Source organism: Triticum aestivum, chromosome 2D (genome assembly GCF_018294505.1).
Source record: "Triticum aestivum cultivar Chinese Spring chromosome 2D, IWGSC CS RefSeq v2.1, whole genome shotgun sequence".
Classification (NCBI taxonomy): Eukaryota; Viridiplantae; Streptophyta; class Magnoliopsida; order Poales; family Poaceae; genus Triticum; species Triticum aestivum.
Genome location: NC_057799.1, coordinates 596,126,484 through 596,198,572, shown reverse-complemented (window position 1 = coordinate 596,198,572; position 72,089 = coordinate 596,126,484). Strand labels below are relative to the sequence as shown.

The 72,089-nt window shown below is 43.4% G+C and overlaps 4 protein-coding genes and 1 pseudogene across 6 annotated transcripts; 1 reads left to right on the top strand and 4 right to left on the bottom strand.

The window, feature by feature from the left end:
* Nucleotides 1-22,446: 22,446 nt before the first annotated feature.
* Nucleotides 22,447-29,751, bottom strand: LOC123054819 (noroxomaritidine/norcraugsodine reductase). Its single transcript, XM_044478672.1, has 5 exons — nt 29,498-29,751; nt 29,186-29,393; nt 26,498-26,723; nt 24,443-24,549; nt 22,447-22,700 (listed from the first exon to the last, which is right to left on the bottom strand). Exons 1-5 carry the CDS (start codon nt 29,581-29,583, stop codon nt 22,536-22,538), a joined length of 792 nt encoding a protein of 263 aa, XP_044334607.1. The 5' UTR covers nt 29,584-29,751; the 3' UTR covers nt 22,447-22,535.
* Nucleotides 29,752-32,776: 3,025 nt separating this feature from the next.
* LOC123054817 (transmembrane 9 superfamily member 11-like) lies at nt 32,777-35,056 on the bottom strand. The gene has a single exon (XM_044478668.1). The coding sequence runs from the start codon at nt 34,888-34,890 to the stop codon at nt 32,887-32,889; it is 2,004 nt and encodes a 667-aa protein (XP_044334603.1). The 5' UTR covers nt 34,891-35,056; the 3' UTR covers nt 32,777-32,886.
* Nucleotides 35,057-36,029: 973 nt separating this feature from the next.
* LOC123054820 (protein UXT homolog) lies at nt 36,030-39,169 on the bottom strand. The gene is made up of 6 exons (XM_044478673.1): nt 38,948-39,169; nt 38,321-38,537; nt 38,076-38,177; nt 37,084-37,191; nt 36,420-36,474; nt 36,030-36,333 (listed from the first exon to the last, which is right to left on the bottom strand). Exons 2-6 carry the CDS (start codon nt 38,458-38,460, stop codon nt 36,289-36,291), a joined length of 450 nt encoding a protein of 149 aa, XP_044334608.1. The 5' UTR covers nt 38,461-38,537; nt 38,948-39,169; the 3' UTR covers nt 36,030-36,288.
* A 614-nt stretch (nt 39,170-39,783) lies between these two features.
* On the bottom strand, nt 39,784-44,552 carry LOC123054818 (pentatricopeptide repeat-containing protein At3g62890). 3 transcript variants are annotated; one of them, XM_044478671.1, is made up of 5 exons: nt 41,880-44,552; nt 41,681-41,760; nt 41,352-41,477; nt 41,000-41,179; nt 39,784-40,312 (listed from the first exon to the last, which is right to left on the bottom strand). In XM_044478671.1, the coding sequence occupies exon 1, from the start codon at nt 44,475-44,477 to the stop codon at nt 42,564-42,566; it is 1,914 nt and encodes a 637-aa protein (XP_044334606.1). In that variant the 5' UTR covers nt 44,478-44,552; the 3' UTR covers nt 39,784-40,312; nt 41,000-41,179; nt 41,352-41,477; nt 41,681-41,760; nt 41,880-42,563. The 3 variants fall into 3 exon arrangements, with proteins under 3 accessions (XP_044334606.1, XP_044334605.1, XP_044334604.1); XM_044478670.1 differs by having other exon boundaries at nt 41,000-41,477; nt 41,880-42,198; nt 42,293-44,552; XM_044478669.1 differs by having other exon boundaries at nt 41,000-41,477.
* Nucleotides 44,553-47,146: 2,594 nt separating this feature from the next.
* On the top strand, nt 47,147-60,810 carry LOC123056009 (E3 ubiquitin-protein ligase RNF14-like; annotated as a pseudogene).
* Nucleotides 60,811-72,089: the final 11,279 nt, after the last annotated feature.

Genomic DNA, 72,089 nt, shown 5'->3' with positions numbered 1-72,089 from the left:
TCCTATTAACCGTCAGAAATTTTGCTTGAGCATGAAGTGACACATTTCACTGTTCGAGTTTGAAACTATTGTTTTAAAAAATAATAATTATTTAGTAACACTAATATTTCTTGAATAATTAGTTTGACCATTGTTTGACCACAGTTTGACCACAGTTTGACCAGATTTGACCAAAATTCAAAATAACTGAAATAATTATTTAGTAACACTAATATTCTAGAATAATTAGTTTGACCATTGTTTGACCACAGTTTGAAATTTTTTCGATTTTTTCCACTCTAGATCTTAAAAGCCCCGTAACTTTTTTTCTGTTAGGTTTTTGAGGATTTTGAAACTTTTTCATCCGAGTTCGTATGCAAAAGTTATGCCCATTTTACAAATTCCAGAGAGATTTTGCAAATAAAGTCAAAATTCATATTTGTTAACTTTCCCAACAACTAGACCAGATATCACATGGGAAACTTATTTTATTTAATTTTTTGACATTTCCATCATTTTCTTTTGTTTTTTCTAAAACTGAAAAGGCGGTCCACGGGGGGGGGGGGGGGGGGGGTAGAGTTTGAAAATGGGACCTTTAGTACCGGTTCGTGCCATGAACCGGTACTAATGCCTCAAAGCCCATTAGTACCGGTTGGTGGCACCAACCAGGACTAAAGGTCTAACCTTTAGTCCCGGTTGGTGCCACCAACCGGGACTAATGGGCATCGCACCCTTTAGTCCCGGTTCGTGGCACCAACCGGGACTAAAGGGCCCAGGTGAACCAGGACTAATGCCTTAGCCGCACGAACCGGGACGAATGCTCACATTAGTCCCGGTTCGTGACTGAACCGGGACTAATGTGAATACTGCCCAGTGACCAAAGCCCAGTTTTCTGCTAGTGACGTTCAGCTCGATGACGTCCCTCGAACTCCGATCCAGCCGAGCTTTGAGGGAGAGTTCCGTCAGCACGACGGCGTGGTGACGATGATGATGTTCTACCGACGCAGGGCTTCGCCTAAGCACCGCTACGATATTATCGAGGTGGATTATGGTGGAGGGGGGCACCGCACACGGCTAAGAGATCAAGAGATCAATTGTTGTGTCTCCAAGGGGTGCCCCCCTCCCCGTATATAAAGGAGTGGAGGACGGGGAGAGCCGGCCCTCTCTATGGCACGCCCTAGGAGGAGTCCTACTCCCACCGGGAGTAGGATTCCCCCCTTCCAAGTAGTTGGAGTAGGAGTCAAGGAAAGGGGAAAGAGAAGAGAAGGAAGGAGGGGGCGCAGCCCCTCCCCCTAGTCCAACTCGGACTAGGCCTTGGGGGGGGGGGGGGGCGCAGCCTCTCCTCTCTCTTTCCCCTAAAGCCCAATAAGGCCCATATACTCCCCGGCGAATTCCCGTAACTCTCCGATACTCCGAAAAATACCCGAATCACTCAGAACCTTTCCGATGTCCGAATATAGTCGTCCAATATATCGATCTTTACGTCTCGACCATTTCGAGACTCCTCGTCATGTCCCCAATCTCATCCGGGACTCCGAACTACCTTCGGTACATCAAATCACATAAACTCATAATATAACCGTCATCGAACTTTAAGCGTGTGGACCCTACGGGTTCGAGAACTATGTAGACATGACCGAGACACGTCTCCGGTCAATAACCAATAGCGGAACCTGGATGCTCATATTGGCTCCCACATATTCTACGAAGATCTCTATCGGTCAGACCGCATAACAACATACGTTGTTCCCTTTGTCATCGGTATGTTACTTGCCCGAGATTCGATCGTCGGTATCTCAATACCTAGTTCAATCTCGTTATCGGCAAGTCTCTTTACTCATTCCGTAATACATCATCCCGCAACTAGCTAATTAGTTGCAATGCTTGCAAGGCTTATAGTGATGTGCATTACCGAGTGGGCCCAGAGATACCTCTCCGACAATCGGAGTGACAAATCCTAATCTCGAAATACGCCAACCCAACAAGTACCTTCGGAGACACCTGTAGAGCACCTTTATAATCACCCAGTTATGTTGTGACGTTTGGTAGCACACAAAGTGTTCCTCTGGTAAACGGGAGTTGCATAATCTCATAGTCATAGGAACATGTATAAGTCATGAAGAAAGCAATAGCAGAATACTAAACGATCGTGTGCTAAGCTAACGGAATGGGTCAAGTCAATCACATCATTCTCCTAATGATGTGATCCCGTTAATCAAATGATAACGCATGTCTATGGCTAGGAAACATAACCATCTTTGATCAACGAGCTAGTCAAGTAGAGGCATACTAGTGACACTATGTTTGTCTATGTATTCACACATGTATTATGTTTCCGGTTAATACAATTCTAGCATGAATAATAAACATTTATCATGAAATAAGGAAATAAATAATAACTTTATTATTGCCTCTAGGGCATATTTCCTTCAGTCTCCCACTTGCACTAGAGTCAATAATCTAGATCACATCGCCATGTGATTTAACATCAATAGTTCACATCACCATGTGATTAACACCCATAGTTCACATCGTCATGTGACCAACACCCAAAGGGTTTACTAGAGTCAATAATCTAGTTCACATCGCTATGTGATTAACACCCAAAGAGTACTAAGGTGTGATCATGTTTTACTTGTGAGATAATTTTAGTCAACGGGTCTGTCACATTCAGATCCGTAAGTATTTTGCAAATTTCTATGTCTACAATGCTCTGCACGGAGCTACTCTAGCTAATTGCTCCCACTTTCAATATGTATCCAGATTGAGACTTAGAGTCATCTGGATCAGTGTCAAAATTTGCATCGACGTAACCCTTTACGACGAACCCTTTTTGTCACCTCCATAATCGAGAAACATATCCTTATTCCACTAAGGATAATTTTGACCGCTGTCCAGTGATCTACTCCTAGATCACTATTGTACTCCCTTGCCAAAATCAGTGTAGGGTATACAATAGATCTGGTACACAACATGGCATACTTTATAGAACCTATGGCCAAGGCATCGGGAATGACTTTCATTCTCTTTCTATCTTCTGCCGTGGTCGGGCTTTGAGTCTTACTCAATTTCAGACCTTGTAACACAGGCAAGAACTCTTTCTTTGACTGTTCCATTTTGAACTACTTCAAAATCTTGTCAAGGTATGTACTCATGGAAAAACTTATCAAGCGTCTTGATCTATCTCTATAGATCTTGATGCTCAATATGTAAGCAGCTTCACCGAGGTCTTTCTTTGAAAAACTCCTTTCAAACACTCCTTTATGCTTTGCAGAATAATTCTACATTATTTCCGATCAACAATATGTCATTCACGTATACTTATCAGAAATGATGTAGTGCTCCCACTCACTTTCTTGTAAATACAGGCTTCACCGCAAGTCTGTATAAAATTATATGCTTTGATCAACGCATCAAAGTGTATATTCCAACTCCGAGATGCTTGCACCAGTCCATAGATGGATCGCTGGAGCTTGCATATTTTGTTAGCACCTTTAGGATTGACAAAACCTTCTGGTTGCATCATATACAACTCTTCTTTAATAAATCCATTAAGGAATGCAGTTTTGTTTATCCATTTGCCAGATTTCATAAAATGCGGCAATTGCTAACATGATTCGGACAGACTTAAGCATAGATACGAGTGAGAAACTTTCATCATAGTCAACACCTTGAACTTGTCGAAAACCTTTTGCGACAATTCTAGCTTTGTAGATAGTAACACTACTATCAGCGTCCGTCTTCCTCTTGAAGATCCATATAATCTCAATGGCTCGCCGATCATTGGGCAAGTCAATCAAAGTCCATACTTTGTTCTCATACATGGATCTCATCTCAGATTTCATGGCCTCAAGCCATTTCGCGGAATCTGGGCTTATCATCGCTTCCTCATAGCTCGTAGGTTCGTCATGGTCAAGAAACATGACCTCCAGAACAGGATTACCGTACCACTCTAGTGCGGATCTCACTCTGGTTTTCCTACGAGGTTCGGTAGTAACTTGATCTAAAGTCACATGATCATCATCATTAACTTCCTCACTAATTGGTGTAGTAGTCATAGGAACAGATTTCTGTGATGAACTACTTTCCAATAAGGGAGCAGCTACAGTTACCTCATCAAGTTCTACTTTCCTCCCACTCACTTCTTTCGAGAGAAACTCCTTCTCTAGAAAGGATCCAAATTTAGCAACAAAAGTCTTGCCTTCGGATCTGTGATAGAAGGTGTACCCAACAGTCTCCTCTGGGTATCCTATGAAGACACAATTCTCCGATTTGGGTTTGAGCTTATCAGGATGAAACTTTTTCATATAAGCATCACAACCCCAAACTTTAAGAAACGACAACTTTGGTTTCTTGCTAAACCACAGTTCATCCGGTGTCATCTCAACGGATTTAGATGGTGCCCAATATTTAACGTGAATGCAGCTGTCTCTAATGCATAACCCCAAAATGATAGTGTTAAATCGGTAAGAGACATCATAGATCGCACCATATCAAATAAAGTACGGTTACGATGTTCGGACACACCATTACGCTGTGGTGTTCCAGGTGGCATGAGTTTGTGAAACTATTCCACATTGTTTTAATTGAAGATCAAACTCGTAACTCAAATATTCGTCTCTGCGATCAGATTGTGGAAACTTTATTTTTCTTGTTACGATGATTTTCCACTTCACTCTGAAATTCTTTGAACTTTTTCAAATGTTTCAGACTTATGTTTCATCAAGTAGATATACCCATATCTGCTCAAATCATCTGTGAAGGTCAGAAAATAATGATACCTGCCGCGAGCCTCAACACTCATCGAACTGCATACATCAGTATGTATTATTTCCAACAAGTCTGTTGCTCGCTCCATTGTTCCGGAGAACGGAGTCTTTAGTCATCTTGCCCATAAGGCATGGTTCGCAAGCATCAAGTGATTCATAATCAAGTGATTCCAAAATCCCATCAGCATGGAGTTTCTTCATGCGCTTTACACCAATATGACCTAAACGGCAGTGCCACAAATGAGTTGCACTATCATTATTAACTTTGCATCTTTTGGCTTCAATATTATGAATATGTGTATTACTATGATCGAGATCCAACAAACCATTTTCATTGGGTGTATGACCATAGAAGGTTTTACTCATGTAAATAGAACAACAATTATTATCTAACTTAAATGAATAACCGTATTGCAATAAACATGATCAAATCATATTCATGCTCAACGCAAACACCAAATAACATTTATTTAGGTTCAACACTAATCCCGAAAGTTATATGGATTGTGCGATGATGATCACATCAATCTTGGAACTACTTCCAACACACATCGTCACTACATCCTTAACTAGTCTATGTTCATTTTGCAACTCCTATTTTAAGTTACTACTCTTAGCAACTAAACCAGTATCAAATACTAAGGGGTTGCTATAAACACTAGTAAAGTACACATCAATAACATGTATATCAAATATACTTTTGTTCACTTTGCCATCCTTCTTATCCGCCAATTATTTGGGGTAGTTCTGTTTCCAGTGACCAGTACTTTTGCAGTAGAAGCACTCAGTCTCAGGCTTAGGTCCAAATTTGGGCTTCTTCACTTGAGCAGCAACTTGCTTGCCGTTCTACATGAAGTTCCCTTTCTTTCCCTTTGCCCTTTTCTTGAAACTAGTGGTCTTGTTAATCATCAACACTTGATGCTCTTTCTTGATTTCTACCTTCGTCGATTTCAGCATCATGAAGAGCTTGGGAATCGTTTCCGTTATCCCTTGCATATTATAGTTCATCACGAAGTTCTACTAACTTGGTGATGGTGACTAGAGAATTCTGTCAATCACTATTTTATCTGGAAGATTAACTCCCACTTGATTCAAGCGATTGTAGTACCCAGACAATCTGAGCACATGCTCACTGCTTGAGCTATTCTCCTCCATCTTTTAGCTATAGAACTTGATGGAGACTTCATATCTCTCAACTCGGCTATTTGCTTGAAATATTAACTTCAACTCCTGGAACATCTCATATGGTCCATGACGTTCAAAACATCTTTGAAGTCCCGATTGTAAGCCGTTTAAGCATGGTGCACTAAACTATCAAGTAGTCATCATATTGAGCTAGCCAAACGTTCATAACATCTGTATCTGCTCCTGCAATAGGTTTGTCACCTAGCGGTGCATCAAGGACATAATTCTTCTGTGCAGCAGTGAGGATAAACCTCAGATCACGGATCCAATCCGCATCATTGCTACTAACATCTTTCAACTTAGTTTTCTCTAGGAACATATCAAAAATAAAACAGGGGAGCTAAACGCGAGCTATTGATCTACAACATAGATATGCTAATACTACCAGGACTAAGTTCATGATAAATTTAAGTTCAATTAATCATATTACTTAAGAACTCCCACTTAGATAGACATCCCTCTAATCCTCTAAGTGATCACGTGATCCATATCAACTAGACCATGTCCGATCATCACGTGAGATGGAGTAGTTTCAATGGTGAACATCACTATGTTGATCATATCTACTATATGATTCACGCTCGACCTTTCGGTCTCAGTGTTCCGAGGCCATATCTGTTATATGCTAGGCTCGTCAAGTTTAACCTAAGTATTCCGCGTGTGCAACTGTTTTGCACCCGTTGTATTTGAACGTAGAGCCTATCACACCCGATCATCACGTGGTGTCTCAGCACGAAGAACTTTCGCAACGGTGCATACTCAGGGAGAATACTTGTACCTTGATAATTAGTGAGAGATCATCTTATAAAGCTACCGTCAAACTAAGCAAAATAAGATGTATAAAAGATAAACATCACATGCAATCAAAATATGTGACATGATATGGCCATCATCATCTTGTGCCTTTGATCTCCATCTTCAAAGCATCGTCATGATTTCCATCGTCACCGGCATGACACCATGATCTCCATCATCTTGATCTATATCAATGTGTCGTCACATGGTCGTCTCGCCAACTATTGCTCTTGCAACTATTGCTATCGCATAGCGATAAAGTAAAGCAATTATTTGGCGCTTGCATCTTATGCAATAAAGAGACAACCATAAGGCTTCTGCCAGTTGCCGATAACTTCAACAAAACATGATCATCTTATACAACAACTTATATCTCATCACGTCTTGACCATATCACATCACAACATGCCCTGCAAAAACAAGTTAGATGTCCTCTACTTTGTTGTTGCAAGTTTTACGTGGCTGCTACGGGCTGAGCAAGAACCGTTCTTACCTACGCATCAAAACCACAACGATAGTTTGTCAAGTTGGTGCTGTTTTAACCATCGCAAGGACTGGGCGTAGCCACACTCGGTTCAACTAAAGTTGGCGAAACTGACACCCGCTAGTCACCTGTGTGCATAGCACGGCGGTAAAACCAGTCTCGCGTAAGCGTACGCGTAATGTTGGTCCGGGCCGCTTCATCCAACAATACCGCCGAACCAAAGTATGACATGCTGGTAAGCAGTATGACTTATATCGCCCACAACTCACTTGTGTTCTAGTCGTGCATATAACATCTACGCATAAAACCAGGCTCGAATGCCACTATTGGGGAACGTAGTAATTTCAAAAATTTCCTACGCACACGCAAGATCATGGTGATGCATAGCAACGAGAGGGGAGAGTGTGTCCACGTACCCTCGTAGACCGAAAGCGGAAGTGTTAGCACAACGCGGTTGATGTAGTCGTACGTCTTCACGATCCGACCGATCAAGTACCGAACGCACGGCACCTCCGAGTTCAGCACACGTTCAGCTCGATGACGTCCCTCGAACTCCGTTCCAGCCGAGCTTTGAGGGAGAGTTCCGTCAGCACGACGGCATGGTGACGATGATGATGTTCTACCGACACAGGGCTTCGCCTAAGCACCGCTACGATATTATCGAGGTGGATTATGGTGGAGGGGGCACCGCACACGGCTAAGAGATCAAGAGAGCAATTGTTGTGTCTCCAAGGGGTGCCCCCCTCCCCGTATATAAAGGAGTGGAGGAGGTGGAGGGCCGGCCCTCTCTATGGCGCGCCCTAGGAGGAGTCCTACTCCCATCGGGAGTAGGATCCCCCCCCTTCCAAGTAGTAGGAGTAGGAGTCAAGGAAAGGGGAAAGAGAAGAGAAGGAGGGAGGGGGCGCAGCCCCTCCCCCTAGTCCAATTCGGACTAGGCTTGGGGGGGGGGCGCAGCCTCTCCTCTCTCTTTCCCCTAAAGCCCAATAAGGCCCATATACTCCCCGGCGAATTCCCGTAACTCTCCCGTACTCCGAAAAGTACCCGAATCACTCGGAACCTTTCCGATGTCCGAATATAGTCGTCCAATATATCGATCTTTACGTCTCGACCATTTCGAGACTCCTCGTCATGTCCCCAATCTCATCCGGGACTCCGAACTACCTTCGGTACATCAAATCACATAAACTCATAATATAACCGTCATCGAACTTTAAGCGTGCGGACCCTACGGGTTCGAGAATTATGTAGACATGACCGAGACACGGCTCCGGTCAATAACCAATAGCGGAACCTGGATGCTCATATTGGCTCCCACATATTCTACGAAGATCTTTATTGGTCAGACCGCATAACAACATACGTTGTTCCCTTTGTCATCGGTATGTTACTTGCCCGAGATTCGATCGTCGGTATCTCAATACCTAGTTCAATCTCGTTATCGGCAAGTCTCTTTACTCGCTCCGTAATACATCATCCCGCAACTAACTCATTAGTTGCAATGCTTGCAGGGCTTATAGTGATGTGCATTACCGAGTGGGCCCAGAGATACCTCTCCGACAATCGGAGTGACAAATCCTAATCTCGAAATACGCCAACCCAACAAGTACCTTCGGAGACACCTGTAGAGCACCTTTATAATCACCCAGTTACGTTGTGACGTTTGGTAGCACACAAAGTGTTCCTCCGGTAAACGGGAGTTGCATAATCTCATAGTCATAGGAACATGTATAAGTCATGAAAAAAGCAATAGCAGAATACTAAACAATCGTGTGCTAAGCTAACGGAATGGGTCAAGTCAATCACATCATTCTCCTAATGATGTGATCCCGTTAATCAAATGACAACTCATGTCTATGGCTAGGAAACATAACCATCTTTGATCAACGAGCTAGTCAAGTAGAGGCATCCTAGTGACACTATGTTTGTCTATGTATTCACACATGTATTATGTTTCCGGTTAATACAATTCTAGCATGAATAATAAACATTTATCATGATATAAGGAAATAAATAATAACTTTATTATTGCCTCTAGGGCATATTTCCTTCAGTAGTCACACTCGATTCAACTAAAGTTGGAGAAACCGACACCCACTAGCCACCTGTGTGCGAATCACGGCGGTAGAACCAGTCTCATGAACGCGGTCATGTAATGTCGGTATGGGCCGCTTCATCCAACAATACCGCCGAATCAAAGTATGACATGCTGGTAAGAAGTATGACTATTATCCCCCACAACTCTTTGTGTTCTACTCGTGCATATAACATCTAAGCATAGACCTGGCTCGGATGCCACTGTAGGGGAACGTAGTATTTCAAAAAAATTCCTACGATCACGCAAGATCTATGTAGTAGAAGCATAGCAACGAGCGGGGAGAGTGTGTCCACGTACCCTCGTAGACCGAAAGCAGAAGCGTTTAGTAACGCGGTTGATGTAGTCATACATCTTCGCGATCCAACCGATCAAGTACCAAACGCACGGCACCTCCGCGGTCTGCACACGTTCAGCTCGGTGAGGTCCCTTGAACTCTAGATCCATCTGAGGCCGAGGGAGAGATTCGCCAGCACGGCGGCGTGGTGACGGTGATGATGAAGTTACCGACGCAGGGCTTCACCTAAGCACTACGACAATATGACCAAGGTGGAAAACTGTGGAGGGGGGCACCGCACACGGTTAAAGATTAACTTTTGTGTCTATGGGGTGCCCCTCCCCCGTATATAAAGGAGGGGAGAAGGAGGAGGGCCGGCCACATGGGGCGCGCCCAAGGGGGGATTCCTACTCCTATTAGGAGTAGGTTTCCCCCTTTCCTAGTCCAAGTAGGAGAAGGGGGGAAGGAGGAGGAGGAGAGAAGGAAGGAGGGGGGGCGCCGCCCCCTCCCCTTGTCCAATTAGGATTGGGGCAAGGGGGGCGCGCGCCACCTTCTGGCCAGCCCTCTCTCTTCTCCACTAAGGCCCATGAGGCCCAATAGCTTCCCCGGGGGGGTGGGGTTCCGGTAACCCCCGGTCCTCCGAAACTTATCCAATACGACCCGAACCATTCCGGTGTCCGAATATAACATTCCAATATATGAATCTTTATGTCTCGACCATTTCGAGACTCCTCGTCATGTCCGTGATCTCATCCGGGACTCCGAACAACCTTCGGTCATAAAATCACAAAAACACATAATACAAATCGTCATCGAACGTTAAGCGTGCGGACCCTACGGGTTCGAGAACTATGTAGACATGACCGAGACACATCTCCGGTCAATAACCAATAGCGGAACCTGGATGCTCATATTGGCTCCTACATATTCTACGAAGATCTTTATCGGTCAAACCGCACAACAACATACGTTGTTCCCTTTGTCATCGGTATGTTACTTGCCCGAGATTCGATCGTCGGTATCATCATACCTAGTTCAATCTCGTTACCGGCAAGTCTCTTTACTCGTTCCGTAATGCATCATCCCGCAACTCACTCATTAGTCACATTGCTTGCAAGGCTTATAGTAATGTGCATTACCGAGAGGGCCCAGAGATACCTCTCCGACAATCGGAGTGACAAATCCTAATCTCGATCTATGTCAACTCAACAAACACCATCGGAGACACCTGTAGAGCATCTTTATAATCACCCAGTTAGTTGTGACATTTGATAGCACAGTAAGTGTTCCTCCGGTATTCGGGAGTTGCATAATCTCATAGTCATAGGAACATGTATAAGTCATGAAGAAAGCAATAGCAATAAACTAAACGATCATAGTGTTAAGCTAACGGATGGGTCTTGTCCATCACATCATTCTCTAATGATGTGATCCCGTTCATCAAATGACAACACATGTTTATGGTTAGGAAACTTAACCATCTTTGATTAACGAACTAGTCTAGTAGAGGCATACTAGGGACACTTTGTTTGTCTATGTATTCACACATGTACTAAGTTTCCGGTTAATACAATTCTAGCATGAATAATAAACATTTATCATGATATAAGGAAATATAAATAACAACTTTATTATTGCCTCTAGGGCATATTTCCTTCAGCAAGTAATCATGTGAATTTGATATGTGTTTGATATTTTGTTAGTATGTATGTTGTGATTCCCTTAGTGGTGTCATGTGAACGTCGACTACATGACACTTCACCATATTTTGGCCTAAGGGAATGCATTGTGGAGTAGCAATTAGATGATGGGTTGCGAGAGTGATAGAAGCTTAAACCCCAGTTTATGTGCTATTCCGTAAGGGGCCGATTGGATCCAAAAGTTTAATGCTATGGTTAGAATTTATTCTTAATACTTTTCTCGTAGTTGCGGATGCTTGCGGGAGGGTTATTCATAAGTAGGAGGTTTGTTCAAGTAACAACAGCACCTAAGCACCGGTCCACCCACATATCAAATTATCAATGTAGCGAACACAAATCGAACCAGCATGATGAAAGTAACTAGATGAAAATCCCGTGTACCCTCAAGAACGCTTTGCTTATCATAAGAGACCGTTTTGTCCTGTCCTTTGCCTCAAAAGGATTGGGCTACCTTACTGCACTTTTTTTTACTACTATCGTTACTTGCTCGTCACAATTATCTTGCTATCAAACTACTTCGCTACTTACAATTTCATCACTTGCACACATTACCTTACTAAAAACTACTTGTCATTTCCTTCTGCTCCTCGTTGGGTTCGACACTCTTACTTATCGAAAAGAGCTACAATTGATCCCCTATACTTGTGGGTCATCAAGGCTATTTTCTGGCGCCGTTGCCAGGGAGTGAAGCGCTTTTGGTAAGTGGAATTTGTTAAGAAAACATTTATATAGTGTGCTGAAATTTATTGTCACTTGTTACTATGGAAAACAATCCTCTGAGGGGTTTGTTAGGGGTATCTTCACCTCGACCGGAACCACAATTAGCTACCCCTCAACCTACTGCACCTACTGAAAATATTGAATATGAAATTCCTTCGGGTATGATAGAACAACTGCTAGCTAATCCTTATGCAGGAGATGGAACCGAATATCCTGATATGCACTTGATATATGTAGAACAAATTTGTGGATTGTTCAAGCTTGCAGGTTTACCCGGGGATGAAGTTATGAAAAAGGTTTTCCCTTTATCTTTGAAGGGAAAAGCATTGGCATGGTATAGGCTATGCGATGATATTGGATCTTGGAATTGGAATCGATTGAAATTGGAGTTCCACCAAAAAATTTATCCTATGCATCTAGTTCATCGTGATCGGAATTATATATATATAATTTTTGGCCTCGTGAAGGAGAAAGTATCGCTCTAGCTTGGGGGAGGCTTAAGTCAATGTTATATTCATGCCCCAATCATGAGCTCTCAAGAGAAATTATTATCCAGAACTTTTATGCTCGGCTTTCTCGTAATGATCAAACCATGCTTGATACTTCTTGTGCTGGTTCTTTTATGAAGAAGACTATTGAATTCCGATGGGATCTTTTGGAAAGAATTAAACGCAACTCTGAAGATTGGGAACTCGACGAAGGTAAAGAGTCAGGTATTAAACTTAAGTATGATTGTGTTAAATCTTTTATGGATACCGATGCTTTTCAAAAGTTTAGCACTAAATATGGACTTGACTCTGAGATAGTAGCCTCCTTCTGTGAATCATTTGCTACTCATGTTGATCTCCCTAAAGAGAAGTGGTTTAAATATCACCCACCTATTAAAGGAGAAATTAAAGAACCAGTACCAGTTAAAGAAGAAACTATACTTTACAATGTTGATCCAGTTGTTCCTACTGCTTATATTGAGAAACCACCTTTCCCTGTTAGGATAAAGGAACATGCTAAAGTTTCAACTGTGGTTAACAAAAGCTATATTAGAACACCTAAACCTGATGAACAAATCAAAGTAGAACCTAGTATTGCTATGGTTAAAGATCTCTTGGAAGAAGATATGGATGGGCATGTTATTTACTTCTGTGAAGAAGCTGCTAGAATTGCCAAACCTGATAAAAAGGATAAACATAGACCTGTTGTTGGCATGCCTGTCATCTCAGTTAAAATAGGACATCACTGTTATCAGGGTTTATGTGACATAGGTGCTAGTGTGAGTGATATTCCTTACACAATATATCAAGAAATTATGAATGACATAGCACCCGCAGAGATAGAAGACATAGATGTTACTATTAAACTTGCTAATAGAGACACTATATCACCAATTGGGATTGTTAGAGATGTTGAAGTCTTGTGTGGGAAAATAAAATACCCTACTGATTTTCTTGTTCTTGGTTCCCCACAAGATGACTTTTGTCCCATTATCTTTGGTAGACCTTTCTTGAACACCGTTAATGCTAAATAGATTGTGAGAAACAAACTGTCGGTGTTAGTTTTGGTGATGAGTCTCATGAGTTTAATTTTTCCAAGTTTAGTAGAAAGCTTCATGAAAAAGAATTGCCTAGTAAGGATGAAATAATTGGTCTTGCTTCTATTGCTGTGCCACCTACTGATCCTTAGAACAATATTTGCTAGACCATGAAAATGATTTACATATGCATGAAAGAAATGAAATAGATAAGATTTTCTTTGAACAACGTCCTCTACTTAAACACAATTTGCCTATTTAAACTCTAGGAGGTCCTCCTCCACCTAAAGGTGATCCTGTGTTTGAATTAAAAAAATTGCCAGACACTTTGAAATATGCTTATCTTGATGAAAAGAAGATATATCCTGTTATTATTAGTGCTAACCTTTCAGAACATGAAGAAGAAAGATTATTGAAAGTTCTAAGGAAGCACCGAGCTGCTATTGGATATACTCTTGATGATTTAAAGGGCATTAGTCCCACTCTATGTCAGCACAAAATTAATATTGAACCTGATGCTAAACCCATTGTTGATCACCAACGTCGGTTAAATCCGAAGATGAAAGAAGTGGTAAGAACAGAAATATTAAAACTTCTGGAAGCAGGTATAATCTATCCTATAGCTGATAGTAGATGGGTAAGTCCTGTTCATTGTGTCCCTAAGAAAGGAGGTATAACTGTTGTTCCTAATGATAAGAATGAACTTATTCCACAAAGAATTGTTACAGGCTATAGAATGGTAATTGATTTTAGAAAATTAAACAAAGCAACTAGAAAAGATCATTACCCTCTGCCTTTTATTGATCAAATGCTTGAAAGATTATCTAAGCACACACATTTTTGCTTCCTTGATGGATATTCTGGTTTTTCACAAATACCTGTTTCTCAACCTGATCAAGAAAAGACCACTTTTACTTGTCCCTTTGGAACTTATGCTTATAGACGTATGCCTTTTGGTTTATGTAATGCACCTGCTACCTTGCAAAGATGTATGACTGCTATATTCTCTGACTTTTTTGAAAAGAATGTTGAGGTTTTCATGGACGATTTCTCTGTTTATGGGAAGTCTTTTGATGATTGTTTAAGCAATCTTGATCGAGTTTTGCAGAGATGTGAACAAACAAATCTTGTCTTGAATTGGGAGAAGTGCCACTTTATGGTTAATGAAGGCATTGTCTTGGGTCATAAAATTTCTGAAAGATGTATTGAAGTGGACAAAGCTAAGGTTGATGCAATTGAGAAAATGCCATGTCCTAAAGATATAAAAGGTATTCGTAGTTTCCTAGGTCATGCTGGTTTCTATAGGAGATTTATCAAAGACTTATCTAAAATTTCTAGGCCTCTCACGAATCTTTTGCAAAATGATATTCCTTTTGTTTTTGATGATGATTGTTTAGAAGCCTTTGAAACACTCAAGAAAGCCTTAATTTTTGCACCTATTGTTCAACCACCTGATTGGAACTTGCCTTTTGAAATTATGTGTGATGCTAGTGATTATGCTGTTGGTGCTGTTCTAGGACAAAGAGTTGATAAGAAATTGAATGTTATTCATTATGCTAGTAAACTCTAGACATGCTCAATGAAATTACGCTACTATTGAAAAAGAATTCTTAGCAGTGGTGTTTGCTTGTGATAAATTTAGACCTTATATTGTTGATTCAAAAGTAATTGTTCACACCGATCATGCTGCTATTAAATATCTTATGGAAAAGAAGGATGCTAAACCTAGACTTATTCGATGGATTCTCTTGCTATAAGATTTTGATTTACATATCATTGATAGAAAAGGAGTTGAGAACCCCGTAGCTGATAATTTATCTAGGCTTGAAAATGTGCCTGATGACCCACTACCTATTGATGATAGTTTTCCTGATGAGCAGTTAGCTACAATAAATGTTGCTCCCAGTACTCCTTGGTATGTTGACTATGCTAATTACATTGTTGCTAAATATTTACCACCTAGCTTTACTTACCAACAAAAGAAAAAAATTCTTCTATGATGTAAGACATTACGTTTGGGATGACCCACATCTTTATAAAGAAGGAGTAGATGGTATTATTAGACGTTGTGTACCTGAGCATGAACAGGGACAAATCCTACGGAAATGTCACTCCGAAGCTTATGGAGGGCATCATGCTGGAGATAGAACTGCTCACAAGGTATTGCAATCTGGATTTTATTGGCCTACTCTCTTCAAGGATGCCCGTAAGTTCGTCTTATCTTGTGATGAATGTCAAAGAATAGGTAATACCGGTAAGCGTCAAGAAATGTCTATGAATTATTCACTTGTTGTTGAACCATTTGATGTTTGGGGATTTGATTACATGGGACCTTTTCCTTCCTCTAATGGGTATACACATATTTTGGTTGTTGTTGATTATGTTACTAAATGGGTAGAAGCTATTCCAACCAGTAGTGCTGATCACAACACCTCTATTAAAATGCTTAAGGAAGTTATTTTCCCAAGGTTTGGAGTCCCTGGATATTTAATGACTGATGGTGATTCACACTTTATTCATGGTGCTTTCCGTAAAATGCTTGCCAAGTATGATGTTAACCGTAGAATTGCATCACCTTATTATCCTCAGTCTAGTGGTCAAGTTGAACTTAGCAATAGAGAAATAAAATTAATTTTGCAAAAGACTGTCAATAGGTCCAGGAAGAATTGGTCTAAGAAATTAGATGATGCAGTTTGGGCTTATAGAACAACATATAAAAATCCTATGGGTACGTCTCCTTATAAAATGGTTTACGGAAAAGCTTGTCATTTGCCTCTTAAGTTAGAACATAAAGCATATTGGGCCATCAAAGAGCTCAACTATCATTTCAAACTTGCTGGTGAAAAGAGGTTATTTGATATTAGTTCATTAGATGAATGGAGAACCCAAGCTTATGAAAATGCAAAATTATTCAAAGAAAAAGTTAAAAAATGGCATGACAAAAGAATCCAAAAGCGTGAGTTTAAAGTCGGAGAATATGTTCTTTTGTGCAACTCTCGTTTCAGATTCTTTGCAGGAAAACTCCTCTCAAAATGGGAAGGCCCCTACGTTATCAAGGAGGTTTATCGGTTTGGAGCCATCAAAATAAATAATGCCGAAGGTACTAACCCAAAGGTTGTCAATGGGCAACGAATAAAACATTATATCTCAGGTACGCCCATTAATGTTGAAAGTAATATTATCCAAACTTTGACACCGGAAGAACACATAAAAGAGTCCTTTCGGAACACTCCAGAATCGTGAAAATAATGAGGTACATGATACGGTAAGTAAACGGACTCCGAAAATCCGCAAAAATATTTTTTGTCAGTTTTGGAATATTTAGAAAATTAGGAAAATAAGAAACTTCCAGGAAGCGTACCCTGGTGGGCGCAAGACACCAGGGCGCGCCCCGGTGGGTTGTGCCCACCTGGGACACCTTCCGGACTCCATTTTTCTACCGTATGCTTGTACCCCAAGATAAAAAATCTATATATACTCCCCAAACCTGTTAACCACCGTATCACGAAGAAATCCTCTGTTCTCATTTCTTGCTGTTTGCGGTCAGATTTATCAAGCCAGGCATCATGTCTTCCTCCTCCTCCTCCAACAACATGGAAGAAGATGCTTGGTTGATGAAGATCGAGCTGAAGAGGGAGGAGCCCACGGACGCCGTCAAGGGAGACAAGGGCAAGAAGGCTACCGTAGATCCATCCTCGGTGGTAGAACAAGCACTGCCGGCAGAGGAGGAAGAGAAAGATATCCTTAAGCCTTACCTTACTCACCTTACTCCTGCTGAGATTGAAGCCTTTCGCATCATTGAAATAGTTCGCATACAAAATAAGTATCTTACTCGTGAAAATATTCTGCATCAAGAGCATATCATCCATCTCCGGAGCGTCATCCGTCGATTGGAGAATCTCTTGATCCTTAAGGACATGATCGCTTCATCACCACCATCTTCTTCTTCACCACCAAAGGAGAATTGAGTATCGGGTTTGGGCACTCCCCTTGGCTTCCGCCAAGCTTGGGGGAGGTGCCCCGGTATCGTATCATCCCACTATATTTTTGCCTTTACTTATTTTAGTTCGATCTTTTGCTTTAGATGAATAAAAGTTTAGTTCGATCATTTCTTCTTTGAGAGCTTGCTTAGTGATCTATCCTTGTAATAGTGTGCAAGATATATAATAAAGTTTAGTTTGAGTTTTTGCCTTCTTTACTTTCATGTTGCAAATAAAAAAGGAAATAAATAAAAGGAAAGAAATAATGAAAAAGATCATATACTAATCTTATGGTAGGTGATGACACCACATAAGGAAAAGTATAAGTAGAAAATTTTATTAGAGTTTGACAAACATAGCATTAGTCAATGATGCAACTCATGAAAGAATTAATAAGGGAAGAGAAGATTCACATATAAATATACTATCCTAGAAATCTTTTGTGATTGTGAGCCCTCATCAAAATATTATATGCCAAAATTATTGATGTTGGACAAGGAAGACAACTTAATGGTTTATGTTTGTTTATATTCACATAGAAGTCATATTGTCATAGATCCTTCGACATGTGGTGCTTGCCCCTATCTTTGCTAGCCAAAAATTCCGCACTAAGTAGAGATACTACTTGTGCATCCAAAAACCCTTAAACCCAAATCTTATTTTCAAGTGTCCACCATACCTACCTAGGGATTGAGCAAGATCCCTCAAGTAAGTTGTCATCGGTGCAAAAAGGCAATAAAAATTGCTTCTGAATGTGTGAGATCATTTAGTATAAGAGAAAATTGAGCGTTGCACGAACTTGTGATGGTGAAGAATAAAAGCGACAGACTTCATAATAAAGGTCGCTATCACAAGGGGCAATGCAACATGACATTCTTTTGCACTAAGGGGTTGAGCATACAAACAAATAAGCGCATGGCAACCTCTGCTTCCCTCTACGAAGGGCCTATCTTTTACTTTTATGCAAAGAGTCAAAGTTTTCCTTCTATTCCTTTTTATTTTTCTCCTTTGGCAAGCATCATGTGGTGAGGAAAGATCTAGGCACATATGTCCAGTTGAATATAGATAGCATGAATTATTATTGTTGACATCATCCTTGTGGTGAATACATTGGGAGGCGAAACTAGAAGCCCCTATCTTTCTATGTGTCCGGTTGAAACGTTTTGCTCATGTGTACGCGGTCAGTGTTTGCAATCATAGAAGACTATATGATGGTTGAGTATGTGGACTTGCCTAAAGGCTCTGATATGTGACCCTTCCTGAAAAGATGATGAATTGTAATTGCAAAGTTGACTGAGAACATATTTTGTCAATTTTTAATAAAGTTTTTGCTTTATACTTCAATAGTGTGATGAATTGTCACTTATTCATGAGAAGTCTATGATAAAAGCCTTATGTTTAAATTTGTTGCTGTTATAATAATGAACATGATGCTTCTATGTCTGTATTTTGTTTTTATCGACACCTCTCTCTCAAAGCATGTGGACATATTTTTCGATTTCGGTTTTCGCTTGAGGACAAGCGAGGTCTAAGCTTGGGGGAGTTGATACGTCCACTTTGCATTATGTTTTCTTACTGTTATTTATAATGTTTTTATCCATAATAATGCTTTTTGGAGTAATTATAATGCCTTTTCTCTCATAATATGCAAGGTATACACAAAGAGGGAGAATTCCGGCAGCTGGAAATCTGGACCTGGAAAAGCTACGTTAGGCCACCTATTCTGCACAAATCCAAACAAGCTGAAACTTCACGAGGAATTTTATGAAATATTTGAGGAATATTGGAGTAAATAACTACTAGAGGGGGCCACCAGGTGGGCACAACCCACCTGGGCGCGTCAGGGAGCCCAGGTGCGCCCTGGTGGGTTGTGCTCACCCAGGCCCACCTCCGATGCCCATCTTCTGGTATATAGGTCATTTTGACCTAGGAAAAAAATAAGGAGAGGACTTTCGGGACAGAGCGCCGCCATCTCGAGGCGGAACTTGGGCAGGAGCACTTTTGCCCTCCGGCGGAGCGATTCCGCCAGGGGAACTTCCCTCCCGGAGGGGGAAATCATCGTCACCATCATCACCAACAACTCTCCCATATTGGGGAGGGCTATCTCCATCAAAATCTTCAACAGCACCATCTCATCTCAAACCCTAGTTCATCTCTTGTGTTCAATCTTGTTACCGAAACTATAGATTGGTGCTTGTGGGTGACTAGTAGTGTTGATTACATCTTGTAGTTGATTACTATATGGTTTATTTGGTGGAAGATTATATGTTCAGATCCAATATGCTATTTAACACCCCTCTGATCTTGAGCATGATTATTATTTGTGAGTAGTTACTTTTGTTCTTGAGGTCACGGGAGAAATCATGTTGCAAGTAATCATGTGAATTTGATATGTGTTCGATATTTTGATAGTATGTATGTTGTCATTCCCTTAGTGGTGTCATGTGAACGTCGACTACATGACACTTCACCATATTTGGGCCTAAGGGAATGCATTGTGGAATAGCAATTAGATGATGGGTTGCGAGAGTGACAGAAGCTTAAACCCCAGTTTATGCGCTATTCCATAAAGGACCGATTGGATCCAAAAGTTTAATGCTATAGTTAGAATTTATTCTTAATAATTTTCTCGTAGTTGCGGATGCTTGCGGGAGGGTTAATCATAAGTAGGAGGTTTGTTCAATTAAGAACAACACCTAAGCACCCGTCTACCCACATATCAAATTATCAAAGTAGCGAACATAAATCAAACCAACATGATGAAAGTGACTAGATGAAATTCCCATGTACCCTCAAGAACGCTTTGCTTATCATAAGAGACCGTTTTGGCATGTCCTTTGCCTCAAAAGGATTGGGCTACCTTGCTGCACTTTTTTTTACTACTATTGTTACTTGCTCGTTACAAATTATCTTGCTATCAAACTACTCTGCTATTTACAATTTCAGCACTTGCAGACATTACCTTACTAAAAGCTACTTGTCATTTTCTTCTGCTCTTCGTTGGGTTCGACACTCTTACTTATCAAAAAGAGCTACAATTGATCCCCTATACTTGTGGGTCATCATTCCGCCGGTGCCTCGAGCTCCCGTACGCTGCTCACCCCAGTGAAAAGGGAGCCGGAGGAGTTCCCGCTGCTCCGCATGGTGAAGATGTGCGTCGTCGGGTCGGAGGATTTCCTCCCCCGGCGGAGGTGGATGCCATGGAGGCCGCCATCCTCGTGTGAAGTGCGCATGAGGAGGAGGAGGTCAACGACGTCCTGCTCGAGTAGGGCCTCGCCAAGGCGCGCAAGTTCGAGGAGAAGGAGGAGTAGTGACGCCGTGAAGCCGAAGGCAGGACGCCAAGTACGTCGACCTCACCTCCGACACCGACGACGAGTGATCGGCGCCGCCGCCGCACCTGCAGGGCTCACCGGTGAGCCTCATTTTGGCCAGTTTAGGGTTAGCGTAGGCCGCCGCGCTTTCCGCCGCCGATGAACTATATGTATGTATGAATGATCATCTCTATTATATGTATGTATGAATGATCATCTCTAGTGTTTCTCGTTCATTTCTCCCGCGAAACATTTTTTCAAAATTTTGCAGTTTCATATACAGTTTCTGGTCGACCGCAGACAAATTCGCCCCTTATATCACCTCCGACGCGAACCGTCAACCCCTTATAAGGGCTAACCTTGTAAGAGGTCTGCTAGAGATGCTCTTATACAATCCTGTCGGCAAAGCGGCAAACCCAGAATTTCCAGAGTACCTTCGGTTCACCTCGTGGCACGTGGCCGCAGCTGGGACCCACTGTCAGGTGGTGATGCCAAGTATTTTGGGTTCACTGCTTACCTATTACTCCCCCGTTCCTAGATATAAGCCTTTTTTAGAGAATATGTTATGAACTATATACGAAACAATCTACACTCCAAAACATATCTACATACGTCCGTATGTAATTTGTATTGAAATCTTTAAAAGGCTTGTATTTAAGACGGTGAGAGCGTGCCAAGGCTGTTACGTCAATTGCCTTTAGTTTGTTGAATGCCCGTGCTTGGTGCTTTACACCCAGCTTAATTACGGTAAGCCCAGAACCCGATAGAAAACACTTGCCTTAGAGCAAGTATAATAAGATGACATAAGCATGCTATAAGAATTAGAATATTATATCTTTACTTAGTTGGAGGAAAGAGAAGAGAAGCAGGCTCTTGGTTAGTAGCCGGCTCTAGCACGAGCCTCAGGACGCTTTGTGAGGTTGTAAGGTGGGCCAACTACTAATAAAATAGTACACATATAAAACTTACTATTATACATGCCGGCTACAAGGTTGGCTATAGATGACATGGCAACTCCTTATAGCCGATTGTTGGCTATATTATTAACCATGCTCTTACACCTAGTTATCGGCCGGGTGTATTGCGTGAGTGTAAGCGCACGCAGTTATCGGCCGGGTGTAGACCGAGTGTAACACTCGACTTGCATAGTTTGGGCCTTAGCCGAGTAGGCTGGGTACTCGCTTACTTGGTCGACGTCCCGGGCGATGCTGCGGCTTCTCAGGTGCTCGGATCAGGCTTAGACGAGGAACATTGGCATGCCCTGCTGGCTGACTCACCGGTGCTGACTTAATGACCTAGAGTAACCAAGCTTACCGGTGTGTAGGTGTGCTAGAATATACTATGACCCTTTCAAGTTTTCAAGCGGGGGAAGCTTTCGTCGTGGAAAAGCTTATAGTTAAGAACAGTAGTCCTCCATCTATCTCCATTTTTTGTTCGCGGGTAACTAGAGAGTCTTGTTCATTCAGCATAAAAGACATTACAATCCATCTTAATTAAGTTGCTAACCAGAATCACCATTACATATGTCCAGCACAAAGACTAGGCAGAAATTTGCGCACGTACACATATGCTATCTCGTGACATTTCTTGGAAGGCGTTCACCATGGTGCGAGTTATTTGTTGGCATTATTTATTTATTGATTTATATTTATTATTATTTCACTCTCCCACGGTGGTATTCGCCAAATATTCAATAACTTATGGAGCGGTGGTGATGGCTAAGCACTAATGGTTCGACCACCATCGATGCAAATGATCTGGCCGGTGATGAAAGAAGCTGCCGGCATACACAAAAATGACACTGCCGAGGCTATCTCCACCGGCGTGCCGCTCCGTCCCAATGGGGTCTTCGAGTGCTCTTGCTTCACGTACTCTGTATCTATCTGTGCAATCAACACAAGAAACACTTGTTATGCTCTTGGTTAGAAAAGATAAGAAAACTTGCTATCAGTTTGCAAAATAATCTTAGATGGAAAGACGAATAAATACATCAAGTTATGCTCTCCCGAATTTTGGGCCGTAATAATATATTGGATCAATTTAAACCGACAGTCTCTGAATCTTGTACTATCATAGTAAAAAAAATCACTAGTGCTCTCTTCAATTAATTAAGAGCAACTCCCTCCGTTCCATAATATAAAACGTTATTATATTCGATATACTCACATATTAGATATAATAACGTCTTGTATTATGACACGGAGGGAGTAGCTATTTTGGTGCAACTAACACATCATTTTGGATGTTGAAATCTTTTTCTACTCAGGTAAAGTGAACTTGGAGCGTCTAAGCGTCGTAAGTACAACATCCAGAGAGCCCCCTAGCGACCCCCTCGCGACGCCTCCCTAGGGCGCCGCTAGGGGGCGATCTCAGCGCCGCCAACAGCCAACCAAGACGCGCCTCCCCTCTGCCGCTATCACCGGCATAGGCCGTGGTGGTGGCGGGCCCGGCGCGGAAGGGGCCGGGGTGCTGGATGCGGCGACGACCCTCATGGATCGACTGGGGCGAGTCCAACGAGGAGCACGCGCACAGCGGCCAGGGCGGCGCCCCTGGTCGTGCGTTTGCGGTGCTAGCTCCCATGGTCGATGGGAACCGGCGGGTTCTCTGGCGATGGTGGGCATGGCGGCGGCCGCGGATCTGGATGCCACCCAAATCCGTCGTCCATTCTTCACATGGATGGTCGGCGGCGCAATGAGGGCTCCAGTGAGGAGATGGAGGATATCCGCCGGAGTACTGGTGGCGGCATACGTCTTCATGGCGAGGCTTCGTTCGGTTCCAGCTAGCCGCGAGATCGGGACGACGCGGTTTCCGGTGAAAATCGCGCCTGACTGCGGTCTTGGTGGACGATGGCGGCGTCTCTGACGTCGTTTCCTTCTTGAGGCATTGTCGTTGCAAGTCACGTCAACTCGATCAGGATGTTCACGCGGAAACCCTAGATATGGGTCTACCGGACCAGACGATGACGGCGCCTTCGGTGTCGTTCTTCCTCCCGGGGGCATCGTTTTGGAGCAAGTGCTGGTTGGAGGGGACAAGAGGAGGAGCGGTGTTACATCTACCACGAGGCCGACGCCGGATCTCGGTGGCATGGCGCTGCGAAGTTTCAGCGACAAGCGCGTGTTGATGGATATGTGTAGGATGGTGGTGTTGTCTGGCGCCATGGTGGCGTTGACAGCAGGCCTAGCAAGGTCGATGTGTCAGTACCTGCTCTGGAGATGGATCGGTGGAAGGTGGCGGCGGTGACCTCTGAGAGTGTGTCAGATCGGTGTGTGCCCTAGACCCAGCAATGCGGCTTGGTTGGGCCCTCCGGCTTTAGATGCTAGGCTTTGGTGCGATGCCTGTTTGGTATTTGGCTCAGACAATCGGCACCTCTTCATCAAATAGACAAGACTAGCGACAGATGTTGCCAATATGATGGTTTCAGACTACCTGATGTATTACTTTGTAATTTTTGTTATAAATAATTAATAAAACGGTTGCATGCATCGCCCAGATGCAGAGGCCGGAGGTCATCCTCCTTTTCAAAAAAATAATGAAAAGTGAACTTACTATCTCAGAGCTACCAAATCAAATTAAATTCGTGTGTTGTTCTTTAATCAAGAAAAATATATGCTAGGTCATTGCTTACATCTTTAAGCATGTCGGTTGTGACAAATCCTGGGGCGATGCCATTCACACGAATCTTGTCAGAGGCCCACTCGGTGGCCAAACTCCTTGTAAGTTGGTTCATTGCACCTACATGATAAAGGACGAGAAGCACAACGATGAGAGAAAAAAAACAAGGGCATCGATCCATTTTTTTCCTTCAGAATTCATAGAAACAATGGACCATTTTTGTTGGGACAATACATTTTTTTTTGAAACTGGCTTCCGCCCCGCTTTATATGTAAACAAACAATCAATCAGAGTACACGACCGAAAGATAGAAGGAGATGGGGTGGCCCCCAAACACTGTCGATCCCAAGATGATTGGATCACGCAGAACACACACGACTACGCTATCGAAATAAAGTACAGGATAAGCTAAAGCAATACCGCGCTAAGCCCTATAACACTTAAGCTCCACAACAACGCCCCAGGAGGGATAATGATGCTAGGCGTCGTCGTTGCCGAGTCTACAACAGACAGAGGTTTTCAGCCAGAACCCGGACAAGGAGAGGAGCGCCATGACGACGTCTCCAAGAAGATAACGACGCCCGCGAGCGTCGCCATCATCAGCGACAGAGCGCGGAGCTTTCGCTCGACAGCTCCCCCGTGTCACCACGAGGTCTCCAGGGCAAGCGCGTGGAGCGTAGATCTTCCAGATCCGGATTGGGTTATGGCCACCGTCAGAGACAAAGAGCACGCCCGAGCCACCCGCTGCACCACCTCTCGCCGCCCACACGACCAAGAGGTAATGCATCCCCGCCACCATGATGCCCTCCGGAGAGCCAACCATGCGGACCGCCATCCAGGGCCGCCACCCCCGCATCCATGTCCAGGACTCCACCAACCGTCCACATCACAGTGCATCTGCCACGGAAGGAGGAGAAAAGGCGACACCTTTCGCTCCTAGCCCGGCATCAGCCACAAAGTATGGGTGGACGCCTCCACAGTAGGAGGCATCCACGCCTGGATCTCCAGCCGTACCCAATGAACGGGGGTGACCCTACTCCATGATGTCCGACGGCCGTCGCCGAGCCCGCTCGCACGACGCCTTGACCGTGGTCGTTGACACCGATCTGCCCAACAGTTTAGCGGAGCCCCGACCACCACCAACGTCCACCGTACCTGCGAGGAGAGGGACCTCACGACCCACGGGCACCTCCCGGATCGATCCCAAGCGTACCTTCCCGTAGCGCGAACTCCGACTCGCCCCGGGCACCGTCCAGATCCGCCCGAGCACGAGCCCCAGCTCGCAGCCCTGCTTCGGCTTAGAACCAGGGGAGGAGGCATGCTGCACCGCCAGCCAGTGCGAATGGCAGAGACACGACACCGAACACAAACGCCGCCTACCTATCGATCCGCACCATCCGCTCCCCGGACGTGGTCACCACAACCATAGAGCCGCCAGACCACCCCAGCAAGGAGCATGCCGCCACGCCGGTCCCCTCCAGCAGCCAAAGCCACCAGCGACAGCCGGCCCATGCTGCCTTAGCCCGCGCCGCCTGCTGGTAGCCGGCTAGAGCACCACCCGATCCAGATCTAGGCCGGGACGCCCACAACTGCCACCCACGCAGGCATGCCCCACCACGCCCCCAACGAGCAGCCGCCCGCACCACCACTCCAGGACGCCACCGCCGTGTCGCCCCGGCTGCATCCGCATTGTGTCGCTGTCCCACGCCAGCCCACCGCGAGGAAGGGGAAGAGGCCCCGCCACCATCGACGCCGGCCAGGCTTTGCCCGACGGCGTGTTCCAACGGTGGCGAGGGAGGGGAGGGGGCGGGGGATGCTGGAGGTGGGCGGCGCAAGGTGTTGGCCTCCCCGCTCGCGGGAGCGGGCGAGACGAGACGAGGTTCTGCTCTACATTTTTTCGTTACATTCAATGGAACTGTAACTAAAAGAGACACAGTAGGGCATTCAATACCGTTATATATAGTGTTATTGCTAAAAAAATCACATTATAACTAGCAACATCTACAAATATCCATTATACTGTATTAATAATATTGTCTATTGTATATCTTGGCAAGTACATGTGTACCTTTTGTGGTAGCATAAATTGCGGAGCCTGCATAGCCGATTGAGCCTCCAATGGAGGACATGTTGATGATGCTGCCTCCTCCGGCAATAGAAGCGTGTATGAGAAGAGGGTGTGCGAGCTGGCTGAGATGGAAGCTCGACTCCAAGTTGGTGGTCAGCAGATTTGAGTATTCCTCCACTGTACATTCAGTAGTGGGCTTGAAGAGCAATTGCCCTGCATTGTTCACCTACATATATAGTGACAGCAATTAATTCAATAAAAACGATCTTTTACAGGTACCCTACTTAGAGCGAGCTGGGCGTCTCTTAGTTATAGGTAGGACGAGCATGTCACATGGTTAATTTTTACGGATAGAATTTACTAGAGGCTAATGCATGCTTCGCCGTGTCATTCTTCACTCATAGGATCAACTCTTTTTTCTCGAGGAAAAGTTATTGTGGTCGGTTTTTATGTCACGGTTTTGTCTACACTGCCTTAGGTTTTAATTATATTTTTACTTCATTCGTCTACCATGTTAGGTTGCTGTTGGAGATGGTATTTGTTCTGAAAGAAGAGTGGAGTTGTAAGGTGTGTGGTGGAGTCCTTACATATTTCGGCCTTGGCGTCACACGGTGGTGGTTGTGAGCCCCTGGAGGTCTTATTCGACGTTGTGACCGTGCAATTGTTGTTATAACGCTCATATGGGCTGGTCCATGAAGCTCTCGCTAAGTCAGCTCGCTCCCTTAGCTTTTTTCTGCCGCTCCACTGGTTTAGAAAAAAATGGCTACCATATTTTTTTATTTGAAGAAGTTCATTAAAGCAAAATAAGTTCACGTATTTTGTAAAAAAACATTAGATTTTTTAAAATGTTGTGAATTAAAAGACACCCATTTTAAAAAATATTCATGGATTTCAAACAATGTTCATGAATTTGAAAAAGTTTCATGAATATAAAAATGCTGTTGAACCTTAAAACCATTCTTGAATTAAAAATATTTTTTGAATCCAAAAAAGTTCACGAATTCTATAAAAAAATTCATAGTGTTTTTGAAATTTTCGCAACTTTTCATAAATATTCATGAAATAGCATGTGAAAGAATAAAAAAGAGAAGGAAAAATGAAAACACAAAGAGGAAAAGGATAAAGTAGGGAAAACCAAAATAAAAACAATTTTTTGGTTGAAACACAAAAAGAAGAAAAAAAAACCATGTAATACTTTCTCAAAACCCGAAAACCCGGCTGGCCCAATGGCACGCACCCTTTCAGGTGGGGCCTATAGCATCCCCTACTACCCCGATGCACTAGGAGGCTCCAAATTAATGGAGCTTAGTATCTTATTATTACTAAAGGCTAATGCATGCTGCGCAGCACCGTTATTCACTCATGGGATTAAGTCTTTTTTTCTAGCAGGTTATTATGGTCGGTTGTTTCATTTTAGTTTATCAATGTTGCTGGGTTTTAATTATGTTCTGGTGGTGTTTTTCATTTGTATATTGTGCTGCGGTGCTGCTAGAGACAGTATTTATTCTGAGAGGAGAGTGGAGTTGTTTGTTGGGGTCATGTGGTATCTTTAAACATTTTGACCTCGGTGTCGGCTGGTGGTCGGCGTGTGATTCCCTTGGGAGCTCATATTCTATGTTGAAACCATGGAATTGTTGTTGTAACATTCACATGAGCCAGCCCACAAACCTCTCGCTCACTCTGTTTCGCCTCCCTGCTCCACTAGCTCGCTCCCCTGCAATTTTATAAAAAGCCAGTTGTCTTTCTTTATTTGAAAAAGTTTGTTAAATCAGAAGATGTTCATGGATTTTTCAAACATATTTGTTTTTTTAATTTTGTACTAAAAATACTTAATTTTTTGAAAATAATTCAAAATTTTAAAAATATTCATGGATTTCAAATATTATTCACAAACTTTAAAAATATTAATTTTTTTTAAATGTTCATCAAATTAAAAATTTATTTAAGGATTAAAAAATGTTCACACTTTTTGATAGATATTCATGAATTAAAATATGGAAAAATAAATTTTAAAAATAGAATAGAAAAAAAAATAGGAACCTCAACCATCAACACACCCTTACAGGCAAGGCCTATAGCGTCCCCACAGCCGCCACTGCACCAGGAGGACCAAAATTGAAGGAGCTTACTATCCGAAAAGGGTGGGCGGCACTTGGTGCTCCACACCCCCGTATGAACATTAAGTTCAAAAAAGTACCGGTAAATTTGATTTTTGGGGGGGGGGGGGGGGGGTTTGGGATATGAAACCTAAGAGCCCAATCTACTTCCGTGTGAAATTTCGTGAAAAAATACCAAAAAGACAAAAAAAATCATATCTATAGAAAAAAACTGGTTGAATGATTTTAGTTTGGACTGTATTTTCTTCGCCACATATACATTTCCTGGTATTTTTCTACAAAAGTTCATACGGGAGTAGATTGGGCACCCAAGTTTGAGATCCAAAGATTTTAGTTTTTTTAATTTTCCTGGTATTTTCCAAATTTAATTTTCGTATAGGGGATGGAGCACCCAGGCACTCCCGTGTATTTCCCCTTACTATCATAATAGATTAAGTTAGAGTTTTACGTGAAGATTCGTGCAAATATTTTCATTAGTTTTTTTTGTTTAATTGAGTCACTTAGATGTGCAATAACCAGTGCATATTTAGATATGCCTTAGACAGACCAATTAAATTATGAATAGACTTACCAGTATGTCAAGCTTGCTATTGAAAGTTTCTCGGACTGTTTCCATAAGCTTCTCCCTGTCGGCACGTATGGAAACATCACAGACGGAGACGGTGACCTGCAGGTTCTTCTCCTCCCACCGTCGACGGCACTCCTCTAGCTCCGCCCCATTCCGGGAGCAGGTGTGCACCCTCGCCCCAAACCCAGCAAGCTCCTCCACGATGGCATGCCTAGGACAAATTAAGATTAGGAAGTAATTTACGAGTACTAGCTGCACTTGTAGAATTAAGAGAGGCATGCGTGCGTGAATGCATGCATGTGTGGACATACTTACCCTATCCCTTTGCTACCGCCGGTGACGAGCGCGGTGGTGCCGGCCAGGCTCCACCTCTCCTCCCTGCTCCCATAGTCAACCGCCATCTTACCCCTCTCGCTTCTCCTCTGTGGCTGGCTTGGGTGAGAGGATTGTCTGTCGTTGGTTGTTGGGTAATGAATTTATAGCCGGATAGGACTCGAAGGCACGCACAAAAGTGCAACAAAATAATAAGCTGTCAACGTTGGAGGCTTAGCCGCCTCTACTAACCGGAGAAAATGAACATGACTTCATGAGTGAGGCAAACATGACGTTTTTACATGGAGTGCAATTGTATACTTGTCTGTTTTTTCTTTTTTTGGTCGGGGAGTCGGATTTGACTATGATGGTGTCGAGGTCATGCAAAATGGTGGCAATTCTATTGGACCTGCGGCAACCATCTAGTATGCGGAATGCACCTTCCTTTGTCGGAATTTACTTAAGTTGTTTTTAATCATCATTGTCTAAGAGAGGCTAATAGAGCCGCGTATGATTTAGCCAAACATGCGGAGGGGAGCCAGAACATTGCCCGAGACGGATGATGCAACAGTTATTTTCAATTAATATACACCGCCATGATGGCTTTCACCGAAAGAAAAAAAAAACACGACGTTTCTTGGACAACTCAGAAGCAAAACTCAGTCCCCCAATCTTGGGGCCGGGCAATTTGATGTGACGACGGGGTCGGGGAGTATGTTTGACACCTCCACTAGCAGACGTGACATGGCTGCTGGCGTTCGTACGTCAGATTGGAATCGTGGATTTCATGCATTTCTGTGTGTGGCACACTGGCACTCAACTAAACTACGCCAACTTTGCAGGTGATAACATTTTATATGGCGGCCACTACGCCAACTTCGAAGGCTATAACATCATTTGTGTATGACGGCGAATGGCGAAGCAACAGCGAGACTTCAGTTTCAGGGCACATCTAACCCTGCTAGTCGTTACATCAGCTCGTTCCAAAGCAGAGGAGCTTAACTCCAAGTGCCTTTCTTTTCATTTTCATGGAGAGCATTATCCTAGTGGCTTGGTCAATTTGAAATACGATAAATGCATGACTGCATTTTAAAGGGCAAGCAGCCAAACATATTAATGTCCTTAGCGTAGCATATTAGTATGGTTTTTCTACTCTTGAACATTTTTTTAGGATCCAGCACTCGCTGGCTTTTTCCACATATTAGATGGTAGCAATACTTAGATGCACCGCATAAGCAGTAAGGATAAAAATGAGAGAAAAAAAGAGGAACGGAAATATGAGGCTGTTAAGGCCATCTCCAACGGCGACTCACAAATTTTCTTCCGCATCCGTCCACGGACAGGGGGGGTCAGTTCGTAAACATGGATGCGGGAGACCGCCATCCAACATTATCCACATACATTTCAACAACTTTTTAAACCAAACAGGCGAAATTCGTGCAAACACGGCGGATTTTATACACACTCGATGAAAACATTTACATTTTGGACATATTTTTAACTAAAAAGATACCGGACTAAGATAAAATTAGTCTACGACCGGCGCCGGCGGATATTTGTTCCTACGACATGGAATCAAACTTAGTATATTCAGTGATCTACAAATTACCATCTTAATACACCCATATATTACCATCTTAATATCACAAAACTATTGCAGGGAATCAAACTTATCATATTCAGTGACCTACAAGTTTTATTCAGGATTTTATGACTAGCCATGTGAATGATTAATTCCTGTTATAACTCTCTAATAGATATAAGTGAAGCATGAGAGTTTATAAAAGACTCGGCCAAGCTTTAACAAATATAAGTGAAGCAAAAAAGCATTCTATAAATAACGGTGTCCGAAATGTAGAGAAGCGAGCATCCAAACTTGAAAAGATATAAGTGAAGCACACGAATCATTCTATAAAGTCATACTCAAAAGATATAAATAAAGTGCAAAGAACATTCTATAAATCAACAAAGGACTATTTCATACAAGGATGGTGCATCACTAAAATAAAAATAAAAAACACAAGGCGCTCCAAGAATTTACGCATATCATGTGAACAAAACAAAAATTGATACATACCGATAATTATCGAGGGAGAAAGATGTGATGTCATCCGGGACATCCCCAAGCTTAGATGCTTGAGTGTCCTTGAATATTTACTTTGGGTGCCTTGGGAATCCCCAAGCTTAAACTGTCGCCTCTCCTTATTCTTCTCATATCAATCCCCTCGGCCTTAGAACATTTCATCCACAGAAAACTTAATCGAACTTTTATTAGAGAGGTAAGTACATATAACATCAAATCCTATCATGTCTTGATGTAACAATATTGTATAGTTATAATTCAACATTACCTATTGTATGCTAACCCAAATATAATACTCCCACATCAATGGGGCTTGGCAAAATTGCAAACACAAGCAGATAAAAAAAAACTATAACAACAATGTGTAAAAACAGAAAAGTCTGTAAAAATGCAGATTGTACATATACGAACGATTATTATGTTGAATAGGTTGATATAGTGATCATGCTAGATTTGTCGTAACGACTCCACATTTCAAAGTTATTATCCTTTCTTGGCATCAAAATTGCGGATTAATCATATCTATACCTACTAATAAAGGAAATAGGTATGCTTAGGCCGTCATACCTTTTATAGAAAACCCCCTGATGTTTTTGACATTAAACCCGCAGCGCATATCAAATGTTTTTTAAAATACTCATATTTTCTAAACCGTAACTCCAAATTTAACATGTTACATATGGAATTTGATTAGAAAAATATATAGAATCTGAATATGATGTTATTTCACCTGTTAACTATTTAAAAAAATACTATCTAGAGTGCAATCTTAATCAACAGTGCATTATCCGTCTTTCTTTCATATACGTATTAAATCTACATGCAAGCCTTGTTTAAATAGAAGACATGTGAAATCTTGAACTTGCGCTTTTGTAGGCAAAAACTATCTTTGTTTGGGCCGTAGCTACAAATACTCAGATTATAGACAATTTTTTGTAAATTAAGAGTGTGTCATATTCTTTTCTCCTGTTGCAACGCACGAGCACTTTTGCTAGTCTTCTGTTTATAATTCTCCATGATGTGAATCATGCTTCCGTGAAAAGTGATTTGTGTCATTGTTAGTTCTTCTCTCTTATCATCCCATCGATAGTGGCCCAAGAGCCGTATCTGTTGTGAATTCTTCGTCAGAGTCATTAGGAGAAGCAACTGTAGTTGCTACTGCTGTGGTGTTTTTCGAATAGGAATTTACCCCTGTTTATTATCTTTGCTTCGATGAGTATTTTTTTTACAACAGAGATTAAAATCTGAAATGTTACCGTCAGGCAAGAAAAAAGATAATCTAAAATGACAGGAAACAACACGGGGGTCATCAGTCGAGCTTGACGGTGGAGAAGAGGTAGTAGACGAAGCAGAAGGAGGCGCCAAGCCCGACGGCGCCGGTGGCCAGCATGACGGCGAGCGCCATGAGCAGCGAGTACCCGACGTAGAGCGCGGCGGACACCGGGCCGCTGAGGCTGTGCAGGTCGAACACCAGGTAGTACACGGCGTACCCGAGGATGTAGGCGGCCACGGAGCCGGAGGCGAAGAAGGAGCGCCACCACCACCGCCAGTCCTCCACGCACAGCCCCATGTACGTGAGCACCACCGACACCTCCGCACACACCGCCACCAGCAGCCCCAGCACCACCAGCAGGAACCCGAACACGTAGTACACCCGCCCCAGCCACAGGCTCGACATGATGAAGAAGAGCTCGATGAAGAGCGTCCCGAACGGCAGCGTCCCCGCCACCGCCACGAAAACCCACGGCGAGCACTGCGCCGCCGGCACCTGCCGCGCGATCTTGTTCGTCTTCACGGGGTACTCCACGTGGCCGCGCACGCGCGACGCCAGCAGGCCGCCGGCCAGGGTCAGCGGCACCGACACGAAGAACCAGAGCAGGATCAGCACCACGAACAGCGCGAACGGCACAGCGCCCGTGCTGCCGTTGTACCAGAGCACGCAGTTGAGCGCGGTGAAGACGGAGAACCCGATGCCCGGGAACACGAACGAGGCCCGCCACGCCACGGCCTTCCACCCGGAGCTGTCGCCGTGCCGCACCGTCTTCCACAGCCGCACGGACGTGTACCCGGCCGCGAGGCCCAGGACGAGGTACAAGCAGAGCATGCCGGTCACGAGCGCGCCCCGGGACGCCGGCGACATGAACCCGAGCGCCGCGAACAGGATGGTGACCACGCCCATGCCCAGGATGCGCACGCCGTCGCCCACCATCACGCACAGGAGCACCGGGTGGCTGGGCTCCCGGAACGCGTCCCCGGCCACGAGCTTCCACCCGGCCATGTCGTCCGCGTGCGGCGCCGCCTCGCTGCCGAGCTCCTCGTACTGCGCCAGGTCGCGCCGCACGGTGCGCAGCAGGATGACCAGCACGATGGCCGCCAGGAACGCCACCACCACGATGGAGTTGAGGATGGAGAACCAGTGCACCTGGGCGCCGCCCATCTCCAGGTACGCGTCCCAGCGCGACGGCCACTCCACGGCGCTCTCCACGAAGGCCACCTCGTACGAGAAGGCCAGCGGCCTGTTGGCCTGCACGCGCATGCCCACCACAGAAGGGTCGCACCCGGCGGCCGCCTTGGACGAGAAGCCGTCGTACATCTTCTTGTCGCCGACGGCCGCCTCGTCGTGCTCCACGCTGCACGGCACCACCTCGAACCCGACGACGCTGTACCCACCGCCGCCGCCGCCGGATAAGCCGATGAGCTCAGACGCGTCGGCGGTGGCCATCAAGGCCTCCACCCTTGTGGTGCCGTTCCTCTGCTTGTTGACCAGAACCGTGAGCCTGAGGTGGTTGTAGACGTAGTACTCCCCGTCGTCGGCGCGCACGCCGACGGGGAAACCCGTGGACCGGAGCAGCACGTCCGGCGCGATGGGATTATTCACGTACCGGACGACGGGGAGCGTGTCGAGGAGGAGGTTGACGTGGTAGGCGTCGTCGATGCGGGACCTGATGAGGTCGGCGGCGGCGGGGGAGACCGGGTCGGTGCGGCAGAGGAACAAGGCGGCGGTGCTGTTGGTGAGCATGGAGAAGCGGTAGGGCGACGTCTCGATGCGGTCCCCGAGGAGGAGCTCGCCGAGGCTCTCGGCGGCGCGGTTGACACCGCCCTGCGGCGCGCAGAAGGGGAGGGAGTAGTAGGGGAACGGCAGCTTGGAGGACTGCGAGGTGAGCGAATTCACCTTGGCGGCGAGGGCCTCGCCCGGGAGGTAGCGGTGCGGGTAGCTCCCCGGGAGGTAGAAGGCCGTCGCCGGAGAGGTGTTGAAATGCATCAGGAAGAGAAGAAGGGTGGAGAAGATGGTGGACGTGGAAGGGGACGCCATTGCCTTGGCCTTGCAAAGAGGCCGCCGGTGTGCTGCTCTATCGCTGCTGTTTGCCGGGCAATCAGATGATGTGGAACTCTTATTGATGATGCATGTCTGTTTTGTTGATTACCGTACTAAGCAAGGAAAGGAAAGGAACGAGCAAGCTCCACTCCACTCCACTGAACCACTCATCAGTCCAAAAGCTGAGAGTTGACATAACTCATGCACGCCATACCAAGTCACGCCACGCCACGATTTATACCTCCCAAACTTACGAAAAGGCACGTCCGGGCTGGATGCATGCTAGATCAAGCAAAGTACGTTGAGACGACTTACTGCTTGTAGGAGCAATTCCAACGCGTCGACCCGAACAGGCACATACTTTGTCCGCTTTTCGTTTGTTTCGCTCAGTCATCCGCTCAGCATCCGTCCTGTTTTTGTTTTGTTTTGGGTTGGCGCGCACGACCTATGTCATGTCCGCGCATAAATTTAAAAGGTCCACGATCATAGATCATACTAGCGGCCATGTCATCGCCCAAAGTTCATACCGGTATCATGCCAGCAACTGGCATACAATGTTAGCCTAAAAAAAAAACACCCTGGCGCATTTGCCAGCGGCCAGCATACATCCAGCACACAAAAAGGAATTCGACCACGCCATCTCAGCCGTGGTCATGCCAGCACACTTGCCGGCATAAAAAAAGGGATGGCGCTCTCCGCCATAGATCACTCGTCGTCGAACTTAAGCATGTCGGCCTGGATATTCTCGAACCATGGCCTCTTCCTCGTCAACACGGTGTTCAGGTCCACCTTCATGATCTCCACCCCCGTCATCATGCTAGCGAGCGCCACTTCTTTTGCCTTGGTCTTGGCATTGGCGACCTTGATCTCGAACATCTTGGCTTGCTTCTCCACCTCCATCTCAAGAATCTTGGCTTGCTTCTCCGTATCGAGCTCAAGCCTCCTCCTTTGGATCCGTATGTTGTAGTCTATTTGAAATGTCTAAAAAGACTTATATTTAGGAATGGAGGGAGTAAATAGTAGTAGTTCCTTGTCTCGCGCGGCCCGAGTGACTGAGTGAGTTTACAGATACTGTGGATGTTTTTTTCCTAGCAAAACTGTAGAGCCTTCAGGCGCAACAGCAGGAAGGCAGCAAGAAACGTTATCATCAAGGCATTGCATTTCCTGCCAATCATCTGAAAATTCAGTCTGCACATACAAACTCACGTCAAGTCAAGACACAGCATTCTCATTTGCCACTTCGTTTACCCCTCCTAGTCAACATTGGGATTTGGGAGCTGCATTCTTGGCATACAGCTTTCTTGCAAGAATTAAGAAACCCATGGCAACATACATGCGTCCCCCTACCAAGCATATACCTCTCCGCCGCAAGTTTGGTGCGTTTCTCCTGGCAGCTCACTCCGCTGGTAACTGAAGGAGTTCGCGGATACCTTCACATACCTGCATTTAAACAATATAAGAGGGGATAACATCTGAGATTCACATCATCTACTGCATAAATGAAGCACCGAGTTCATCGTACATACCATCTTGATCTGTGCTTTTATGCTCGCTATGAGGTGTGTGTACTCGTCTATTTGTCTGCAAACATTTCAAGAGTTTACAACATTAACATGTGAATGAATGAATGTCAACTACAGAGAATAAGGAGCACGTTCAAGCATAAAAGGGGAAATTACAACAGCCAGCATATGGATGTCGTACAAGGGCCCAACATTGACAATGACTGTCAGTAAGACAACACACCAGATGAACAGAATCAGCTTTCCCTCTGTACACTGTGTACTACTTATGATAAATAAGACACCTCCATCCAGCATCTGATGGCTGAAGCGAGCATCAAGCTCCAACCAGGAAATGGATGCCATGAATAGGTAAATACAAATATTATCTACAAATCTTAAGAGCCATCACAAGGCTCGCGGATACCATCTCTTTCTCCTGTCCTCGCTTCACAAGAAAAAGAGAATCCAAGTACTTCACCTAAACCAACATTTTCTACCATGCTAAAACAAGTACACCTATATACTATCCACACAAATTGTGTTGAACAGAGGATGAAGCACCTGAACCTCCCTCAAATCATCAACATCTCTTTAGCATAACTCCCTTCTCACAAACACATGCTGCATGTGTGATAAAAACTGCTGCGCAGAAGCAAGATCTGATATTCAATTTGAGTTGAGTTACCTGGCCAACCTTGCTTCTCGTACAGATATAAACTGTAGAGCCTCTTGCCAAGTAAATTCCACATGAAAACCTAGACCGATATCCACAAAAATGTGCCTCGTGTCCGGCCTGCAGAAATCACAGCAGAATAATGCAATAAGACCTCAAAAGTTCAAGAAATCTGAAGGTAGGCTTATGTTCGAAACAGTCAATTCTCATTAGCGCTTCACAAAATGATCTGAAGCTACTCCAACCTTTTAATGTTAAGCTGACAGCTGGTTAAACACATGTAGTTAAAATAGAGTTAAAATAAAAAGCAGCATAAGGACATATCAAAGCAAGTTCCTTGTTTACTTGCTATACTGTAATTATCTGAAGCTATTCCAACCTTTTCATGTTAAGCTAACAGCTGTTAAACAATTGTAGTTAAAAAATGAAGTTAAAATAAGAAGCAGCATAAGGACATATCAAAGCAAGTTCCATGTTTGCTTGTTATAGTGCCTAATGGCCAACTGCATTCTTCCAATTTATGAAGTGAACACCAAACAAATTCACTCGCATGCTATCTCCATATGCAAACACCACCATTTTCTTACAAAGGCAGCCAGCCTTTTTGTATTTTTCAGATGCATATAGAAGCACCTTTCTCATGTCTATCCTACTGCAAAAGGTACATCAAACATAGAGCTACTCATGTCGACAATGACAAGCATACCCACATTATTTGATTGATATGTAGTCTCGCCCCTAAACAGTGCAAACCCCCTACTCTAATAATATCACTTTTATTTTATGGTCTCTGACTTCTCTTAAATTAGGGTGAGGATAAGAGAAATTCCTTCTCTAGATATACAGAGAAAGCGAGACAGTTTTGTTACTATATGAATTATGTCTAACTAAAAAGTTACAAAGAAAATCCACTAGAATATGTTCCAGATGTCTACCCAGAGTCAAAGGAAAAGGCGTAAGAACTTCAGACCGTTTAGGCAGGGGAGAGGGAAAAGGATGTTTACACTTCTGCCTGCATGTACACCTCTGAGCCAAGATTGACCATGGAGCGCATGCTTGTTACACCATTCTTTTCCAAATTTTCGATGTTCTTCTTCAAATCCAAGCTGCCAACACCAAATAAAGGTTCATTGATCAGAAGAATGAGCGGTATTAAGGACATATATTTGAATAGCTGGTATCAAGGGGCCTAAATGTTTCAGTACAGCTACAACACAAGGGAAGACAAGGAGAGAACCGAGTAGCTTACAAAGTCTTCTGCTGCTGGAACAAGTTATCACGTTGGGCTATGGCGTTCACGAGGTCAGGCTTGAGCCGCCGGTCAACGAAATCCTCAAACTTCTTCACCTTCTCCTGCCGGAGGCGCGCCTCCGCCGCGGCCATGGCCATGCCCCCCGCGGTTTCCTTTGAGATTCGTGACCGCGAGATATATAATGCCGTACTGGACAGCGGCTGCGGCGACAGCTCTGTCATTGCAAGGGAATGGAGTTTTTAAATTAACAGGTTAAGGTTTGTCATTTTTTGATGTAACATAATCTTCAAACTGATACGGTGTGTATGCAACCATGCTAAAATAATCGGCAACTCCAGACATGGTGCTCATAATAAGCTTAACCAACTGTTACAAATATCATATATAGACCACCATTTATCTCTACATAGGCATACCCAACATATATCACAGTTTATTAAGTACTCTTAAACATGACATAATATATACAGAGCAGTAGCAGGCGGGGGTAGCAATTGTCAGAGGACGCACCCAGCACGCCGAGCACACACACAGACCACCCGCGCAGCACGCGGACCAGTCACGCTGCCGCGCATGCGGGCAGAGGGGGAGGCAGCCGATAGGGAGAGGGCCGGAGAGCGTTACCTTGCCGTCGGTCGGGGCTCGGGGGCAGCTTCCGGTGCGGGGAGGCGTCCGTGGGGTCGGCGGCGGGAGGAGGCTAAAGGCTTGCCGGCGGTGGCTTCCGGGGGAGAGGACCGAATCCAGTCACCGGAGCAGGCGGCGGGCGGCGGCGGCCATGGACAGGGGGAGGCTTTGGGGGTCGTAAAGAGTTCAGGATTTGGGTTTTTGTGCTTAGGCTTGCGAAGCAACTGACGGTGGGGAGATTGGACGGCGGATATTAGAGAATCGGGGAGGAATGGACGGCCGAGATTTTTATTTTCGCGGTGCGTGGCGTGTGCGTGCGAGATGGACCAGACAGACAAGTTGACTGACTTGTTTGCTTCGCAATCCCAATTAAATTCAAAAAGAAATTGCTTCACCTCTTTTACTTTTTCTTTTTTTTCTTTGCGGGTAAAAAAACTCAGTAGAGGATAATCCATCTGTTTTAGGGCAATTTCACGATTCCCTGATCCGCCCTCTGGCAGTTTGGCACTAGAATGCCACAACGTAAAATCTAAGCTTAGTTTTGCATTCAAAATCACACAAAACTAAAAAAAAGGAAGAGCAAATCAAAGTAAATCGAGATGTAGAACAATAGGTCGCGGGGGCAATATTTCTCCCACAGGTTTCAAATTCAGGTGACTGGTGCCCAGTGTGCTAAATAAGACTCTTATTACATTAAGTGCAAATTTAGAGAGATTATGTATTTACCAATTTATCACATGTATATATCAATTTTAGCATGTGATATTATTTGGTGCAGTTTAGCATGCGATCAGGAAGAGTGTGCCTTCTCTGTAATAACACAAAATAACATAAGATGGCATGTCAATCTGTAGCTACGTTTCACAAAAAATAATCTATAGCTATGCAAATAAGTCTGAGTGTTATTTCACAAGAAAAAAAAACAACAGTGCACTTATATGTTTTAAGAAAAAAACAACAGTGCACTTATCTGTTTTAAGAAAAAAAAAACATTATCACCGTCTGCCTAAGTAGTTAAACAGTGCAAGTCCTTGGAAGAAGTCTGGGCTTTCGCCGACATGCTGGTGATTTCCATACATTGACCATACAGGTGAAAAATAGCAGGTTTCTGATTATATATGGCCTAGGTTACACCCAAGAAACATGGATGACTAGAACTCAGATTATTACTGCAGACATCGTTTTCCACGTCAATTATGGAGACTGTAGACCCTGCGCTGTCTACCAGGTTGTGTTGAATGTGTCTTCCAAACCAGCATAAACTTACTCCTCGACAAACAGAAAGACCCGGCCAATTCTCCACAGTTCCACATTGGCAAAGTCTTACACGTCGACGCCAGATCTTGTTCCGGTGACACTGTTATGCTGTGAGTGCATCATGATTCTGTTATGGTCAAAGCACTAGCAAAAAAAATCCTAAGAACTGAAAGGAAAAGGATGCGAGGCAGGAGCTGAGTGAACCCTACCGATAAAAACGGGAAAATATCAGGTGCTCCCATCCTTGGGGTGCTCCCTATGCTCCAAGTCTAAAACGTCAATTCTAAATGTCTCAAAAATTCTGAAAAAAAATTGTGAATGTTCAAAAGAAAAGTGACTACACGCCCTAAAAATTTCAGGTCCAAACTCGAAATGTACATTAAGAAACAAAAAAGACAAATTCAGATATGAATAGTATCAAATGTTGCTTTTGTCTTTTTATGACACTATTCATCCTAGATTTCACATTTTTGTTTCTCAATGTGCATTTAGAGTTTGGACCTGAAATTTTTAGGAGTTGTAGTCACATTCCTTGTAAACATGCATATTTTTCCAGAATTTTTTGAAACATCTAAAATTGATTTATTTGAAGTTGGAGCATGGGGAGCACCCAAAAGATGGGAGTACTAGATATGTCCCCCGACAAAAACATCTGGTCAACAAATACAGTTCCTATGTAGTAAGCCAATAACCTTTCTACAGCTTTCCATACAAAAAGGGGAGGGGATCAGAACTAGCTGCTGTTTGTCGGTGTATTCCAGTACTAACAATAAGATCAGACAGAAATTGACATACCATATGGCACTGTGACCGCCAATTATCCTGGCCTTCAGGTTACGATAATGCAATCACTTGACTTTTGTCTATGATCTTGGCTTTTCCCCAGAATTCGATCGCTGTGACTGCCTCACCATCTTAAACAGCAAGGGCATGTATGAGAAGAATCACTTGATTGCTTTCCCAAACTATGTTGTTCTGACACAGAAGAAATATCCTCCTTCAGGCATTTTATTAAGACTCCAATGTACTTCCAGATTAGCATCTTTGGCTTCCGGTACTTTGAAGATTGCTTTCTACAGCACCGTCTGCCTACAATTTTTTTTGTGTGTGCATCAACATTAGCCTACTGCAAATTTGATTTACCCACCCTTTGTTGCTCTAGCTTTCTCAAGACTTGTGTGGATCATCCGGGAGATCTATCACCCACTCCATGAATTTCGCATGTGTAAAACATCCTAACATCACAAGTAAAAGTGTACTTCCATGTCCAATCCTGCAGACACACCAATGAAATTCCAGTCAGAGCATGTACACTCGTAGTACAGTTCTCTGCCCATAATGGAACATGTCTACACAGTTATAACCTACAACTGAAAAAGGGTATTGCAAGCTGATGCATGCATGATGTGAAGAGATCAAGACAATGCATTTGTTATTAGAATCACATCATGAAGAGAATGCAGCCTTGTGTGATACCTTGAGCTGAAGGTACTTGCTGCTCAAGAGATCGTTAAGGTATCAGCATGCGGGATATCCATCAGTAGGACGGAAGCCACCTGAGAAAATGACAAAAGAGGAGTAATTGTGATTTGTGAATAGTTCTTCAAGAATTATGGTTCCGCTATCAGGATAAACTTAATTGTAGTGTCTAGAAAAATGAAAACATATCTCTTACCCGCTGAAGACAACTGTCCATGACTGCATTGCTAATGCTCACAGCTTTGAGTTCTTCCATCAAGAGATCATTGTTCTGAAACAACATTGACAGAGCCCGGCATATTTGCTTGTGGGGCAAATCTGATCTCTCTAACTGAGCCAAGGCTCTTGTTGCTTGGGAGAAAGTGATCATCTCTTCTGGCGCTATCCTCATAACATGGAATGCTGGATCATATAAGGTTGCCCCAGAATTCATCTCGGAACTTCTACATCATGATTGCCTCTGCCAAATTAAACTTCCACAATCCCTTCTTCGTGGAAGCTTACATCATTGTTGCCTAGTCCATTCAGAAACAAAGGAATGTGAAAATCTTCGACAAAATCTCCTCTAGCTTAGGATCTTGGTCCTTTATTTCTAAGAGGGAGCTTTACCTCATCTACTTTAGAAGGAAGTCTGATATTGCTGATCCCGTTTGCGTCTGGCTTGACTCAACTGCTCAAACTACTGTATAGAATTTACTGTTGGTGCCTCCCCTACAGTATTGGGTTAAGAAAAACAGCTGAAAACTTAAGCAGCAGGAGGCTGCCAATGTCAAATGAATTGGGATATGCTGCAAACTAGAACATTGATGTCAGCCACCAACTCTTTGACTCCAGCAAAATGACTGAATTCAACAACAACAAAAAACTATAAGCTGATTAACTACCAATAGTCAAGGCAAGAACATTTCCCTTCTTTCATATGATGGAATCTACTGCCATCTCTCACAATAATCTCCCTATTGAAAACCTTTGTCACCATCTTACTGAATTCATGACAATCCCCACACACCTGAAGGTTCTTAACAATACGGATTGGGTTGCCAACTTCCGTAACTATGAACCCATAAGCAATTGCCAGACGCTCGCTGTGCACCTTGATTGCATGCACCTTCTCTTCATCTCCAATGTCATGCAATACAGATGACACGTCTGGTACGTACCCTGCATCTGCCAACCTTCTGTTAATCATGTCGAGCATGTTATATATCTGAACGGAATCCTTGTGATCCATGTCTCCTACTAGAAACTTATGCACGTTTCCTTGTGCTTCCATCAAGCTCCAGCCAGCTGACTTGCTGGTACCCCGACTAGACATCAGTTTCCTGACTTCCCTGACTTCATCCCATTTCTTTGCCTTCGCATATATACTTGCAAGGAGGACATAGTTGCCATCATGAGCTGGCTCCAGTTCAATTAGCTTGTTACCAACCTTGACCCCCAAGTCCACCAGGCCATGTTTCTTGCAAGCCGAGAGTACAGTGCCCCAGAGAACCGGATCAGGTGCAATAGGCATCCCTTCGATCAATTCAATGGCTTCTTGAACAAGACCAGCCCGACCTAGAAGATCAACCATGCAGCCGTAATGCTCCATTTCTGGCTCAACACAATATTTCTCAGCCATCAATTCAAAATAGCGCCGCCCCTCAGCAACAAGGCCAAAGCGGCTGCAGGCATTTAGCACGCCAACAAACGTAATGTTCGTTGGACTCAAACCCTCGCCGAGAAACAGTTCAAAGAGTTCCACTGCATCCTGTCCCAACCCATGAGCAGCAAGTCCACAGATCATGGCGTTCCATGCAAAAACGTCCCTCCTCGGCATCCCATCGAAAACTTCCCTGGCCAGTGCCACACACCCGCACTTGGCATACATATCCACCATGGCAGCCCCTACATTCACACTGATCGGCATCCCTTCTTGATGGACAACCTGGTGCACAAACCTGCCATGCTCAAGCAAACCCAGCTGTGCGGCCGCCGACAACGCCGTCACAACCGCAGCCTCATTCACCCTGACCCCCTTCTCCACCATATCCCTAAACACCGCCAGGGCCACGTCCAGCTCCCCTTCCTTCACATACCCGCCCACCACGGTGCTCCAAGACACCTCATCTCTCACCGGCATTTCATCAAACAACGCTCGTGCAACCCTCGCCATGCCCGCTCGCACGTACCCTGCAAGGACCGCGTTCCAGGTCACGACGTCCCGCATGCGCGGCAGCTCGTCGAACACCCTCCGCATCGCTCCCACGTCGCCGCAGACGCCGTAGAAGTGCGTGAGCGCGTTCCGCACGTAGAGATCACCCGCCGCGCCCGCCTTCACGGCCAGCGCGTGCACGTGGGAGCCAAGAGAGGAGGAGGCCGGGCCGCCGGCGCGGTCGGCGTCGAGGTGGGTGGAGAGGGAGGAGAGGAGGAAGGTGAAGGAGTGGGGGTTGCGTCGCCGGAGGCCGGGGAAGAGGCGGAGCGGGAGCGGGTGGGGGAGCACGCGGAGGAGGTGGTTGGACGCGAAGGCGGAGGAGGAGTTGGAGACGCGGAACAGGGAGAGCGGGTAGGAGGAGGAGGAGGAGGAGGCGCCGTCGTGGAGCGGCGGGATGCGGGGGAGGGCGGCGAGGAGGTGCGGGAGGACGCGCGCGGTGGCGAGGCCGAGGACGGCGAGGCGGGCGTGCGCCTGCTGGACGTGGCGGGCGGTGGCCGCGCGCCGCGGCAGGAGCGCGCCGAGGAGCTGCCTCGCGTCGGCCTCAGGATGCGCGTGGAAGGTGGGGGCGCGCCGGGCGGACGCGGGCTGCTCCAACGGCATGGAGACGGCGGCGCCAACCCCAGGGCGGCGGGTGCCTCCAAGATTTTGACTTCAGAAAGACGGGAGACAGACAGCGAGAGCTCATTGATCCAACAGTTTTCTCTTGAAGGAACGGGAGTATTGCAAATTTGCAATTATTATTATTTTTCTCAAGGTCTGATTTATGAAAATCAATAATTTCACACAACTTCCCTTGGAATAAGACAATGCTCATACCATACCCTATTTCCCCCTCGCCATGCCCCCCTTGATTCGGAATAATTTAAACAAAATCACTTTTCTTTCCTTGTGCTATTGGAAATCATGTCCTACGTCAACTCAATCAAATCTTACGAAAAACATGTCCTTCACTAAAAAAAAAGCAAATCAAACATTTGATGACATTGTTTGTCCAACTAATTTAGAAGTGAAGCAAAGGAAAGATGATTTTTTTTTCCATTTTGTCCCGCTTACAAAAAAACACACAACAACTGCAAAATCACGCAAACCCTTTGATGACATTTCTTTTCAACCATTTTGTTTTGCACGTGAAATTCTTGCCTTTTGTATCCTTTATTCTTACTTCTTTGAACAGTTTGTTAAGAACCGTACTATAAGCGACCGTCGCGTTATATTTTTGCATCTATGTGAAGTCTTCACAATTGTTTTTGTTCCGACGGGGGAATCAAAACTAAATGTCATACTTGTATATTCTAACGACCTCTCAAAGTCACGGACTGATGCCATTACATTGCTAAAACGCAACACAACAAACTCAATAACAAAGATGGGTCGATCGAGATAGAGCTTGACATAGATGCCCTCGTCGATGAGCGACTGCATGATGGACCTGATCCGACAGGGTATCCAACAAGGGTTGGGGGCGACAAGGTAGGTGTGATGGCGACTTTCAGGATCCCGATGCGGGGAGAGGGAGTGCAGTGTGGGACGAGGAGTAGTCATGGTAGGATATTGGATAGGGTCAGCTTATCTGGCCGACGTGGCGGACAGTCCAGACTCCCCTACTCCTCCCATTCATTTGGGATAACAGTGGGGGATATCTGACAGTCAAGATTGTCCATGCCGAAATGAGGAATTCCATTGGACGGTGTTTTCAGTTCGGACAGTTTGATTCAAAATTACAGGGATGATATGGGGTTACCCATTGGAGATGCCCTATAAACTAGCATCCTCATGTAACCAAGATCACTAAAAAAGATCACTGTCGATTCTGCCTTGATGATGACACTCTTTCTTTGCGTTTGGATCTTCTAGGGGAGGAAGAGATAATGACTTCCACACATGTGACGACGATGCACACCTGTTTGGGGAAGTGACCAGTCAGTTTGAGTTTTTAGCTGCCTATTGCCTGCAATGATGATGTTGGTCTCGTGCCTATTTGACGAGTGAGGCAAGAAGACGTCGACTAGGGTGCTAACTTAGAGTAACTCTGGCAGAGTCGCGTATTCGCAATCTTCATAATGTATATAAACTTATAAAGTGTGCTTCATGATGTTTTGGAGGTTGTGGAGGCTCATACAGACAAAGAGTCGCCATAATGCGACCTTCGTATTGTTTTCTTATTTCTACCCAATTACAACAATTTAGATCAAATAATTCAACAAATATTATGACAACCCACTAATGTGAATACAACAAAATGATCCAAATTAACAAACATTCCGGATGCAACAAATAATCCGAGAAAAAATTGTTGAAGTAAAAATAAATGAGTTCTAAAAAAGTAAACACATTATCTCCCAGTTAGCCGCCGATGGTGCTCAATGAGATCCTCCTTCGGCTAATCATGGGAGGCCCGATCTTCAATCTTCTGGTACGCCTCATGGAATGCTTGAATGCGGTTTGTGTATCTACGAGACATGATAATTGTGCCAATATTTTCGTAGTCAATGGGAATTGACATATCCTTCTCACCTTCGATGTGTAGGATCACACATGTCATGAACATTCCACAGTTGCAAAACCTCACCACAGTTTCAGCTAACACTTTCGTGCACTTTATAACTCTTCAGCCATTCAAAGATACTCATCCAATTCATTTGAAAGAGTGCCATATGCAATCATATTAAGTGTCACAACTCACAACCCTCTTATGGAAAGAGGGAAAACCCAGCAAACCGGCGGCATTTCTCCGTGGCCAGAAGAACAACTCATTGGCTTCCATGTCGTTGATAAGTCCACAGAACAACAGTTCAATCATGCGGAAGTGTCACCGGAACACATAGGTAGGGAAGGTACAACCCAGCAGATAGTAGTTGCTTATGAGCTTATCATGGCCTTTGATTCTATTCCGGTGAATCATCATACACTTGTTTCTTGTTTTGTATATTTATTTGAGTTACCCGCAAAATATATTTTTTCTTGTTTCTTGTTGATATAGCAGCACAATACTAATTATCCACCACCAGATCACTTATATATAGTAGAAAAAGGAGATGAAGAGGGGTAATTCAATTCAACTCTACCTTTTCTGAACACCAATTCAACTCTACCTGATCAGATCAAATGGCTAGTAGGTTGATGGACTTGGAAACCATGCGGTGGTGCCATATTGAGTTTTATCCGGATCGTGGTGCCACATTGAGTTTTTTTCCATCACTTGGAAACCATGCAAAAATACAAGAGTTGTACTGCAGTACGCGGCGAACGTACGGGCCGATCTGATAGACTCGGGGTACGATCTTTGATTCTTGAGGTACTACCCACTCCGACCGACTCCACGGCAACTCCGAGCTCCCGCCATGGCAGCATCGTCCGGCGGTGCCTCCTCGTCGTCGTCGCGGGCAATCCTATCCCACCGCATCCCCAACCCAGGCTTCTCCACCGAAGCGTCCTCCTCCTCGCCCTCGGCGCGCGCTGATGGGAGCGACGGGGACGTGCTCAACCTGGACTCCCCGTGGGTGGCGGCGGCCGAGGCGGAATCCATACTGGAGGACGCCGCTGCTACGGAGAGAATTCACCTTCGCGCCGTGGAGGAGGATGAAGAGGGGATAAGAGTCAACCAGGAGCGACAGCAGGACGAGGTCCCGTACGCTTCTAATTTCTGATCAAACTGGTTTTTTTTCTAACAATTTTGTGATCGATCTTGACCCTAGTGATGCTAAGGTTTACGTACATGGCTTTCCCCTTTGGGCGATGGTTGCAATTTTAGTCAGTTTCTTAAGCTTATGGCCTCATACTGGTGCCATATTGAGTCCTTTTTTTTGCAAGTCTGGTAACTTAAGTATTTACAACATTGACATTGTACTTTTTTTCTTGAGGTAAAGATTAACATTGTACTATTTCAGGATGAATCATATGTTTGCTGACTTGATCTCATTGTCCATTGCAGCTAATGGCATTGGAAGCAATATATGGGGATGACCTGGTTGAATTTGGCAAAAAAGGAGGGCTCGACTGCTTCCAGGTTTAATTCTTGTGTTGGCCATAAGTTTCAGTGTAGTCTTGTTTCATCTGTTCTTGGATGTTGAAAAATGTGATTTTGATGGTTTTATTTTATTTTAATTCTAGGTGTACGTACGCTACGACTTGCATCACGGCTCTCAAGTATGCGCTAAGTTTTTTTCTGCCGATGGAGGATGCCCTCATGATGGTACAGAAGAAGATGGTGATGAACCAGAGGAATTCTCTTGCACTTTCAACCTTGACTACTTGCCTCCTTTGGTATTGACATGCTTACTTCCTCAGTGGTATCCTAGCAAAGAGCCCCCATATTTTACAATCACTGCCAAATGGATGGATGGGTCTCAAGTTTCTCAGATCTGTGAGATGCTCGATGCCATATGGGCAGAGCTCCCGGGGCAGGAAGTGGTATATCAGTGGGTTGAGTGGATCGGCAATTCGTCTTTGTCACACCTCTGGATTGATGCCAAAATAATATTAGGTCCAGACAGTCCAACACCCAAATCAGACAATCGTGCTATCTCAAGAAGTCTCCCACTGGATTATGTAATCCCTTCGATGCTCGGTTACAGTAGTTATAAGCGTCGTAAAGCTTTTCTTGAAGATCTTCATATGTGCATGATATGCCTTAATGAGAGCAATGGTAAGCCTTTACCCTTTTGAATTCATCTCTATTGAGCATTCATACCAACAGATGACTGGCTGATTTTTCCATGGTTCATGATAAACAATAAGAATCGGTGGGCCTGTTTTTCCTTTCAATTAAAGCTTCTTTTATAGGTAACTGATTTGTGTCAATAGAAGTTCGTTCCCCGATGAACTAACTTGAGCTTTCAAACAATTAGGTTCAAACTTCACAGCTGCCATGCCAGCACTTGTTCTGTGTCAAGTGCATGGAGACCTTATCACTAGTAGAAAAAGGGTCAAATATGAGATACATTAGTGCCGGTTTGCATTTGAGCCGGCACTAATGTGTCCATTAGTGCCGGTTCAAACGGCTAGGCGGGAGGAGATCTTTAGTACCGGTTCGTGCCACGAACCGGTACTAATGAGGCTGTTGCCCCACGAGCACCTTTAGTACCGGTTCGTGGCATGAACCGGTACTAGAGTTTCTTACTAAGCTGTTTTTTAGTCCCACCTCGCGAAGAGAGAGGCACTAGGAGCGGTTTAAAAGCCCTGAGTGCAGAGACGATGAAGAAGAGGCGCAATGCTCACCTTCACATTGCTTAGCTTCAAGCCTTGAGGAATAGGGTAGACTGCATGGAGCTATGTGCAGTGCAGTCTACACTATTCCGAAAGGCTTGAAGCTAATTAATGAGCATTGCGCCTCTTTTTTATTTTTAATAACTTATTACAACTCCGCACTTCTTGTGTTACGGCAAAAACTGGATGCACTCCGTGTACAAACTGGACAATACGGCAAAAACTGGATGCACTTCGTGTACAAACTAGACAATCTCTTTCGAAATATCAGGGCCGGTTTCGGACGAAAACTCATCTGTTACACCGGCACTTCATTTAGTACCGGTTCATGCCACGAACCGGTACTAAAAAGAATGGGGCCCGGCCAGCACCTTTAGTACCAGTTCGTGGCACGAACCGGTAGTAAAGAGGTTGTGGCAGGTTGTTTTTAGTCCCACCTCGCTCCCTTAGCAAGATTTTTACCACCTTAAATATGTTACTTCTCAAACTATCACAAGCACTTGGTCTTCATTGAACTCTATGTGTATAATTTGTGGTCGCAATATGAGTCTTCACCGGTTTCTAAACCGTTGAGTACTCATATTGACAATTCAAATTGTACATAAAAAGATCATTGATAATCAATGTATTTTTTATGATAATCATCTCGTGTACAAACTGGACGCACCTCGTGTACAAACTGGACAATCTCTTTCGGAGTATCAGAGTTTCGGACGAGAACTCATCTGTTACACGGGCACTTCAATGTTTTTTAAACTTATTTCAACTCCAGCCTATTTTTGCATTCAGTATGCATCATTCAAAGCGACGTCATTAATTTCCAACACGTTCTGACATCATTTGCTGTTTTTCAGTCATTTACCGATTTGTTTAGGGGCTAAATGACGGTGAAATTGAAAATCACTACAAAATGAACTCTGAAAATGTTGGAACTTGGCATGGTATCATCATTTCACCCGCATAACATGTGCAAAACAGTAGAGAGGGTCACGGCGAAAACTGGATGCACCTCGTGTACAAACTGGACAATCTCATTCGGAGTATCAGGGTTTCGGACAAGAACTCATCTGTTACACGGGCACTTCAATGTTTTTTAAACTTATTTGAACTCCAGCCTATTTTTGCGTTCAGTATGCATCATTCAAAGCGACGTCATCAATTTCCAACACGTTCTGACATTATTTGCTGTTTTTCAGTCATTTACCCATTTGTTTAGAGAGCTAAATGACGGTGAAATTGAAAATCACTACAAAATGAACTCTGAAAATGTTGGAACTTGACATGGTATCATCATTTCACCCGCATAGCATGTGCAAAAGAGTAGAGAGGGTCACGGTGAAAACTGGACGCACCTCGTGTACAAACTGGACAATCTCTTTCGGAGTATCAGGGTTTCAGACGAGAACTCATCTGTTACACGGGCACTTCAATGTTTTTTAAACTTACTTGAACTCCAGCCTATTTTTGCGTTCAGTATGCATCATTCAAAGCGACGTCATCAATTTCCAACACGTTCTGACATCATTTGCTGTTTTTCAGTCATTTACCGATTCGTTTAGAGAGCTAAATGATGGTGAAATTGAAAATCACTACAAAATGAACTCTGAAAATGTTGGAACTTGGCATGGTATCATCATTTCACCCGCATAGCATGTGCAAAAGAGTAGAGAGGGTCACGGCGAAAACTGGACGCACCTCGTGTACAAACTGGACAATCTCTTTCGGAGTATCAGGGTTTCGGACGAGAACTCATCTGTTACACGGGCACTTCAATGTTTTTTAAACTTATTTGAACTCCAGCCTATTTTTGCGTTCAGTATGCATCATTCAAAGCGACGTCATCAATTTCCAACACGTTCTGACATCATTTGCTGTTTTTCAGTCATTTACCGATTTGTTTAAAGAGCTAAATGACGGTGAAATTGAAAATCATTACAAAATGAACTCTGAAAATGTTGGAACTTGGCATGGTATCATCATTTCACCCGCATAGCATGTGCAAAAGAGTAGAGAGGGTCACGGCGAAAACTGGACGCACCTCGTGTACAAACTGGACAATCTCTTTCGGAGTATCAGGGTTTCGGACGAGAACTCATCTGTTACACGGGCACTTCAATGTTTTTTAAACTTATTTGAACTCCAGCCTATTTTTGCGTTCAATATGCATCATTCAAAGCGACGTCATCAATTTCCAACACGTTCTGACATCATTTGCTGTTTTTCAGTCATTTACCGATTTGTTTAGAGAGCTAAATGATGGTGAAATTGAAAATCACTACAAAATGAACTCTGAAAATGTTGGAACTTGGCATGGTATCATCATTTCACCCACATAGCATGTGCAAAAGAGTAGAGAAGGTAACGGCGAAAACTGGACGCACCTCGTATACAAACTGGACAATCTCTTTCGGAGTATCAGGGTTTCGGACGAGAACTCATCTGTTACACAGGCACATCAATGTTTTTTAAACTTATTTGAACTCCAGCCTATTTTTGCGTTCAATATGCATCATTCAAAGCGATGTTATCAATTTCCAACACGTTCTGACATCATTTGCTGTTTCAGTCATTTACCGATTTGTTTAGAGAGCTAAATAACGGTGAAATTGAAAATCACTACAAAATGAACTCTGAAAATGTTGGAACTTGGCATGGTATCATCATTTCACCCGCATAGCATGTGCAAAAGTGTACAGAGGGTCACGACGAAAACTGGACGCACCTCGTGTACAAACTAGACAATCTCTTACGGAGTATCAGGGTTTCGGACGAGAACTCATCTGTTACACGGGCACTTCAATGTTATTTTAAATTTATTTGAACTCCAGCCTATTTTCGCGTTCTGTATGCATCATTCAAAGCGACGTCATCAATTTCCAACACGTTCTGACATCATTTGCTGTTTTTCAGTCATTTACCGATTTGTTTAAAGAGCTAAATGACGGTGAAATTGAAAATCACTACAAAATGAACTCTGAAAATGTTGGAACTTGGCATGGTATCATCATTTCACCCGCATAGCATGTGCAAAAGAGTAGAGAGGGTCACGGCGAAAACTGGACGCACCTCGTGTACAAACTGGACAATCTCTATCGGAGTATCAGGGTTTCAGACGAGAACTCATCTGTTACACGGGCGCTTCAATGTTTTTTAAACTTATTTGAACTCCAGCCTATTTTTTGCGTTCAGTATGCATCATTCAAAGCGACGTCATCAATTTCCAACACGTTCTGACATCATTTGCTGTTTTCAGTCATTTACCGATTTGTTTAGAGAGCTAAATGACGGTGAAATTGAAAATCACTACAAAATGAACTCTGAAAATGTTGGAACTTGGCATGGTATCATCATTTCACCCGCATAGCATGTGCAAAAGAGTAGAGAGGGTCACGGCGAAAACTGGACGCACCTCGTGTACAAACTGGACAATCTCTTTCGGAGTATCAGGGTTTCGGACGAGAACTCATCTATTACACGGGCACTTCAATGTTTTTAAAACTTATTTGAACTCCAGCCTATTTTTGCGTTCAGTATGCATCATTCAAAGCGACGTCATCAATTTCCAACACGTTCTGACATCATTTGCTGTTTTTCAGTCATTTACCGATTTGTTTAGAGAGCTAAATGACGGTGAAATTGAAAATCACTACAAAATGAACTCTGAATATGTTGGAACTTGGCATGGTATCATCATTTCACCCGCATAGCATGTGCAAAAGAGTAGAGAGGGTCACGGCGAAAACTGGACGCACCTCGTGTACAAACTGGACAATCTCTATCGGAGTATCAGGGTTTCGGACGAGAACTCATCTGTTACACGGGCACTTCAATGTTTTTAAACTTATTTGAACTCCAGCCTATTTTTGCGTTCAGTATGCATCATTCAACGCGACGTCATCAATTTCCAACACGTTCTGACATCATTTGCTGTTTTTCAGTCATTTACCGATTTGTTTAGAGAGCTAAATGACGGTGAAATTGAAAATCACTACAAAATGAACTCTGAAAATGTTGGAACTTGGCATGGTATCATCATTTCACCCGCATAGCATGTGCAAAAGAGTAGAGAGGGTCACGGCGAAAACTGGACGCACCTCGTGTACAAACTGGACAATCTCTTTCGGAGTATCAGGGTTTCGGACGAGAACTCATCTGTTACACGGGCACTTCAATGTTTTTTAAACTTATTTGAATTGCAGCCTATTTTTGCGTTCAGTATGCATCATTCAAAGCAACGTCATCAATTTCCAACACGTTCTGACTTCATTTGCTGTTTTTCAGTCATTTACCGATTTGTTTAGAGAGCTAAATGACGGTGAAATTGAAAATCACTACAAAATGAACTCTGAAAATGTTGGAACTTGGCATGGTATCATCATTTCACCCGCATAGCATGTGCAAAAGAGTAGAGAGGGTCACGACGAAAACTGGACGCACCTCGTGTACAAACTGGACAATCTCTTTCGGAGTATCAGGGTTTCGGACGAGAATTCATCTGTTACACGGGCACTTCAATGTTTTTAAAACTTATTTGAACTCCAGCCTATTTTTGCGTTCAGTATGCATCATTCAAAGCGACGTCAGCAATTTCCAACACGTTCTGACATCATTTGATGTTTTTCAGTCATTTACCGATTTGTTTAGAGAGCTAAATGACGGTGAAATTGAAAATCAGTACAGAATGAACTCTGAAAATGTTGGAACTTGGCATGGTATCATCATTTCACCCGCATAGCATGTGCAAAAGAGTAGAGAGGGTCACGGCGAAAACTGGACGCACCTCGTGTACAAACTGGACAATCTCTATCGGAGTATCAGGGTTTCGGACGAGAACTCATCTGTTACACGGGCACTTCAATGTTTTTAAACTTATTTGAACTCCAGCCTATTTTTGCGTTCAGTATGCATCATTCAACGCGACGTCATCAATTTCCAACACGTTCTGACATCATTTGCTGTTTTTCAGTCATTTACCGATTTGTTTAGAGAGCCAAATGACGGTGAAATTGAAAATCACTACAAAATAAACTCTGAAAATGTTGGAACTTGGCATGGTATCATCATTTCACCCGCATAGCATGTGCAAAAGAGTAGAGAGGGTCACGGCGAAAACTGGACAATCTATTTCGGAGTATCAGGGTTTCGGACGAGAACTCATCTGTTACACGGGCACTTCAATATTTTTTAAACTTATTTGAATTACAGCCTATTTTTGCATTCAGTATGCATCATTCAAAGCGACGTCATCAATTTCCAACACGTTCTGACTTCATTTGCTGTTTTTCAGTCATTTACCAATTTGTTTAGAGAGCTAAATGACGGTGAAATTGAAAATCACTACAAAATGAACTCTGAAAATGTTGGAACTTGGCATGGTATCATCATTTCACCCGCATAGCATGTGCAAAAGAGTAGAGAGGGTCACGGTGAAAACTGGACGCACCTCGTGTACAAACTGGACAATCTCTTTCGGAGTATCAGGGTTTCAGACGAGAACTCATCTGTTACACGGGCACTTCAATGTTTTTTAAACCTATTTGAAGTCCAGCCTATTTTTGCGTTCAGTAGGCATCATTCAAAGCGACGTCATCAATTTCCAACACGTTCTGACATCATTTGCTGTTTTACAGTCATTTACCGATTCGTTTAGAAAGCTAAATGATGGTGAAATTGAAAATCACTACAAAATGAACTCTGAAAATGTTGGAACTTGGCATGGTATCATCATTTCACCCGCATAGCATGTGCAAAAGAGTAGAGAGGGTCACGGCGAAAACTGGACGCACCTCGTGTACAAACTGGACAATCTCTTTCGGAGTATCAGGGTTTCGGACGAGAACTCGTCTGTTACACGGGCACTTCAATGTTTTTTAAACTTATTTGAACTCCAGCCTATTTAAATTTCCAACACGTTCTGACATCATTTGCTGTTTTTCAGTCATTTACCGATTTGTTTAAAGAGCTAAATGACGGTGAAATTGAAAATCACTACAAAATGAACTCTGAAAATGTTGGAACTTGGCATGGTATCATCATTTCACCCGCATAGCATGTGCAAAAGAGTAGAGAGGGTCACGGCGAAAACTGGACGCACCTCGTGTACAAACTGGACAATCTCTATCGGAGTATCAGGGTTTCGGACGAGAACTCATCTGTTACACGGGCACTTCAATGTTTTTTAAACTTATTTGAACTCCAACCTATTTTTGCGTTCAGTATGCATCATTCAAAGCGACGTCATCAATTTTCAACACGTTCTGACATCATTTGTTGTTTTTCAGTCATTTACCGATTTGTTTAAAGAGCTAAATGACGGTATAATTGAAAATCACTACAAAATGAATTCTGAAAATGTTGGAACTTGGCATGGTATCATCATTTCACCCGCATAGCATGTGTAAAAGAGTAGAGAGGGTCACGGCGAAAACTGGACGCACCTCGTGTACAAACTGGACAATCTCTTTCGGAGTATCAGGGTTTCGGACGAGAACTCATTTGTTACACGGGCACTTCAATGTTTTTAAACTTATTTGAACTCCAGCCTATTTTTGCCTTCAGTATGCATCATTCAAAATGACGTCATCAATTTCCAACACGTTCTGACATCATTTGCTGTTTTTCAGTCATTTACCGATTTGTTTAGAGAGCTAAATGACGGTGAAATTGAAAATCACTACAAAATGAACTCTGAAAATGTTGGAACTTGGCATGGAATCATTAGGGTTTCGGACGAGAACTCATCTGTTACACGGGTACTTCAATGTTTTTTAAACTTATTTGAACTCCAGCCTATTTTTGTGTTCAGTATGCATCATAATAAACAGAAAATAAATAAAACAAAAAAGACAAAAACTATATAAAAAATTACTCAAAAATAAATAGTAGAAAATAATTAATGCAGAAAAGAAAAAAACTATATAATTTTTTTTATATTCACAAAGAAACTAAATACAGCAAAAAAAACTACTCAGAAATAAATAGAAGAAAATTATATAAAAAATTGTTGGGGCACTGCCCAGTGGGCCTGCCAGACCTAGGGTTTGCAAATACAGGCCCAGAAGGGCCAGCAGGCTCACATGGCAGCGCGCCGAAGTTAGGCACAAAAGCCTGCTATATAGAGAAGTTCGAAGAATCAGCCGCGGCTGGGTTTATAAACCAGTGCGACTGCCCTTCGCTCGGCGAGGTGGGACTAAACATTGTGTACCGCCGGTGGCAGCGCACAACCATTAGTACCGGTTGGTGGCTCCAACCGGTACTAATGAGTGGGCCTTTAGTACCGGTTGGAGCCACGAACCGGTACTAAAGGGGCAGCTTCCCGCCCCTTGGCCTGGCGAAAATTGGCCTTTAGTACCGGTTGGTGGCTCCAACCGGTACTAAAGGCCCCTCCTATATATATGGCACTTACGAAAAATTCAGTTTCATCGACCACCACTTCTTCTCCAACTACTTCGCGCGACATCGCCGCCGCCGCGCCCGTCGCCCATCGCGCGCCGCCCTCGCAGGCCCCGCCGCCCTCGCCGCCCGTCGTCGCCGTCACCGCCGTCGCCCCCGCCGCCCGTCGTCGCCGTCACCGCCGTCGCCCCCACCGCCGCCGCCCCGTACTACGTCGCCGTCTCGATCGCGCCGTCGCCCCCGGCCCGCCGCTCGTCGTCGCGCCGTCCCCGTCGCATCGCCGTCTCGCGGCGCCGCCCGCCGCTCGTACACACACACACATACACACACACACACACACAGACACAGACACACACACACATATTGTTTTTACTTATTTTCTGTTTTCTGTTGTTTAGATTAATGTTAGATAAATTACGTAGATAAGAATGTTAGAATGTTAATGTTAGATGAATTATATGGAAAAGAAGTTAAATATTAATGTCAATTTTAGATGAATTAGCTAGATATTAATTAGGTATATATATGAGATTTGAACTAGTTGAATTAATATAACTAGTTTATTTTTAGTATGAAAATTAATAGAACAAGTTTATTTTTAGTAAGAAAATTTAGGTATATGAGATTATTTGAACTAGTTGAATTAATATAACTAGTTTATTTTTAGTAAATGCTTAGTTGAACTAGTTGAATTAGTAGAACTAGTTTATTTTTAGTAAGAAAATTTAGGTATATGAGATTTGATGATCTAATTAAAATATTACTATATATAGCTACTTTATATATTTTAGTAAGAAAATTAATAGAACTAGTTTATTTTTAGTAAGAAAATTTAGATATCTGAGATTTGATGATCTAATTAAAATATTACTATATAGAACTAGCTATTTTATTTTAGTAAGAAAATTAATAGAACAAGTTTATTTTTATTAAATGCTTAGTTGAATTAATAGAACTAGTTGAACCAATAGAAGTAGTTGAATTAGTTGAATTAATAGAACTAGTAAGTGTTTAATGTTTCACCTATATGAACATAGGAAATGTCGTCTGACGACGAAAAAGATTTCATTAAGTGCGAATACTGTGAAGACCAGCGCGGCCTGTGCGACAGAAATTTCCTTGTTGATGATAGGCGCTTCAACATCAAGCTGGATGAGACCTTCGAAGTGGATACAGTAAGTCACAACGACAAGTCTTTTTTCGTAATTAAGCATGACTTATATATGCTTCATTTACTTCAACTTATAATTTTAAATTTTCACTATTCTACTAGCGCATCCCCTGCCATGCAAGAATTTTTGTCTTGGATAAGATAGGTTTCAGTGCTATGGAAACTATGGAGGTAAAGGGAGTTTACCTGAAGACCGAGCATGGTTATACTTTCAACGTCAAATTATACAATGCAGACACGTACACCTATTTTGAATGCAAAACTTGGCAAGCACTATGCAAGGCTTATGCATTTGAGCCTGATATGGTTATCACCTTTGATATTCGTCCGGAAGATGATATTGAAGGTAATAGAGACATCTGGGTCGATGTGTAGACGCCTCCAGTTCTACCATTATGTGAGTTTCTCAACCATATTTATGTCTTTGATATTGTTTATTCAAAAATAGTTGACAACTAATTTCTATTGACAGCTTATTTCCATTCAAGCAAACATGTCCGACGCTTGGTAGACAGGACCTACTACTATCCCGAAGCTGAACTAAACTGCGAGGAGATAAGTCATTATGTTTCATGGCTTGAGGATCTTCATACTGTTAAGACAAATTTTCTTCCTGCACTTAGAAATGTTAGTACTCAAAACGTGCGACCAATAGTGATCGTATTGAACTACGGTCACATCTATTTACGAAAGATGGTAAGATTTTTACTATTTGTCCTCAGTGCATCTTTTGCATACATTATTTTTTTGCTAAACTTTTATTGCTAAGTATATTAATTACTATACGATGTTCTTCAACATGGACTCCCGATGACAGTTGTGCCTCAGTGGATCGAGACTAAAGGTCACATGTCAATGGTTAGCTTACGGCCAAGATATCCTACATTGCACATGAGTGCATTCAGGATTTCTAAAAGCGGTGCATGCTTAATAGTGAAAGATTGGAGCAAAATTGTTAACGATCCCAGCAGAGAAGTACTAGGGGGCAGCAATGAGAAGCGCAGCCCACGATTAGGAGACAGGTTCATCTGCATGCTCCAGTATGATGAATCAGGAGAGCTATACATGTTCTATGCTATTTTACCTGAGAGATGGAGAGCAGCAGGAGTGATTTAGCAACTTCATGCTCTTAGTACTTTTGCCCTCTCATGTCTGTGTTCTTCATCCTGAACTTAATCTCAAAGGGTGATTTGCTTTTGTGGTGTTATGAACGCTTATAATATGATGACCATGTTGAACTCGATGATATCTTTGCTTCTGGTACAAGTGAATGTTTTTTCTTTAAGCTAGTGTTGGTGCTGATTAGATAGCGGTAATGACTATGATGATTAAACAGTGATAATGACGACTATGATGATTTTTAGCTAGCTAATTTACTGTTGTTGATGATATGATGCAAGAGTTTTTATATTAATATGATGATGATGATGAGTTATTATATCATTTATAAAAGAAACCGCAGATTAGTTTCAGTCGAAACTAATCTGTGGTACTTTCACCTAATGATTTAACAACTAAAATAATCACTAAATTAAATTGAAAACACAAAATTAAAGGAAAAATAAAAAATAATACCAAAACACACCCAAACACACCAACTGGTACTAATGTCCTGCACGCACCCGGGCCTGACTCGTGCCACGTGGTGGCACTTTAGCGCCGGTTCGTGATGAACCGGTACTAAAGGGGGGGGCTTTAGTCTCCACTCTTTAGTGCCGGTTGCAGAACCGGCACTAAAGGCCCTTACGAACCGGCGCTAAAGCCCGGTTCTGCACTAGTGTATGCAGGTTGCATGTGAAGGAAGGTACTATGTTCCGATTGGTGTGCCCCGACACCAAGTGCAACGCTTCTATTCCACCATATCTGCTAAAGAATATTCATAGCGAAGAAGAATTTGAACGTTGGGATAGGCTTGTTCTTGAGAAAGCATTGGGTTCAATGTCAGACGTGGCTTACTGTCCAAGGTGTTCGATTGCTTGCTTGGCAGACGAGGACAAAAACGCACAATGTCCAAAATGTTCCTTTAGCTTCTGTTCACTTTGCAAGGATCCACGCCATCCAGGGAAACAATGTTTAACTCTAGAACAAAAGCTCCAGCGCCGTCAGGTAAAAATGCAACTAAAATCTCTTCTATTTTTGCATTGGTTGGGGATGCTGAGACTCTAGCGTCTTAAACATGCATTTATTGTTATACTAAGCAATTAATACACAATCATCCTAGTATATAACCTGTTACCAGCAGAAAACCACATTGTGGTTAGTTGGTAAAACCTTCAAAGATAAAATATACCCCCTCTGTAAACTAATATAAGACTGTTTAGATATATTAGTTTATAGAGGGAGTACATTTGATGTGCTGTTACAGAGTTACATAATTGACTGTTGCAGCATAATAATTCAGTCTTCAATTCAATGTTTGCAGGCATCAGGTAAGTTAGCTGTGAGGGAGATGGTGCAGGAAATGTTGATGATAAAGACGTTGTACAATGATGCTAGGGCATGTCCACATTGTCGGATGACCATTAGCAAAACTGAAGGGTGCAACTTAATGTATTGCGTGAACTGTGGCACGTCATTTTGCTACCGTTGTGGCAAGGCCATGGGTGAAGGCTTTTCTGATCATTTCAGGTAGGCCATCCTAAACAATCAAGAGTCCCTTTCACCTGGAGAAAGGGGGAGACATCCAAGATCTCAGGCTCGGTATGTTTATGCATGTACGATTTGACAGACTAGCGCACAAATCGGTTTATGCAGGAAATGTGGGTTGTATGCGCCTAGAGAAGAATCGGATACAAAGGATTTGCAGAAGCAACTGGAGAAGTTAGAAACCGGGAATCATAGGGTTCAGAGGCAACCGGTAGGTAGTACCGTAAAATGCCCGAAATGCCGCCAGAAAATTTTCGAGGTACAAGAAGCTATGTTATCATTGAATCTGCAACATGGCATGAATGTAGTAGCATGATGGTTCGTTACCACGAGGATTGTGGCCAATTTAACGAGCACTAGCTTGCCTCTCCTATGTGTGCAGGATAATGCTGAATATATCTTCTGCGGGGCGTGCCAAGCCAGCTATTGTACCCTGTGCAAAAAGCGGGTGGAGTTTACAAGGCAACATGGGGCAGGGGGCACTGGGGGTCACCGGAGTGCATGGGGATAACTTTCTAGTGCCGGATCTGTGCCCCCGTTGCCGCAGCTTTGAGATTTGTAACTTTTTTGCGGAACAGTCAAGATGTTGTGTTATGTGTTGTAAATTGAAGATCGGTGGTATAACTAGGTAAAAACCAGAGTATAAGACATACATCTATGATAGTGTCAGAGAGGTATACATATATTTAAAGAAATATTTGAGATAACCTGCAACCATTATTTGGATGAGTACTACTGCTATGAATCACTTTGTGTACAAACTAAGGTTGCTCCACAAACGAGATGCCATACAATTGCTTGTTTTTTTTTGAAAAGGGGATGCACACAGCCAATATAATTGCTTGTATAATTGAGTATGAGTTAAACAAAGAGATGTCTTAGCGATTTTTTCCATTAAAAAGAGTACCAATAAAAGGGGATGTCATGTTTTGTACTAGCAATTTCCCCTTGAGCTACCAACTCACGTGCCGAGCCCACATTAGTACCATCATCATCAGGAGTTAAACACTGCCTACTGATGCATCAAAATGTAAAAATGTGCAAACTGCCTCTCTATAATAAAATGTAAAAAAACTGTAAACTGTCTACTCAGTGCTATCTACAAATTCATATAACGGGCTTTCAGAAATATATGATTTATACGGTGAGCATATTATCAATTCTTACATACATATTATCACATCTATACTATAATTATCCAAACTTTTTTCTTGTAAATGAATTATCATTCCTTTTTTTACAATACACAATATGCACAAACCTCACATCAATGAACTTTTGTTTTGTTTTAGACTTTTCTATACTTTAATTCCCCAAGTTATTTTTCTTCTAAGAGGATTGTCATTCACTTGTACTTTATGATTTACTTGTTCAAGACTATGGTAACACTTTCATAAATTACATTTGTTTTTTTGAAGATCAAATACTAGCTACTCAAATACCTAAAGACAAATGGGTCGGTTATGTTTCACATGAGTTTCGGTTAGTAGTATACCATGCAGTCTTCGAATACTTTGCAGCTGTAGTTTTATTTTAAATGGCGTGAACTCTGATAATTAAATCTACATCTACGTTATGCATCCTATGACCTACTCCAAATTTACGTGTGTTACATGTTATAATGCGGTATATGTTCATATTTATTCATACTTTAATTATCTCTATAAGCCCCTAGGCGCAATGCACATGTACCTTACTAGTACACCAGGAAGGTTACTGATTAAATGTCCCTACACCCCACCTGGGTCGGTCGAGATGAGGTGTCGAGATGTCGATGAAGCATGAGAGAGGCAACGGGGAATGTCTAGGACAGAGGCGTCTGGGAATGGTGAGGAGGCCGTGCTAGGGAGGCACGAGCTAGACGTGCATGTGAAGTTGCTCGGATCGTCATGTAGGGGGCGAAATATCGCCGAGAATGGGCCATGGTCTTGAAGCTAGAAGGGAAGCCCAAAAGAAGTGACCCAACTCATAGGTTCTTGTTGAGCTATACTTGAGTATTGAAGGGGCACGTCTATATCTCGCTTCTAGTAAGACAAACCATCGCCTAGCCTCAAGTGGTGTGCTAGTGGTCCCATCGCTCCGGTCTAGTAGTGGGCGCTTCTTTTGTTTGTTCACTTTGCTCTTTGTTCGTTCGCTTTGTTAGTTTTTGCCTTTTGTATTTTTACCATCGTTTATATTATATATATATATATATATATCAAAAATTATAATTCAATTTTTAAAAAGTTCACCACGCGTTAAAAATGTTCATAAAACGAAAAACAATTGTTTGCACAATTTTTTAAAAATGCTCATAACATTTTAAAAATGACCACATGTTTGAAACTTTGTTTATTATGATTTCTAAAAATGTTAACGAAGATGTAGACAATTATTTTTGTAACCTGTAAAAAGTTTCGTGCCCTTTAAAAATTATTCGTTCATTCAAAAAATATTTGCGCATTTAAAAATATGTTTCAGGACAGTTAAAAAAATTCATGAAATCAAAAGAATTGTTCTTACAATTTTAGAAAAATGTTCATAACATATAAAAGTTGTTTGTGCCATGTTAGAAAAACTGATCTAACACTTAGAACATGTTTGCACATTTTAAAAATAAATTCATGAAAATTGTAAAAATATATTAAAAAATGTATTTAAAAATGTTTACTGTGCATTTAAAAAATATTTGATATACATTTTGAAAAATTCGACACGCATTCAAATAAATGTTCAATGTGTATTTAAAATTTATTCAATATATAAAAGAAATGTTAATTGTATTTTCAATAAATGAAAACGGTTCATGAACTTGAAAAAGGAAAAAAAGAGAAGAAAAATAGAAAAGTACTCCCTCTGTCTGGCACTAGTGTAGTACCAAAAATCGTCTTACATTATGGGACGAAGGGAGTAAGAAGTAAGAGAAAACAAAAAGAAGACCCAAAAGCTGGTAACGAAAAACACAGAAAAAAAAGACAATGATCTTCCCGTAACGGATGAAAAGTTCCTAAAACCAGTCCCATTGTACATTAAAGGTTCCAAAAATCATTCAGGTATGACTGCTATTGGGTCTAGCAATAAGCGAGATTTAGCCCTGGCAGTCATAGGACCGTATGATGACTCGGAAGCAGAGGCAATGTAGGGAGAATATCAAGTGCTACCACGTATTAGGTGCTATCATGCTACCATGTTTCAAAAACACAGATTTAAATGTTTTAAAAAATTCTGAAAAAATTGTGAGTGTTCGCGAGATATGAATCTTCAACCGTATAAATTCAAATCAAAATTCGAAACACACAAGAAGAAACAAAAAAGAAAAATTTAGCATGAATAGTGTCACAAAAAGACAAGAACCAAAATACCACTATTCACTTGTGTGTTTTTAACCACCGAATCTCAGATCCATGGCTGAGATCACACTGGAGCACCCAACTTTAGGTGCTCCGGTAGCACCTGATACTCTCCCAGGCAATGTAGCATGCAATTTCTCATCAACCAAGAAAAAATATAATAGTTGCACTGTAGTACACGGTGCAACGTACATGCTGATTTGATAGACTTGGGTTTGATAGAGAGGTACGACCCACTCCGACCGACTCCTTGGCAACTCCAAGCTCTCGCCATGGCCGCAGTGTTCGTCGGTGCCTCCATGTCTCATGGATAATGGGCCTCGACCTGGGCTTCTCCACCAAAGCGTCCACCTCCTCTCCCTCGTCGCACATTGATGGTAGCGACAAGGAGGAGGAGTTGTTCGGAGTCATCGGAGCTGGAGGCTTGGGTGGCATGTTCAAGCTAGAGGTGCTGGAGGAGTTGCTTTGGGCCGCCGGTTCGATGCCGGAAGGTCGTCGAGAATGGGCCCATGGGCAAAGAAGCGCGAAAAAGTAATCCATACTAGGCTTTTTTTTACACGTAGACTATGCTCCAGTTGAGCCAAACTAGCCCATGAAGGAGGATAGTGGTATCTTACCCACCAGGTTCACGTTCTATACTTGACATTGCTGCTCGAATTCCTGGATTTTTTTTAGGTTTTCTGATGATATTCTTTTAGTGGGAAGAGATGTTTCCTTCAACTACGAGGCGTCTGTAATGAGTCGTCAATCTCAAGATGCTATGCCGGTTTAGTATCTCGGAGAAGCTTATAGGGGTAGGGTGTGCGTCCGTGCGTTCATCGGGGTGAGTATATGATGGGAGCGATTTTGATTGTACTGTGTTTTTTCTTGATTATTTGGATTTTTTGACACACATGTCACTCAATTGTACTGTCTTAAAATGGAAAGGACGCCGATAACGCCCACATCTACCCACACGTTTTGTGTGCGTGTGGGCAAAACAAGTAATGCCCACACGTCTTTTTTTCCTCGCGGTCCCTCTCACACGCCTACGTGTGGGCAAAATAGATAACGCCTACACGCCCGTACGTCAGGCCTCCTACCTCATGGTCCCGCACGCCCCGCGTGACAGTCACCACGCGCCCTGCAGTTGCCATGGTTCGGACCCTCTTCCATGTTCGTTTAACTGCAGTTGCCATGTTGCTGAACTACAGTTGCCATGTCGGACAACTACAGTTGCCATGGTTGCTCAGCTGCAGTTGCCATCTCAGGTCAAGTGCCAGATGCCATTTTTGGACAACTGCAGCTGTTGCCATGTATGGTCTGGTTTACTACAGTTGCCATGATTTGAAAACTTTAGGGGTTGCCACCTACTAACAGTAGGCAGTTGCCATGTATGATTTGGTTTACTACAGTTGCCATGATTTGAAAACTTTAGGAGTTGCCATCTACTAACACTAGGCAGTTGCCGTGTAGCCCTACAAAAGAGACATGGCAAAATAACATGTTCGGATAAAGAGAGAGTTGCATCTGCTTACAAGCACACTAGGGCAGTTGCCATGTACCCTGCAAAACACATGGCAACTGACATGTTCGGGTAAAAGAGAGAGTTGCCATCTGCTTACAAGCACACTAGAGCAGTTGCCATCTACCCTTCAAAACACATGGCAACTGGCAGCTTTGGGTGTGGGAGAGGAGACGGGCGTGTGGGCGAACTGATAAATGCCCACACACCAGCTCCTGTGCGTGAGTGAAAACTGACGTGTGGGCGAACTGCTAAACGCCCACACACCGGTCCCTCCGTGTGGTGAAAATGAACGTGTGAGTGACCGGATGAATGCCCACACACTAGCCCAGTCCTACATGGCACCACAAACATGCCAAGATTTGTGCAACCACAAACGGACGTGGATCCACGCATGTGGGCGACATGCAAACGCCCACACGTGTGGGCGTTAGTATTTCCGAAAGGAAAAGGCCCATCAAAGAGGAGTCCTTCTATTTGACGCGTTCGGCAACGTTGAGCCCCAAACTCCCAAAGTAATTTCCAGACCGTCGTCCGTGACACGGAAACGGAAGCAAAATACCGTAGAATATGGCTTATGCGGTGCGACGGGCCGGTTCGATCGTGAGGTACGATACCTCCGGCCGACTCCACGGCAGCTCAGAGATCCCGCCATGGCAGCATTGTCCACCGGCGCCTCCTCGTCGTCGCAGGCAATGGTGGTACCCCGCCAGGGCTTCTCCACTGAAGCGTCTTCCTCCTCGCCCTCGTCGTGTGATGTGTCCAACGAGGACGCACTAGTAGAAAAAGGCCCATTTGTCCCAGTTCATAAGGCCCATCTGTCCCGGTTGGGGAACCGGGACTAAAGGGTCGTTACTAATGCCCTAGGCCTTTAGTCCCGGTTCTTACACAAACCGGGATAGATGGGCCTCCACGTGGCCGCTCCGGCGAGCCCAGGCAGGAGGGCCTTTGGTCCCGGTTGGTAGCACCAACCGGGACCAATAAGCTTCCACGCGTCAGCATTTAAGCGGCTGGTTTTTTTTTGGAAAGGAGGTGGTTTAGGGGTTTAGGGGGTTAATTTAGGTTGGTATAGATAGATAATAGAGAGATGTGTCCTCTCTTATCTCCGTGCTACTGCTACTGCTATGCCTAAACATGACTTAGATTGAAGTGAGGAAACATGTGGTGCATGTCGAAAGTAATACTAACCCTAACTTGATCAAGTTTGGATTGTACTACTTTCGACATGCACCACATGCATGTTGCCTTCACTTCAATCCAATCCATGTTCATTTCACCCACAGATATATAATAACTCTTCATGCTCGCATCATGCATCATCATAATAACAAGTCCTACTAATCATCATCATACAACTTCTACTCGTTATTAATAACAAGTCATACGATCATCATCCTGATAGTCACCGAACCAACCCTACTTTGTTCTTAGCACATGATCATCAGTATTAGGTACGACCTAAATACCCTCTTAAGGTAAAATAGCATAAAACAGTATAGACCCTGACTCTCCATTATGGAGAATGGAGATCATCCTGTCTCCAATTCTTGCGCTTCGCTTCCTTTTGCTTCCAAGAACCTCCTTACGACTGTCCATACATTTTTTCCATTTATTGATTAGCATGTCTCCACTTCTTTGAGAAATCCGGTATGGACAGTTGAGATTCGTAGGATGACCTGGATATATGTTCAAAACACGAAGGCTGCCATTCTGATACATCAAATGAGTCACACAATCCTCTGGGATTCTTTGTTGAAAAACATAGTAATAACTTCATAGTTAGCAATGATGTACTAGTTCTAGAAGTATGCAAAAGATGCACGGATGTCGTAATAGTAAAATATCTTACCAGGGTATCTCCATGGTAGTTACCGTAGTTCAACACGTGCACTAGTGGCACGTATTGACCATAATGTTGAGGAGTTTGATTGTAGATATTGTAATTCTCAATATCAGTACAAAATCCGACCAGATGATTTTTCTCCTGATAAGTTAATTCGCAGCCATCAGTGTAGTGGGTTTTGTCTACCATGTTCCGCACATTGTTTGAACAATCAAAATAAGCTGTCAATGGAAATAAGCTGTCAACTATTTTGAAATAAACAATATAAATTAGCTAATAACTATGTTTGAGAAACTCACATAGCGGTAGAACTGGAGGCGTATCAACAAGGACCCAAATGTCCATATTGTCTTGCTCGATTTCAGGATCACCAAGATCCATGGTGACAAGCATACCCTCATCAAAACCATACATCTTGCAAAATGCTTCCCAATTTTTGCAACCAAAATGGGTTACGCTCTCAGCATTATACATATTTACTTCAAAATCCACATCATGATGGGTCCTTAGATGAATTTTCTTCGTTTCAAAATTTTCATGGTCTTCAAAATCCATCCTCTCCAAGACATAGCGTCTTGCATGGCATGGGATAAGCTATACTCGAATTGTAAAAGATGAAAATTACACGTTGAAATAGTTGAAGTCATGCTTAATTACGAAAAAAACACTTGTCGCCGTTGCGTACCATTTCAACATCGAAGGTCTCCTCGAGCTTAATGCTGAAGCGCCGATCATCGTCCAGGTGAGGCCTGTCGCACAAACCTCGATCGTCGTGGCACCACTCGCACTCCCCCGGGAGACTTTCGTCGTCCGATGATGACATTTCCTACGTTAATAATTCAAAGATTAAACTTATACAATTAAATATATGTACTACAAAAACTAAATTAGATCATTATTATTCATCACGGGTTGACTATCGGTTTGTCGAGTCTTTTCTTGAAAACTCTCAGCTCACGTGGTGTATACATTCGACCGTTGGTGATGGTCGCTCCTCCATTTGTCCCCGAGTGCATTACACCAAAATGTCTAGCACACGGGAACGAAGGAGAAGCGACCCCCACGACAACAGTCGAGATTCTTCGTCCTCTCATATATATATGGTGGAACTCTCCCTCACTGATTCCTCTTTGACATTTGCGACCGTCAGTGATGGTAGCTCCTCCTTTCGTTCCCGAGTGCATTACACCAAATTGTCTAGCACACGGGAACGAAGGAGAAGCTACCCCCACGACAACAGTCGGGATTCTTCGTCCTCTCATATATGGTGGAGACTCGACAGACTTAAAGTCAACCCGAAATATCGTTTAATTATCTTTCTAAAAGAGGATTTGGCTGGTCTCACCTCGATGTCGGAGGGGGTCGGTGACGGGGACGACGGTGGGGATGATGGAGGGGCCGGGGGCTCCTAGATTTCTGCGAAAACAAAAACCCTATAAGCTATCAACTAATCATATGCATATGCCTTGCATAGTGCTCTCCAATTTTAGCATTCAAAGTAGGAGTAGTTTTCCAATTTGAGCATTCAATAAGCAAAATCAAATCGCAAAATAAAGTAGTATTCAAATTAGGATGCATTCAATTATAAGCAAAACTACATCATCTCCATGCGTCCGTACATCGTCGAATATTATCACTAATACACCTCGAATACTATCATACATATAGCATCGCCAGTACAGCTAGAACCGTAGCGCCCGACGGGTATCGGCGCGGGCGGTGGACACCCAAAGGGAAGGAACCATCACAGGATCATAGCTCCAGTGAGATCCCTGAAGAACCTGCCAGGTATTGTCGAACCTGCCCTCCAACGCAACTATGTAGCGACGGACGTGCTGGTCCTCCTCGCTGACACGGTGACGTACCACCTCCGCGGTGTCCGGAAGCCTCGGCACCGTCACTGGCCCACGCGACCGCCACCAAACAAGGATCGGGTCAACAACGGGCTGGCTCCTCACCAACCTACCCCTCGGAAGGTAGCACCTCTCAAAACCAGCCCGGCGGAGCCCAGTCCCGGACATGGCCCCTCTGATCAAGCCGGCCTCCTCCGCCGAGTCGACGACGAGGATGCGGGATTGGCATCGTCGACGTTGATGCGGGAATAATTGCTTTAAATAAAAAACAAACTAGTTCTATTAATTTCCTTGCTAAAAATAAACTACTTCTATAGTAAAATAAACTAGTTTTGTTAAATCAACTAGTTCAACTACTAATTAAGCACTTACTATAAATAAAATAAAGTAGTACTTACTAAAAATAAACTACTTCTATATATAGTAAAATAAAGTAGTTTTATTAAATCAACTAGTTCAACTACTAAGCACTTACTATAAATAAAATAAAGTAGTACTTACTAAAAATAAACTACTTCTATATATAGTAAAATAAAGTAGTTTTATTAAATCAACTAGTTCAACTACTAAGCACTTACTATAAATAAAATAAATTAGTACTTACTAAAAATAAACTACTTCTATAGTAAAATAAAGTAGTTTTATTAAATCAACTAGTTCAACTACTAAGCACTTACTATAAATAAAATAAAGTATTACTTACTAAAAATAAACTTGTTTAACTAGTTCTATTATTTATCGACCCCCCCTCATGTCGAAGTTATCGGGGAGGGGGTATATCGACAACGACATACCCGATAAAAAATAAGAAGAGGAAGAAGAAGAAAAAAAAGAGGAGAAGAAGAAAAAAAAAGGAGAAGAAGAAGGAGTAGAGGAGAAGAAGAAAAAATAGATTTGGAGAAGAAATAAAATCTATTTTTTCTTCTTCTCCTCTATTCCTTCTCCTTCTCCTCTTTTCTTCTTCTTCTTCTTCGTCCTCTTCTTATTTTTCTTCTTCTTCGTTCTTCATTCTTCCTCTTTTCTTCTTTCCTTAATTTCTTTCCTCGACGACCCTAACCCTAAACAGTACAACTAACTACAACGACTTCGCTTGCATACATATGAACAAATATGATCGATCATCTATGAACAATATAAAAACATCATATGATATATGAACAAAAAAATCACATCTATGAACAAAAAAAATCATCTAATCATATATTTTTTACGGCGGCGGGGGGGGGGGGCAGGGCAGGGGCGCGGGGGCCGGGGCTCACTGGGGGCGGCGTCGGCGACGGCGTCGGGGCAGGGGCGGCGCGGACCGGGGCGGTGACGACGCGGGGCGGCGCGGACCGGGGCGGTGACGACGCGGGGCGGGGCGGCGACGGTGTCGGGGCGGGGCGGCGACGGCGTCGGGGCAGGGGCGGCGCGCGGCGACGGCGTTGGGGCAGGGGGCGACGGCGTCGGGGCAGGGGCGACGCGGACTGGGGCGGTGACGACGCGGGGCGGAGCGGCGACGACATCGGGGCAGGGGCCGCGCGGCGACGCCGTTGGGGCAGGGGGCGGCGGCGCGGCGACGGCGTCGGGGCAGGGGAGCACGCGGCGACGGCGTCGGGGCAGTGGGAAGAAGAACTGAACCGAAAATTTCACAAGTGTGGCTTATATAGACAGACCTTTGGTCCCGGTTCGTGGCACCAACCGGGACCAAAGCACACCTTTAGTCCCGGTTGATGCCACCAACCGGGACCAAAGGTCGCTTTTCAGCAGAGGCCTTTGGTCCTGGTTGGTGGCACAAACCGGGACTAAAGGGTGCGCATTGGTACCGGTTGTTGGCATGAACTGGTACCAATGTATGCCTTTAGTACCGGTTGGTGGCACCAACCGGGACTAAAGGCCTTGTGCTGCCCGCATCACGGCACGAAAGTTTAGTCCCACCTCGCTAGCTGAGGGAGCTCGAGAGTGGTTTATAAGCCCCACTCCCGCTGCCCTCTCGAGCTCCTCTCAAATGCAGGCTTTCGGTCCTAAACACACTGTATCTGCCTGTGGGCCTATTGGGCCTTCTACGGGCCTGAATCCTGGCCCATGGGTGGGTTTCTAGTCGTATTCAGGCCGTGGTGGCCCAGTAGGTGGCGTTTTTTCCCCAGTTTATTTCTTTTCTTTTTTTCTTTCTTTATTTTATTTTGTTTCTACTTACAACAAAATACGTATTTATTTTATTTTATTTCATTTCTAATTACTTATTTATTTTATTTTATGATAATTCTTTTTGCTATTAAAGTTTCTAACAAAAAAAGTTTTTTATGAAAATTCTTTTTGCTTTTAATGATTTTGGATAGAAAAAACTTTGATAATTTTAGTTGCATCAATTTTATATAATTTTAGTTTCAGTAATACTAGAGGTTGCTTATAATGTTTTGAACAGAAAATACGTTGATAATTTTAGTTTCATAAATTTTATTTATGTTATTAAAGTTTATTTTATTTTGTTTCTACTTATATATTTTATTAAAGTTTATTTTATTCTATTTCTAATTACTTATTTATTTTTATGATATTTATTATTTTCCATGCATTTACTGATTATTTTGAGCTATAAGACCCTGAAATTGAAAAGCACTAGAAATGAACTCTGAAAAGGTTGAAGGCAGGGTATCATCATTTCACCCACATAGTATGTGCAAGAAAGAGAGAGGGTTACGGCAAAAACTGGATGCACTTCGTGTACAAAACGGACAATCTCTTTCGAAGTATCAGGGTTTCATACGGAAACTCGTCTGTTACAAAGGGATTTCATTTTTTAGAACTTATTTGAACTCCATAGTTTTTCTGTGTTCAAAATGCATCATTCAAAGCCACATCATCAATTTTTAACCATTTCTAACTTCATTTGTTATTTTCCATGCATTTACTGATTATTTTGAGTTATAAGACCCTGAAATTGAAAAGCACTACAAATGAACTCCAAAAAGGTTGAAAGTTGGCATGGTATCATCATTTCATAGCATGTGCAAGAAAGTAGAGAGGGTTACGGCAAAAACTGGATGCACTTCGTGTACAAAACGGACAATCTGTTTCGAAGTATCAGGATTTCATACGGAAACTCATCTGTTACAACAACATTTCAAATGAACTACGAAAAGGTTGAAAGTTGGCATGGTATCATCATAATAGTTGTGGAGAGAAAGTCTTCACTTTTTTCGCTTGTGTGCTTTGCTTATTGCGCCGTAACCATGGATAATCTTCATCGTTTATCAGGATGCTTGGGTCAGCCTTGACTTTGAAGGGAG

Coding starts and splice junctions, on each gene's coding strand:
- LOC123054818 (XM_044478669.1), bottom strand. CDS start 44,477: ATGCCGTTGGAGCAGCCCGCGTCCGCCCGGCGCGCCCCCACCTTCCAC.
- LOC123054820 (XM_044478673.1), bottom strand. CDS start 38,460: ATGGCCATGGCCGCGGCGGAGGCGCGCCTCCGGCAGGAGAAGGTGAAG. Junction 37,192..38,075: donor GTGTACATGCAGGCAGAAGT/GTAAACATCCTT, acceptor TGATTTCTGCAG/GCCGGACACGAGGCACATTT. Junction 36,334..36,419: donor TAAAAGCACAGATCAAGATG/GTATGTACGATG, acceptor GTTTAAATGCAG/GTATGTGAAGGTATCCGCGA.
- LOC123054819 (XM_044478672.1), bottom strand. CDS start 29,583: ATGGCGGTTGACTATGGGAGCAGGGAGGAGAGGTGGAGCCTGGCCGGC. Junction 26,724..29,185: donor ATAGCAAGCTTGACATACTG/GTAAGTCTATTC, acceptor CTATATATGTAG/GTGAACAATGCAGGGCAATT. Junction 24,550..26,497: donor AATTTATGCTACCACAAAAG/GTACACATGTAC, acceptor TTTATCATGTAG/GTGCAATGAACCAACTTACA.
- LOC123054817 (XM_044478668.1), bottom strand. CDS start 34,890: ATGGCGTCCCCTTCCACGTCCACCATCTTCTCCACCCTTCTTCTCTTC.